The 53,762-nt window shown below is 54.4% G+C and overlaps 11 protein-coding genes across 11 annotated transcripts in view; 3 read left to right on the top strand and 8 right to left on the bottom strand.

Annotated features, from left to right (window-relative positions):
* The window catches only part of HRG_11749 (PIF1-like helicase domain-containing protein), a gene marked incomplete at both ends in the record, with an annotated part of 3,907 nt that extends 1,948 nt beyond the window's left edge, over window positions 1-1,959 (bottom strand). The window contains 7 exons of the mRNA XM_044870219.1: window positions 1-33; window positions 118-190; window positions 442-608; window positions 653-1,226; window positions 1,269-1,350; window positions 1,398-1,638; window positions 1,690-1,959. The exon at window positions 1-33 is cut by the window's left edge and continues 18 nt beyond it. Of these exons, the coding sequence (XP_044714714.1) occupies window positions 1-33; window positions 118-190; window positions 442-608; window positions 653-1,226; window positions 1,269-1,350; window positions 1,398-1,638; window positions 1,690-1,959 (1,440 nt within the window). The remainder of the gene's footprint in view (window positions 34-117; window positions 191-441; window positions 609-652; window positions 1,227-1,268; window positions 1,351-1,397; window positions 1,639-1,689) is intronic.
* A 17,187-nt stretch (window positions 1,960-19,146) lies between these two features.
* Window positions 19,147-20,456, bottom strand: HRG_11748 (RNase H domain-containing protein; the record flags this gene model as incomplete). The annotated part of the gene is made up of 4 exons (XM_044870218.1): window positions 19,147-19,622; window positions 19,679-19,816; window positions 19,866-19,891; window positions 20,008-20,456. 4 exons carry the CDS (start codon window positions 20,454-20,456, stop codon window positions 19,147-19,149), a joined length of 1,089 nt encoding a protein of 362 aa, XP_044714713.1.
* A 1,362-nt stretch (window positions 20,457-21,818) lies between these two features.
* Window positions 21,819-22,388, bottom strand: HRG_11747 (endonuclease-reverse transcriptase domain-containing protein; the record flags this gene model as incomplete). The annotated part of the gene is made up of 1 exon (XM_044870217.1): window positions 21,819-22,388. The coding sequence occupies one exon, from the start codon at window positions 22,386-22,388 to the stop codon at window positions 21,819-21,821; it is 570 nt and encodes a 189-aa protein (XP_044714712.1).
* A 1,964-nt stretch (window positions 22,389-24,352) lies between these two features.
* Window positions 24,353-25,132, bottom strand: HRG_11746 (integrase core domain-containing protein; the record flags this gene model as incomplete). Its single annotated transcript, XM_044870216.1, has 1 exon — window positions 24,353-25,132. One exon carries the CDS (start codon window positions 25,130-25,132, stop codon window positions 24,353-24,355), a length of 780 nt encoding a protein of 259 aa, XP_044714711.1.
* A 3,009-nt stretch (window positions 25,133-28,141) lies between these two features.
* HRG_11745 (uncharacterized protein) lies at window positions 28,142-28,951 on the bottom strand (the record flags this gene model as incomplete). The annotated part of the gene is made up of 1 exon (XM_044870215.1): window positions 28,142-28,951. The coding sequence occupies one exon, from the start codon at window positions 28,949-28,951 to the stop codon at window positions 28,142-28,144; it is 810 nt and encodes a 269-aa protein (XP_044714710.1).
* Window positions 28,952-32,155: 3,204 nt separating this feature from the next.
* Window positions 32,156-32,602, top strand: HRG_11744 (uncharacterized protein; the record flags this gene model as incomplete). Its single annotated transcript, XM_044870214.1, has 1 exon — window positions 32,156-32,602. The coding sequence occupies one exon, from the start codon at window positions 32,156-32,158 to the stop codon at window positions 32,600-32,602; it is 447 nt and encodes a 148-aa protein (XP_044714709.1).
* Window positions 32,603-34,352: 1,750 nt separating this feature from the next.
* On the bottom strand, window positions 34,353-37,098 carry HRG_11743 (DDE superfamily endonuclease domain-containing protein; the record flags this gene model as incomplete). The annotated part of the gene is made up of 8 exons (XM_044870213.1): window positions 34,353-34,492; window positions 34,574-34,821; window positions 34,887-35,042; window positions 35,156-35,745; window positions 35,949-36,071; window positions 36,272-36,334; window positions 36,565-36,887; window positions 36,942-37,098. 8 exons carry the CDS (start codon window positions 37,096-37,098, stop codon window positions 34,353-34,355), a joined length of 1,800 nt encoding a protein of 599 aa, XP_044714708.1.
* A 1,145-nt stretch (window positions 37,099-38,243) lies between these two features.
* On the top strand, window positions 38,244-39,344 carry HRG_11742 (BAH domain-containing protein; the record flags this gene model as incomplete). The annotated part of the gene is made up of 6 exons (XM_044870212.1): window positions 38,244-38,520; window positions 38,590-38,883; window positions 38,947-38,963; window positions 39,072-39,077; window positions 39,139-39,243; window positions 39,333-39,344. The coding sequence occupies 6 exons, from the start codon at window positions 38,244-38,246 to the stop codon at window positions 39,342-39,344; spliced, it is 711 nt and encodes a 236-aa protein (XP_044714707.1).
* A 1,137-nt stretch (window positions 39,345-40,481) lies between these two features.
* On the top strand, window positions 40,482-42,013 carry HRG_11741 (endonuclease-reverse transcriptase domain-containing protein; the record flags this gene model as incomplete). The annotated part of the gene is made up of 4 exons (XM_044870211.1): window positions 40,482-40,531; window positions 40,665-40,711; window positions 40,990-41,817; window positions 41,862-42,013. 4 exons carry the CDS (start codon window positions 40,482-40,484, stop codon window positions 42,011-42,013), a joined length of 1,077 nt encoding a protein of 358 aa, XP_044714706.1.
* Window positions 42,014-45,818: 3,805 nt separating this feature from the next.
* Window positions 45,819-46,691, bottom strand: HRG_11740 (DDE superfamily endonuclease domain-containing protein; the record flags this gene model as incomplete). Its single annotated transcript, XM_044870210.1, has 2 exons — window positions 45,819-46,474; window positions 46,565-46,691. The coding sequence occupies 2 exons, from the start codon at window positions 46,689-46,691 to the stop codon at window positions 45,819-45,821; spliced, it is 783 nt and encodes a 260-aa protein (XP_044714705.1).
* Window positions 46,692-48,264: 1,573 nt separating this feature from the next.
* HRG_11739 (ABC transporter transmembrane domain-containing protein) lies at window positions 48,265-53,053 on the bottom strand (the record flags this gene model as incomplete). The annotated part of the gene is made up of 4 exons (XM_044870209.1): window positions 48,265-50,644; window positions 50,735-51,944; window positions 52,002-52,476; window positions 52,679-53,053. The coding sequence occupies 4 exons, from the start codon at window positions 53,051-53,053 to the stop codon at window positions 48,265-48,267; spliced, it is 4,440 nt and encodes a 1,479-aa protein (XP_044714704.1).
* Between the last annotated feature and the right edge of the window lie 709 nt (window positions 53,054-53,762).

Here is a 53,762-nt window from a genome sequence, read left to right as displayed (position 1 = left end):
ACCGAGTCTCCTCCATGTCTTGAGATTGTACGACTGCAGGTACTCGAGATAAGTAATACTCTCATGCTGGTCATTTCTCTGCAGATATTTCCGGTAGCTGCCGACAGCCTCACTGACATCATCATCGACGCGGTACGACCGCGCATGCTGCTCAACGGGCGGCAGTCGACGTACACAACCACCCGAGTCCCTTCCTGCAGAGGGATATTGAGTAGCAAGTGGGAGATTTCCTGCGCTGAATAATCTCTCTCCGCAATCAGCTTGTTCATGAGGCGAGAGGAGAAGGACAACAGAGGTTGGTGGTGTGCTGTATGCGGCAAAATCTGATTCGCAAGCCTGCAGTAAGGCTCTGTCTTCTTCTCCGATTTGCTGCAATACTTGGCAGCGTATGTAATGACTGCTTGCAAGCTGGTGCATGGAGATATGTCAATGTTGGCCAACCATCCCAGAATGATGGCAGGATTGAAATGGTTCATGAGGCTGTCGTTGCGGGCCGCCTCGAAGATGTAGTACGACCTGCCTTCCTTCCTGATGACCGCGGCCAGCTCTCTCAAGGCACGGGGGAAGTCGAAACGACACTCCCTTTCCGGATTCGCCACGTTGGCCGCCTCAATGTCGCCAGCAGCTCCTTCCATGTCCCTCGCGAGGTCACCGCTTCCTTTCTGACTCGCAAGCAGTACGTGGTATTGCATCTGTGGCGCTGGCAGCGGTTGACGATTTGCGAGAGCCGCAGGAATGTCATCTCCACGCCCAGCGGATCCACGCTCAGCGGATTGCCCTCCCCCTGAGGCACAGTCCTACGGGGCTCCGGGTTCACGGCCGTGACGTGGAAGCCCCATACGCGTGCAAACATGTCACGAGCAGCTTCGTCCTCCATGTCGGCGGCTGGGCCCTCCTGCATCCAGTACAGACCGTGGTTGTGCGGACTGCCACGGCCTTGCCATTCATATCGATCCCAGTAATCCGTGACGTTGAACTTTTTCCGCAACACGATATCTCGAAAGAAGCAGTATCGGCGGTAGAAGTGGAAAGCAGCAATGTGAGGGTTCTGACGCAATAAGTACCGCGACAATGCCATCCTTTCCGGCTCGGACGCGCGCAGCCATTCTCCATATCGGGGCATGTGTTGGTAGAGGCTCCGCCAGTGCAAATCGGCTGGGCTAAATGTGATAAATGCGCCAGGACAGCCCAGGCTGTACGCATACGCCTCGAGGTCCTGCCTCTTTCTGTTCCAAAAGGGGCGCGTACCGCGAATCGACACCGCATGCCTTGTGATTGAGTTTATCAGCGCCTGCGCCTCGGGATCCTCGCTGTGTTCGAGCGCCTGAATAAGCTGCTCTCGCGTGAGCGCTTCACGGTGCCATCATGTTGCTTCACGAAGAACTTCGACCGCGCACGTGCTTGGGACCGCATCAGGGTATTGAATGCGACAAAACGGAATGTTGGGTGCCGCGCAAAACGCCCGTCGTGCCACCGCATCGCGTGCTCGATGTAATCCTTGTAATCTATCGACCGCAAGCGAGGCTCGACAAAGTCGGCTCTCCCGTCTGGGAAGAGGCATGGGAATGCCAATGAGAGCAGGGCATGAGAGCGATTGAACTCATTGATCGGCGTATGCCGTATATTCGGGAGCCGCAGCTGCTGGTGCCGCGCCCGCTCTTGGGAGCCTGTGGCAAGAGGAAGACTTGCCTCCGGTTCTGGCTCGCCCACGAGAATAGACCGCAGAGCATCGAGCTCCGTGTCCTTGGCCAACAGGTCCGGTACCGCAGCCGCGTCCTCTAGGTCAGGCTCCGCCTCCTGATCTTCCTCCTCCGGTCTTACATCGGCAGCCTCCACCTGGCTTTGGGGAATGGCGTCCACCACATTGCCGTCCTCGGGCAGTTGGCTCAGTCGCTCGTTGTCGATGACGATGCATCGGTATCCAGGATGGTGATGGCGGAGGTAGTCAAGCCATATCATAACCGCCTGGCGGCGCACACGGAACTGACGGGTAAATTGCCGGCTTAGATTGGCGTGTGATGACGTGTTGGCAGGACGCAGCAACACCGTGTTTAACTCCCGTGGCAGAAGTGGGAGCTGGTTGTACACAAGCCAACCTCACGAAGAAAGTGAACGACATGCCCCGATACTTGTACTGCTGCCCTCGCACCAGCATGATGTTCACATGGACGTGGACGCGAGCGATCAATGACTCTTCTGTAGGCGTGAGCTCAGGCAATCGTGTCGGTACGGGACCAAAGTCAAGTTGATTTTCGGCAGAGAAGAAATAAGGCTCGTCAGAGCCGCGCTTCTCATCCTTTCGATAGCAACGCGAGCAAATGCCGTCATAATCAATTCCCATCTGAAACCAACACTCGCGACATCGGCTGCAGTATTCCATTTGATCATTGTCAAGTTTGGTCCAAAACTCGCGCAGGGCGGCCCTATCGCGGTCGGTCAAGGCGCAAGCATCGAGGTCGCCATTCCACACCGGATCTTGCGCATGGAAGACTGCCAATTCTTCCGGTGGAATCATCACTGGACTCCGAAGACGTCGTTGCGGTCTCGACGATCGTGTTTCTCTGCGAGATTTTCTTGGCCGCCCTCCTGTACCCGGGGCGGGACCGCGGCGACCGCGTCGTGGCTGTGCGGACGGCTCCAACGGCCGGCGGCAAAGAGGGCTTCTATCCGCAGAATCATCATCTCTCTCACCGTTCTCGGCTTCCTCCCCTGGTTCAGAGTCCGGCTCGACCCCTAATTGCTCGAGGTACCTGCGTGGTCGAGCGGGCGAAAGCAGCACGTTCACGTAGTCCTCAGCATCGATGTCGGACTCCGAGAACTGGCCTCTGTCGTCTCCTTCCCTCGATAACATACCTCCGATTTGAATGTCACCTGTCCGTAGTTGATCTTGACTCTGACCCGCATCTGCGTTCCCTCTTTAGCCTGAGACCCTACTGCAAATCTCAGCACAAGCATAAATACCTTCTGCAGCAGTCTCCGATTGACAGACACCCAGTTGAGATATTGTGGGCGTCAATGAGACGGTTTCCCCAGCACGGCGTCGTGAACGATGGTCACGCTTGATAGCAGCCAGCTTGACCCTCACCCCAGCAGTGGAAGGGTTATCTTGCGAATCCTTCCCCCCTTTGCGGTATCTAGTTGCCAAGTAAGCGTGATCCACACTGGTTGTGCTGCTTCGGATAGTAGTGGGATCAGAGAGTGAGACGATCGGATGGATCGTTCGCTGAACGGGAGGTGAGGGAGCCAGTGCCCGGAAGAGCCCTGAACTTGGTTGGGTCGGCGGCAGTGGTGTCCCCAGCACTACACGCGGTTGGCTCATCGAGTCCTCGGAAGAAAACCTCACTGTATGACGTTCCTGGAAACTTTCAGATGATGTAGGCTGGGCTTCAGGTATCTTTTGCTCGGGTTGTAAGCGAGCATCTCGGTCTGTTCTTTTCGCAGCAGGCCCGTCAGCGGAGGAAGGACGGACCGCGACCTCCCTCAAAGTCTGGGTTATGCGTCTGGACCTGGAGTACTTCAATTGATCAGCATTGAACATCTTGTGGAGCGCGAGATAAAGCCAACATGATAGGCGCGCTCATTGCGGCAGCCCAGGCAGCTCTTGGTGTGCCCAGCCGACTTTCTTCTGCCGAGGAAGTCTTGCGCTGGTTTCTCCTCGCCACAGCGAATGCATACGATGGAAACCACGCCACCTTGAGACCCTCGATGAGGCATAGGGTTCACTGCGGTTGAAAGCAGCTGCGTACGATGATGATGATGTTTATTTCGCCATTGACGATAGTCAGAGGCACTGCGTCAGACTCGCTAAGCCTATTCTAGAGTTGTCCAATACTCGGTTCCGAGCCCAAGGAATTCGTCCCGATCTAATGCCTAAATTTCTCTTACATCCTTCAATCCGTCTCTTGCTCACTTGACCTGTCCCTTTCCAATTCTGGAGCCTGTCTGATGAGGTACAGACCACTCTCCTCCGCCGCATTTGACGAAGAGTCCACCTGCCTTTAGCCGTCCGGTGTAGCTAACCTACCAGCTGTGGGGCAACCACAGGTATAGGTAGAGGGTTTGTGCTGAAAAGAAAAGGTTAAGACAGAGGATGTATGTTAGTAAGGTGTCGGTCGTAACTTGGCGAGTTCCCGGCGATACACCGGGCACCCAGGATCTGTAGCTTTGTGTGCTCCTTTTCCACCGCACGCTGCACACTTAAAAACGTCGGAGGTGCAGGTCGACGCAGAATGGCCCGGTTGGCCGCACTGTCCACAGATCGGAGTTGGCGCCTTGCAGCGATAATGCAAGTGTCCGTAGAGGTGGCAGCGGTAGCATCTCGCTGGTTGAAGTCCTGAACGAATGGTCGCGTGTATGCACACTCGCCATTCGCCATCTCAACCGTTCGTTTGGCAAGCAACCTGTCCACCTCCTCTTTCTTATCCAGATGTACCACCAGAGAGCGGTACTCCTTGTCGACAGACGCTGTCCCGAGCCATCGCATCTTGTGCACTTTCACCCCGTTCATCCGCCCAAAGACGGCGCATCCGATATCATCCGTCGCAACCCCACAATGGGCTCTATCAACCCGTAGAGGGTACCACTGCTCCCCATATAGCGTTCCCTTGTCGAAGTGTGTCCTCATCCAGGTGTCGTTCTGTCGTACTTTATCGACGTCCGACTCTCGAAAGAGAAGCCGAAAACGCCCGTTTCCCTTAGAATTGACGCCCAGACAGGTCACACCCAACTTCTCAAGGGCAGCGTTCGCGCGCCGACGAATAGTCCCGGCATTGCCGTCCTTCACATCGCTGTCTAGGACCCGACTCACGTCCAACCCAATGCCTGGCAGTGGTCCTGGGAACGGGAGGGTGGTGGCGAAGGTGGCAGGTGCTGTTGCTGTTGCTGATGAGGTGCACTTGGAGTGGCGGACTCAGAGGGCCAGCGACGCGTGGGAAGAGTTCGTTTCGAATGAACTCTTCCAGAGACTCGACGCGTTTCTCCGCCCTTTCGGCCCGCTCCTCGACGCGTTGCAGGAGAGCTTCGATTCGTGCCAATGAATCCTCGTTTGCACTGGGGTCGGCGTTCGTCGATTTCGCTTTCGGGACGGCGGATTTCTTTCGTGATGGGCGCGGTTCTGGGTCGAATTGCAGTGTCGGTTTCAGAGGGCGACCGCGGGTGCTGGTCCTTGTCACGTCGGCCGCGCTTGTCGGATTGGCCATAATGATGCTACAGGCCACATTGTCGTTCGTACCGTCATCCTCGTCATCGAGCAACTCGAATTGGTTCGAGTTGCGCTTGGTGCTGTTCTTGCTCTTCCGCGGCATTACGATGGTACACACTTTTTTTTTTTTTTTTTTTAACTACTCGTCCCACAGACCCACGTAAAGTGGGTCCTCACCACCTGTCTGTGTCAACCACCTGGCTGTGTCACTTGACGGCTTCAACGCCAACTTAATTTAATAATAAAACGGCAAAAAAAGTTAAAAATTGATGCATACGATAATTGAATACTGGCCGCAATAGTCTACCTATTTTTGACTTTTGTAGCTTATAAAGCTGATCGTTGGGCTTCCTTTTCGGCTTTCTTAGCCGCCCGGGCTGCCCGTCGCTCCTAGGGGTGATAGACGAAGGTGAAGATTTTGAAGATTTTGAATGAAGGATGAATCAAATGAATTGAATTTTTTGGATCTTGATTCAAAATCTTCAAGCTCCAATTTTCGCGATTCAAGTTGGGTTTGGGCCAATTCAGGCCATTCATGAATGGTTTGAAGGGATCCCCTAAACGAAGTGAATTTGGTGTGTACCTGAGCGATTGCAAAGATGCCTCAAAAACGCCAATAAGTAGTATATAGTTTTAAGTTATAGCCTTCTAAGAAGTCGATAATCCCGAATACTACAAAATTAACTTACATAAATACTGATCCGCCTGTCCTAGGCAAATCGACTGAAAATAAGCACTTTCAAAGCTCTGCCGAATCCTCAAAATACGTCGGTACAACGCGTTCGAATCCGCCACTGTACACGGCACTCTTAGAGCCCCAATCCTCCGAAGCCTCCATTGTATCTAGACAGGGGTTGATATCGCAGACTTATCGGCTTGGGATGCAGGAGGTTTGGGGGGGTACAGTGGGAGCCTCGGTGGGAGGAAGAGGTTGAGGAGGATTCTCGCCTGAACACAGATTAGCATATACCTACATATATAATGAGGGTATATCCATACATACCATCTTCCAGCTTGCCCGGAATGTGGTCTGGTCTCCAAATAATACTATTGGCAAAGGGCAGGATGTCATACTCCATGGCCGCCTTGATCAACGCCTGATCGATCTTATCTTCCTGAGTATAAGCACTCCGTAAAAGTGTTAGTACTCGCACCGTATCTGCCTTCAAGGCGTGACGGCGGATACCGAATTCGTCTCTACAACCGCTGAAGAGGCGTTCCACGTCAACTTCAGAGCCAGAGACAGAGAGAAGATCACGCGCCGCCGCAGCCAAAAGTGGCCACTCGACCTTGTGTTCTTTCCACCACTTCAGTAGGAAGTCTGGAGACTTTGCAATAGACTCGTCGAACTCTATTCGAGGAGCTGCAAGCCACCGTTCAAGCTCCGAAATAGGGATCGCCGCGCCCGTCTCCGCCTCCTCGCCTTCTTCATTTGGATGGCTCTCCATTGCGCAATGGAGACTCCTTGAGGACGCTCAGCTGGTCTGGATTGGCTCATAGTTGAGTTTGTGGCATTCAATGCTGCTAGCTCCGGCCACTCCGTTTTGAAATACTTCTTGACTTTAGCCATAATCTCAGAGTATTGATCCGGTATCATCATTTCCAATTGGTGAGTTTTATAACGCGGATCCAGGATGTGAGCTGCGAATAGCATCATTTGATCGTCAAGCTTCTTCATATAAGTAACGTGTTTTGCTTTGCCCTTCGAGAAGGCGTCTCGAATGGACATATCAAGGTCTGTAAAGTCGCCAACTCCTTCGACTACATCATCAAGGAGAGCTTCCAAATCCCAATAGATATCGAGACTTTGTGAGATCGGCGGCATAACTTCGGAGACTTTCAGAGTGTGGTCTTTAAACGGCTTCAGAACCTTCCGCAGTTGATAGAGAGCGACAATCTCTTCTGATAAGGGCAGGAGGCACTTGACTTGCGGGTGAGTATCAACGAACTCAGTATACTCTGCCTCAAGCTCGAGGAATTGGTCAATCATGTCGTAGGCCGAATTCCAGCGAGTGTCGACATCGTAGGTTGGCTTCCGGTAGTGCGTGCGCGGCATGCTTTTGAAGTCTTGCTCCCTAGACCCGGATCTCAACATCCAGAGATTGAGGAGGCGGATTTTGGCAATCCCACTTCGACTAGAGTCTCCCGGAATGGTGTAGTTGTTGCTTTTATTCTCTTCGTCCCACTTGTCAAGCATCTTCTTGGCTTCCTTCGCTGTGCCTGCTTTGAGATCTTGCAAGACGCCCTCACAAATGAGCGAGGTAATATGAGCTAGACAGCGGATCCAACTCTTCCTGCCGTGAAAGCGCATGCGGGCCTCCCTATTGGGCTCACCTTGTCGTCGAATTTGGTCTTGAGAGAATCGTACAAAGACTGACAGAGCGTGCCGTTATTGCCGGCGTTGTCTCCCGTAATGGCGAGAAGCTTAGGCTTGAGCCTGAGCTCCTCAAGCGTCCTCTCAACTATCTCAGCTAATTGTTTGCCAGTGTGAGATCTTTTGAGCTCAATAAACTCAATAACTTCTCTCTCCTCAAACTCCGGTGTAATCCAGTGCGCAATAATGGCGAAAATGGGCACCGATTCGGTGCTGTCCAGATATCAAGGGTGAACGAGATGGTGGCACAATTGTACTCAAGCTCAATCTTCAGCTTCTCCTGCGTTCGACAAAGTCTGTATATATATGATTGCGTAACGTTATACGACTCCTGTACACACATGTTGTGTTGTGAGCCAAGAACATCTCTTGAAAAGCAGGAGTCTCGACAACAGAGAAGGGTTGTCGGTGTTTACAAACCACCGGCGGATAGACTCCTTTGCCGTGAGTCTTGCTCTCTGCCTAGGTCGACCGCTCCATGCGTCTGCCTCTGTATAATCTCCTCCACCAATGGCGCGGCCGTATCCATTAATTCGAGCGTGGTGAGATTCCTTCGTAATACCGTGGATTTTTAAATGGTCTCCCATGCCAGAGGTAACCCTCGGCGGTTCGATTCGAGGACCTGGAATCTCTTCCGAAGAGTATTGGGATTTTGAAGGCACTCTATACAAGTCCACCGGAACTCTTGGAAGATCTTCGGCCCATCCTTATCCTCTGAGTAAAAGCTTCTGTCTATAGCTTCCTCTGCATATACCAATAGACGTGGCTGTTCTTGTCTCTCTTCTTGCGAACATGCTTTTGTTTGTTGTCGGCCCACTTCTTGATAAGTCCGGCTTTCTCTGCGAGCGTCATATGACTACTGTTCAATGGCGGCTCTGGTGTATCCGCGTCGGGCATGTCATCATCTGACTCACAGTCAGGATGACCCGGGGCGCGCAGACAATTGTATCTTCGCCAGTTGGAAGAGGAGAGGAAGGAGCCGGGTTGCGCTAGAATCAGCGCGCGCGCGCGGATTCCGAGGTTGAATTGAGGACGTTCGATGCGGGCATAATTCTGCGTTGGCAATTTACGCCGGGTCCTTGGAGCAAAGAAATTCGCTGCGGCAGATGTTTTTGTTTCAGCAGGGCCATACTACGTATCATGTTATAATTAGCTATCCACTCGTAAGGTAATTAAATAAGGAGGGTAGATTGGAGAGTAATGAAGTTTTACCTGATCTTGGCTGAAAGGCTCGAGAATGGACGCGACACAGGTAGTCGGAACGACACCAAATAAACCACAATAAAGTGTCAAGGAGTCGGGGTTGAACGGGTAGGATAGGTCGTCGGTCAGGGCGTTGATTCGGGGGCTGATCCGAAGCCGCTGTCGGAATATCGAAGCAGGAATTAGGCGAGGTCGTGGTAAAATAATGTCGTGGCAGTTGTCGCGAAGACCGTTGCGCCACGCAGGCAAAAGGTGGATGGGCTGACGACCCTGTCTTTCCGACAGCAGTAGAATTAACAGGTGGTCAACTGAGCGGAAATAACGCGTCTGAACGCGGCTAGTTGGCACAATATATCCTTATCATGCAGATTTTTCGGGTACTTCCTGATCGGCTAATTTGTATGGACAAACAAGTAGCAGTCATATTGGGCTCGAGGAGTAGATAAGTCCCTAACAGCCTCCAAATCGCGAGCTGACTCGATTCGTGTCACTTCCAATTGTTCGCGCAGTATTGAGATGTTGAGGGATCTGAACGCGTTTTTCGAATCAGCTTGCTGGGGGCTGTACAGCGGTATAATTATTATATTATATATCCAGAATATGGGTTGCCGAGTGTGGGAATGTAGCATATAGCTATAGTAGGATTGTAAGGGAGGTGCGCACACACGCACACGTGACCCTTAGCGTCACGTGTATGGACCTCGGGGATCCGTGTATAAAGGGCACGTAGTGTGCCCCTCAATTCCCTTTCCTCCCTTCCTAGCAAGACATCTTGAATACAACCCATTGCGTTACTGCAGTACAGACCTCCCGACACTGATCAGTGATCGATTTGGTCGATCACAGATTGGCAAGGAAGAAGAGATAGAACGCAACCTTCGAAAGCCCAACTACCATATTCCTAGCGATATTGCCCTGGTTGGACCTAGAGGAGGTTTCTATGCTAAGATCAAGGACTCTACGATTACCCGGACCCGGCAACCAACTAGCTCCCGGTAGGCCATTGATAGATCCTTCCAACTTCACTTAACGGTTACATTAAGTGTAAGTGCGTCCACAACGCCGATTCGACAACTACGTGACAGCCCTCACGATTCGACAACTACGTGACAACCCTCACAATGACAAGCACGACCCCAACCCCGAACCCCGCCTCTACGAGGAACGACGCCTTCCTCGACCAAGTAAGGAATTGGTCCAAAATCTCACGATCCCAAAGACCCAATATCAGGATATCGATCCGACCCGATGGGAGGATGAGATCACGCCACAAGAGGAAGATAGAATAGCTGTTATGACATATACCGCACGATTTATGTCAGAATGCGAGGAGAACGTACACCTTCATGGCACTAATATCCTTGAATTCTTCCAGGATCACTTCCAACAGTGGACCGAGGCAACGTGGAGAAAGATGCCAAAGGAATTTCGAAGGAGCTACGTTACCTTTTAAAGAGACGTGGTATCTATACAGGAGAAAAGGGTGACCACATCATCCCACAGCTCGTCTTCCTACAGACGATCGATAACCCACCAGCCTGGCCCGACAACGAATTCATGGTAACCCAATTCGATAAAGGAACGGAGGCCTATACAAGAAAAGAGAGACGACTAACGCAGAACCCTCCCACCTCCAACACGGCGGAGCCATCCACGCCGTTAGCCCCTATTCCGACGCTCCCTGCTCCTCCCGCTACGACAATTGCGGAACCGCCCACAACGACTGCTACGCTTCCCAACGAACAATACATCCTACAAGCTATCAGTTCCAGCAACAGAGCATCGTTCTAGCAGAACCCTCTTCTCCCACATCCCTCGAAGCGTACACAACGCTTCCCGGCCGACATCCCGAACGACATCGTCGATGCCGACACACAACAGAAATTCACCAAGATCTGGGACAAAGAGAAGAACTATACGGGGAACCCTATGACCTTCTCGATGATAAGCTACGCATCTTTATGAGTATCTGTTATAACATTCAGGTCAAGCCGGACCAATTCCACGCTCTTTTCCTCGAATCCTTACTGGCCGAGCCCAAACGTACTACATTGACCACGTTAACTGGACCTCAACGTTCCGCAAGGCATACGATAGCATCAAGCAACATTTCGATACGGAAGTTAACCACGTTCACTACTATACTGAATGGACGACTATTTCCTTTAACAAGCTCCGTGCCGATAATGCTACGAAATCCCTACACGAGGTTCTTCAGCTACTCCTTGATAAGCTACAGTTATGCCAACGAGCTCTTGGCAACGCGTATGCAGGAAACGTTCCACTGCGTACAACGCTTATTAATGCATGCCGCGGTGTTCCTGAACTTGAATACGCTTTATTCAAGCCCGCCGAAGGAATCGAGCCCTTTTGCAGATCTTCGCTCTTCCGTTGAGACCCATCTTGCACGCGGAATAGCGCCTCGTTATCTTCAAGGAGGCCCTCAATACCATCAAGACCTCGAGGAACCATCTGATCATATGGATCCCAATGACCACTACTATCTCGATCGAAGATACAACAACAATCGCGGAAGATTTGGTCAGAAGGGGTATAGAAGGTATAGAGGCAACGCTCAACGAGGCAGCTACAACGCTCCACGGGAATCTTCAATAGTCAACGCTTTAACCGCCCACAAGGCCGTTACGGCCACAACCACCCGTGGAATAAGAAGTGCTTCGTCTGCAATAAGGAAGGATGTTGGTCTACAAAGCACACTGCCGAGGAACGTCAAAGATCCCGAGACCAATACGTCGCCCACTGTCACTTCATAGGGATTACCCTCCCCAGGACCTTACAGCCTACGTTCTTGACTTTGAAGGTCACGAGATGGATGCCCACGATGATGCTAACGACCCCTGGGACGAGGACGACAATGAAGATAATGACAACAACCCAGAACAGTGGCACACAAGCCAAATGCTCTGCCAGCAAGCCTTCAACCATCTGATCACAGGGGAAGACGTGTATAGCACCTCTCAAAACAACGCTACACCTGCTTCCCAATTCATGATAGAGGAGCGCTACTCAAGACTCCGATTCCAGGGCATCATAATTGACACAGGCGCCGCGAAGGTTTCCACAGCTGGCTACGACCAATGCATCGCTCTACAACGAGCAGACCCTGCTATAACGCTCGATAAGACTACAGCAGGCCAAGCTTCTATCAAATTCGGCAACGGCGAAGCCATTCTATCCCTCGGCTCTATCGCCCTTAAAACACCTCTCGGAAGGATCACATTCCATATCCTCAAGACCCCTACTCCTTCCTCCTCTCTCTCGCTGATATGGATCGCCTAGGCATCTATTTCAACAACCTTACAGACACTATTGTCGGACGAACAACCCTCCCGGTTATCCGCAAATGGGGACATCCTTGGTTCCTCCTACCTAAGACCAACGAGGCCGCTATCGCATTCCTCACGGAGAGCGAGATCCGCACTCTTCATCGTCGATTCGGGCACCCAGCGGTCCCAAGACTTCACAACCTCCTACGGCAAGCTGGCCACAACGATGTGACGATAGATATCCTAGAGAACATCTCGAGATTCTGTCATCACTGTCAAATGCACTCTCAAGCTCCAAGACGCTTCAAATTCACCCTAAAGGATGACCAGGAATTCAACTACGAAATCGTCGCTGATGTGCTCTACCTTGGAACCCCTCAACGCCCCGTCTTGCACGTGGTAGATACAGCAACAGCGTTCCAAGCAGCCAGGTTCCTCCTATCGATGTCAGCAAAGGATACGTGGGAAGCCCTCCGAGCCCTCTGGATAGACACATATCTCGGACCCCCTGATACTATCAAGCACGACGCAGGGACCAATTTTGCCTCCCTAGAGTTCCGTAACGAGGCAAAGCTTATGGGGATAACCTGCAAGCAAGTCCTGTGGAAGCACATTGGTCCGTTGGAAAGGTTGAAAGATATCATGCCCCTCTCCGCCGTGCGTTTGAGATCCTCCACGCAGAAATCGGGACCTTCACATCCCCCGAATCGATCCTTCAAATGGCTATCAAAGCCATCAACGACACAGCAGGGCCAAATGGCATTGTCCCTACGCTCCTAGTCTTTGGCGCCTACCCTCGAATGGCGTTAGATTCGCCCCTTCTGCTACGACCCTGAAAAGGCTGCCGCAGCCCAGAAAGCGATGAAAATGCTTCGTCAGCTCTCAGCAGAGCGGCAAGTGCAGGGCGCCTTACACACAAAGAACGGACCATCATCAACAGGCGTTATACTATCGCTCCCACTGCAAAGCGAGGTCCGAGTGTGGAGAGAAAAGCTCGGCTGGCAAGGCCCTTTAAGATTAGTGCAATTGATGGCTCCAATGTCACAATTGATACTATCAACGGACCCCAGACCTTCCGTTCCACCCTTGTGCAGCCTTATTTCCGCGACGAGACGACGATCCCTGCCCCGCTGCTGCTGCTGCGGATGATTCTGACATTCCTGTTTCTGATCCTGCGAGCGATTCTGTTCCTGTTTCTGCCCCTGCCCTGCCCCTGTTCCTGCTCCTAATCCCCGGCGCCGCGCAGGCGAGGCCGCCCCCCTGGTTCGAAGAACAAGCCAAAGACGACGTTCCTAGTCAAGAAGGAAGAAGATGCCTACCAACTAGCCATCAAGCTACGGGACGAAGGCATTATCACAACGCCAGGCACCCTTTGAGGAATCCGATAGCACGGAGATCGATGATCTATTGGTACGAGGAGTGTTTAGCTTCGAACGCTACAATGAAGCAAAGCACGGAACCATCATATCTTCCGCTCCCGCATGGTCCGCGAGGTTAAAGGCAAAGAAACCAAACCATACGAGAAGTCAAGGCTCGTGGTCCAAGGGCACAACGACCAAGAGAAAACCACCCTATTGACGCAATCCCCGACAATTCAACGCGTCAGTCAACGGCTTATTTCTGCTATCTCCTCCAGACCTCCTTTCTCACGGCATGACCCTCTCTCTTCGTGACATCACACAAGCGTATCCCCAGGCGCAGACCGAACTATTCCGCACCATTCTCACGCATCTTCCCGCCGAATTAGAAGGAAGATACCGGAAGGAACAATCATTCGCGTTATTAAGCCCCTATACGGAATTGCGGAGGCCGGAGTCCATTGGTTTCGAACCTATCACGGGCATCATGTCGATAACCTCGACATGTCCACATCAACCTACGACCTATGCTTCCTAATTACGAATAAGGGACCTGATAACTTTGGGATTGTGGGAATGCAGACTGACGATACCCTTATGCTTGGCACACAACGTTTTTCCGCGCTAGAGGAAGCGGAACTCGTAAAGGCACAATTTCGGGCAAAGCCGAAGACAACGATGACCCGGGTACTAGCATTGACTTCAACGGTGCAAAGATAACCCTCCAAGACACCACTTTCCACAACGCTCTACTGCTTCAACAAAGGGTCAAGCAGCCAAGATCGAACCCATCGACATCAAGGCATACGATCGAGCCCAACAGTACGTGGAACAGCGTGCCCGTGGCGCGTATGTGGCTTCAATCTGTCAACCAGAGGCCTCATTCGACATCTCTATTGCTGCCCAGGTCCAAACCCTACGGAAGAGGATTGCACGACCCTCAACAAGCGGCTTCAATGGCAGAAAGACCACCAGCAGCGAGGCCTAACGTATATCCCTATTGACCTCGCCAATGCCAAGCTTATCGTCTTTACCGACGGTTCCTTTGCGAACAATAAGGACCTATCGTCACAGCTAGGCTTCGTCATTGCCCTAGTCAATGAGACCGAGACCGCACGTACCAAAGACCAATTCGGGATCAAGGGCAATGTCCTCCATTGGAGCTCAACGAAGTGTAAGAGGGTCACCCGAAGCGTGCTAGCATCAGAGATCTACGGCATGGTCAACGGATTCGATATTGGGATATCACTAGCAACGACGATACGGAAGATCACAGACCGCCTCAATCTTCCCCTATCCCTAATCGTTTGCACCGACTCTTTTCCTCTACGAGTGCCTCGTTAAGCTAGGCACAACGAAGGAGAAGCGATTGATGATAGATATCATGGCCTACGTCAATCCTACGAAAGGCGTGAGATCACAGAAATCCGCTGGATTAACGGCGCAGACAACCCAGCAGATGCTATGACAAAGGCATCGCCTAACCGCGCCCTCGAACGCCTCGTCGATACGAATAGCCTTACGATTAGGATAGAAGGATCAGTCGAACGCCCTCCCCGCTAGCTGCCGCTCGAACCGTCACTCTTTTCGCACCCTTGCGGTTGCTGCTACGCTCCCGCACCTGCTGCTACTGCTGCGATTGCAGCGATAAAGAAGATTTGCCAGTGTGGGAATGTAGCATATAGCTATAGTAGGATTGTAAGGAGGTGCGCACACGCACACGTGACCCTTAGCGTCACGTGTATGGACCTCGGGGATCCGTGTATAAAGGGCACGTAGTGTGCCCCCTCATTCCCTTTCCTCCCTTCCTAGCAAGACATCTTGAATACAACCCATTGCGTTACTGCAGTACAGACCTCCCGACACCGAGCTTAATATGTGCTTGAAATGTAGTATTCCAACCAAAAAATGGGCTATCCATTGATTGCCTTCAAGATGATGTGGCATTTCTTGAGCAAATGTTAACGACATGTAACTATCGAGGGTTATATCATCCGAACGAGAAAATCCAGAACATTCGAGCGGCACTACATTTAAATCATGTGCATTATAAAATGGCACTGTTCATGAGCTTCATGGTGTTTTTTAATACTCCGTATAGGGTGGCAAGATTGCTGAAACGGTGGCGTATCAGGCACTGTTAGGGTCGTTATACCACAATATATGGACGCCCTAACTGCCGTCCTTCGCCTCGATTTCCCCAGCGACGCCCCCGCCAGACGCGGGCGGCGCGGGACTAGGATTTTGCCAGTGGAGTGTGGACGGTGGAATCCAACTGAAACACGCACAACAGACTTTTAAATACGCAGAGCGTCATCACAAGCGCGGCCGAACTCGAAGTTACCGTGTCCGCGCGGGGCAAACCCCTTAATGATGGGGTCAAAGCAGCTTGTTTATTGATGTGTATGTGAGCCTGCCGAGGAAGAACAGGAAGAGGCCCTTGGTGGGTGGCTTCGGGTATTGACCCTTTCCTCCCTGTATGTCCCTTGGCCGCGAAGCGGTGATAATTTTTTCGCCTTACGTTTCGACCATATCGCCATTCATTCACAATTTTATGAATGAATTGAATGAAGACTCCTGATTTTTGATTCGTCGAATTTGAAGACCTTACCCGATTCGGCTTCATTCAATTCAAGGGTCCCGAGGCCGATTCGACTTCAAAATCTTCAAATATCAGCCCTAGTCGCTCCTCGAGCTCAATCGCCCTTTTCTCCCTCTTTTGCTTCGCCAGTACCAACTTTTCTGCTTTTGCAATGCGAATATCTTCCTTTGACTTCGCAATAGCCCTCCCTTCGTCTACAGTCAGTACTCCACCGCTTTGAAGGTGGCGGTTCTTGTATTTCTTCCGGCCTTGGCGTTGCTGCTCGGCAAGCTTGGTATTGTACAGATCGACCATCGTTTGCTTTAACTCGTGGCCTTGGGAGATTGCACCTTTAACGTAGCGTTGAAGGTTATGTACGAAGACCTCCTTCTCAATATCATCAATTGGGTCAAACTCAAGGAGACGTTGGCCAACTGATTCAAACTTCCGTACGGTATGGGGTACCAAAGGGGATGAATACGGCTCTGCAGGTAGCTCTGTCGGCGGCGTCTGGTCCCGTACCCTCTCTTTGAGTCTCTCGAGGATTGGCTTTGATTGAATGGGTGGATTCCTGTTTTTGAATGCCGAGAGGATTGTAGACTCCTTGAAGGCTTTGACGCGGATTGATTGGATCATAGCGAGGAACTCCAGCTTGGTGATTTTACTCGCACCACTGCGAATAGCAAAATCGACTGCCCGACTGTGGTAATGTTTATACGGCTGAAATACCACGACGTCAAGCGGTTGAAGGAGATGCGTAAGATGCGGAGGCAATGCAAAGAGCACAATATTATGGGCTTCAGCGTACTCGATAAGGTCAAGGGTATGGTGGGAGCCGTGGCCGTCAAGGAGCAATAGCCTCCAAGCACCTTTGCTCTTTGCATGCTTATCGAAATGTTGAATCCACGGCAGATTGAGCTGATCGTTCGTAAATCCCGTTTCCGTAACACCAATAAGGGTATCGCCATCTAGCTCCTTGATGCCGTACCACTGTTCGAGGTGGACCTTGCCGGATAGGATCAAAAACGCAGGGATGTATCGACCATCGGCAGAAATCGCTTCAACGGCTGTTGCCGACTCCCTGTTTTCCTCAATACCAAAGTATTGCGATCGCCTTGATTTCGTGACGACAACTTGGTCCCTGCCAATACCAATACGGAAGCCCGTCTCGTCCATATTCCAGATATCAGCCGGGTTAATCCCGTACGAGGCAATCGTCTCGTGGAGCTTCTTGAAGTACTCGGTAACGTGCGGGACTGATTCGGCAAGCTTGCGTTGGTTATCGAGTACCTTTTGCTTCATAATATGATATCCCTTGCGTTTAATAAAACGGGATATCCAGTTTTTGCCAACAAAGCATTGGGAGTCGAAGGGTTCGTTGCGGGTACCATCAGGGCCGACCGTGGAGCTTAGAACCCGATTTGCTGCATCGCGTAATAAGTCCTTCCGCACCGCAAGTCCTATACGCTCAAGACGATTGATATACAGATCGATTGAGTCCTCTTGAGCTGGCGATAGCCTCGTATGCGTTGCTTTATGGCCGCTGCGAGGTTGGATGCCGTGAAATCGCAAGCGGAGTCGTTCGCGTGGAACCCCAAATTCCTTAGCCGCAGCGCGGGGACATATTGGGATTTGCCTCAATGGCTTTAATAGCCTCGGCTACGCGCCTTTCAAGCGTAAGCTCTTTATTCTTCATAATGTGCCGTTGTTGAGGTCAAGATAGAGGCTTGAAGCGGTGAAGTGACACAGCCAGGTGGTTGACACAGACAGGTGGTGAGGACCCACTTTACGTGGGTCTGTGGGACGAGTAGTCAGAGGCACTGCGTCAGACTCGCTAAGCCTAATCTAGAGCTGTCCAATACTCGGTTCCGAGCCCAAGGAATTCGTCCCGATCTAATCCCTGAATTTCTCTTACATCCTTCAATCCGTCTCTTGCTCACTTGACCTGTCCCTTTCCAATTCTGGAGCCTGTCTGATGAGGTACAGACCACTCTCCTCCGCCGCATTTGACGAAGAGTCCACCTGCCTTTAGCCGTCCGGTGTAGCTAACCTACCAGCTGTGGGGCAACCACAGGTATAGGTAGAGGTTTGTGCTGAAAAGAAAAGGTTAAGACAGAGGATGTATGTTAGTAGGGCGACGGTCGTAACTTGGCGAGTTCCCGGCGATATACCGGGCACCCAGGATCTGTAGCCTTGTGTGCTCCTTTTCCACCGCACGCTGCACACTTAAAAACGTCCGAGGTGCAAGTCGACGCAGAATGGCCCGGTTGGGCGCACTGTCCACAGATCGGAGCTGGCGCCTTGCAGCGATAATGCAAGTGTCCGTAGAGGTGGCAACGGTAGCATCTCGCTGGTTGAAGTCCCTGAACAAATGGTCGCGTGTATGCACACTCGCCATTCGCCATCTCAACCGTTCGTTGTGCAAGCAACCTGTCCACCTCCTCTTTCTTATCCAGGTGTACCACCAGAGAGCGGTATTCCTTGTCGACAGACGCTGTCCCGAGCCATCGCATCTTGTGCACTTTCACCCCGTTCATCCGCTCAAACACGGCGCATCCGATATCATCCGTCGCAACCCCACGATGGGCTCTATCAACCCGTAGAGGGTACCACTGTTCCCCATATAGCGTTCCCTTGTCGAAGTGTGTCTTTATCCAGGTGTCGTTCTGCCGTACTTTATCGACGTATCATCGTCTTCTGCCCCTTCCACAGAACGTAAACAATCCACCATTCAGCATTTCATCGGCTCAAAGGCGCTTCTTTGCTCAGCCTGCTGCCCGTCAGCGGGACGTTCAGGCGCGACAGCCATGTCTTTCGTTTTGGCCTCACAGGGCCGGTTCCGGAGAGCACCCTCCGCCCGGCCGAGTCGGGTAAGAGAGAATGGGTGTGTGTGCAAACAAAGGGAAGGGAAGGAGGAAAGCGGTTGCTGCCGCCTAGTGGCGAGGGCAGATCGTTCCAAAGAACGAGCTTGCCTTCGCCACCTTGACGAACTGGTCGAAGTCTCTGCCTATTGCTCGGTTGACCGCCGCGCTCGGTGAGGTGCCAACCTCATCCGATGTCGCGGCGCGATCTTCCGGCAATAGAAGAGATGCTTTGGTTCTTTCGTCGACCACATGAGCACGTCAGTCGCGCATCGTCGTGGTTCAACCTTTCGTGGTAATCAGCGAAGTCCCCGTGGTGGGTTCTTGCTGCGAGCAGATGGTGGAGCAGAGGTCGTGGAATGGTAAGTTCTGGCGGGCAGCCAGTCGTGGCATCGAGGTCGAGGACCCTGTACTGTTGGGGTGCAGAAACTTCCACCAGGCTTTGAATGCGTCTTTTGGTCGCTGCCTAGCGACCTTGCGCAGATATGCCAGCGTCGGGAGAGCGTCTGCAGGCTCGGGTTGAGAGGTTCCTGCCTTTGCTAAGGCGTCTGCCTGCTCGTTACCTGGGATGTTGGTGTGGCCGGGGATCCAGCGGATCTCAGTGGCACCATGTTCTGCGGCCAAGGCCTGGAATTCCAGGAACTCCTTCTGGGAGGAATCTGATGGCATGCCTTGAAGACACGTCGCGACCGCGAGGTTATCGAGGCATACGACAATCTGGTCTGCAGCCGGGAGGCTCAACGCAGCACGCAGACCCTCTAGGAGCCTCTCGCCTCGGCATCAAAGACCTCAGCAAGCCCAAGACGGCCGTTACCGCTGAGGACGGTGAGTCCATCCTGATGTACCGCATAGCCGTACCCGCGGCTCCCTCCGGGAGAGGATCCGTCCGAGTAGACGATTGCTGTCCGTGGAGCAACTGATTGGAGCCACTCGCCGAAGTTTGCCGCCGATTCTTCTTTGGCGCAGTTTGCAGGGTCCACGCTGGTCGCTGGCGAACCTACGTGCGAGAAGGTCTGGCCTGGCGCACCTTGGGAGCAGCTCGTCAGTGCGACGCAGTCTGGTCCGGAAAGGTTGTCGTGGACGCTGGTATTTTAACTTAATGGCCCTGTTGATGACAGGGGCCCGGATCGGCTTCGTTCGCACCGCAAGCGGGTGCGCTTCGTCGAGGACTTGAGACGGGCTGCGAAGCGCGTTCGACACGCCTGGAGCAGGTGCGAAACTGGCGGTATGCCCGCCTCCCGGTGCCTGGCGCTGAGCGGCGTCGTCTTCCAGACCGGGAGGATGGCTCGCATGGCCGTGTTGAGCGACTTGTCCATCCGCCGGATGAGGTGCCGTATTCTTGATGGCCCTTCCTTTGCCGGCTTATTCCATCGCGGGCAGGTCATGCCCGGGTACCACGCCTCTGCCCCAAAGAACAATTGCGGCTCGATGCAGGCGCGGACGGCTCTCCGGACCGCACCTGGTAGGGGGCCGCGGTTGGTATTTGTCAAACCCTTGAGATGGTAGGCCACTGATTGCGCTTTGGCAGTCCACTTCTCGACGTGCGTCTTGAACGTCAGGGTGCTGTCAAGCCAGATGCCGAGCCACCGCATGGCTGAGCCTGGCCGCTTTTCTACCTCGCCATGGAAGACTGGAGGTGCATTCCTCGGTGTAGTTCGGGAGAAGTGCATGACTTCAGTCTTCTTGGGGTCGAAGGTTATCGCGTTCGCGGTGCCCCATGTCATGAGTTCGTGAACATGTTTCGACGCTCTGTGGGCAGTCTCCTCCAGGGAGTCTCCGACGCAAAGGACGGCAGTGTCGTCTGCATAGCCGAAGCGCCCTTGGGGTTGCTCAGGCGGTAGATTGGCTCTGTGTATAGTAGGAAAAGTATGGGAGAAGCTGGCGATCCTTGCGGCAGTCCGCACTGCAAGGGTGACGAGGTGTCATGACATCCTGGTAGCGGACACGTGCTGCTCGGTCATGCATAAGGAGCCAGCCCAACGAGCGACATTCGAGGCCATCCTTGCTGCCGAAGGCGAAGAATGAGCCTGCTACGAAGGACAGTGTCGAAGGCGCCTTCGACGTCCATTGTCACGAGTGTGGCGACCTGCTTGCGCGAAAGCCTCCTCGATGTCGTGTACCAATGCGGCGACAAGGTCAACAGCGGACCTTTTCGGCAATGCGCCAGCTTGTTGTGGGTGCAAGACACCATAGTGGACGGATGCCCACGCCAAACGGCGCGCAATAAGCCGTTCGAGGCCTTTGCCCAGACAGGAGAGGAGAGATTGGACGCCAGGCGCGGGCCTCTGACAGGTTCCGACGCCCCGGCTTCGTGATCATAACCACTTCCGCTTCCTGAAAGGCTTAGGATGGTGACCGATGTCGAGACAGCCCTGATACAGCTTGTGGACGAGGCTTCCAATGGTATGCCAGACGGCACGGAGCATCTTGACCGTAATGTTATCGGAGCCGGAGAGGTGTTACCCGTGCGAAGGGTCGCGTCACGGACCTCCTCCAGGAAACGTTCTGAGCGAAAGGAATCGTCCTCGCTGTGTCCACTGGGACCCACGGATCCGTGATGTCATCCTGCGAAGTGCGACGTTCGAGCGTTGCTCGTCGCAGGGCGTTGGCTTTGTCTAGTTGGGTCTCATAGACGGTATCATCCACTTGCAGAGGCGGTGGTTGGAAAGCACCGGGCGATCTCAGCCAACGGACCGCCTTGAAGACGGACGCACTGTCCGTGAAGCTGTCAATCAGATCGCGCCAGTAACGGCGCTTGACTCGCCGCACGACTCTCTGGAAATTCCTTTTCGCGAGCTGAACCTCTCGGCCGAAACCGAGCGTAGACTCTCCTCACTGCGCGATACTCCACCGCGGCCAGGAGCATTCCTCCGTCCACCAGGGCGCGCTGCGTGCGCCCTTGCGGACCGGCCGGCCTGCAGCTTTGGCGGCAAACTGAAGTAGGTTAGTCACTGCTAAGGCAAGTGAATCCAAGTCTTGAGGGAAGCGGTTGACGGCTCGATAGCCGCCACGCCGTTTTCAACCATCTCTACGAAGCGTCTTATTTCCTCGTCAGAGGTAAGGCGAACCTTCCCAGTGGGTGGGGGCGCTACAGCGAGCTCAGGCAGGGTAGTGCTGAGCGTGAAGTGGTCGGAGCTGGTGGCAAGATGGTCTTCCACCACGGCATTGGCCAAGGCGATATTAGAGAAGGCAAGGTCGATCGTATTGCCATGAGGATTTGTCGGGACGTCAGCCGGGTTGAGCAGGTTCAGACCGTTGGCTGTCGCCCATGCAGCTACAGCCTCGCCGCGGCCCTCGATGCGGCCGGCTTGCCAGCTGTGGTGTTTGGCGTTGAAATCGCCTGCTACCAGACATCTGTTTGGCGCGGGCCATTGGAGTAGTATGTCGAGGGCCTCGTCGTATGACGGTTGGCGGTAAACGTTGACCAAAGTGATGTCGTTGACCGTGAGCCAAAGAATGTCACGAGTTGCCGCGGGCCTCCTCTGATCTACCATCAGTCCAGGCCTGCGGCGGACATAGGTCATGACTCTGGGTCGGGTGCTATTGTCTTCCCAGCTGTCAACCGGGAGAAGGTGTCGTAGGCGGGATGTGTTTTGGTAAGGCATCGGCCGCCCTTTGTTTCTGTCCATGGCTCCTGGAGGAGCACCACATCGTAATGTTCGGAATCGGCGAGGGCAAGGGCGCAGTCGTGCGCCGGCGAGATCTTGCCCACGTTCGCTTGGAAGACTCGCAGAGTCTTATTGCCACATTGATTTGTGCGTGGGTATCTCGTCATGGAGAGACAGAGTCCTCAATGATGCGTCGCTTCTTCGTAGGAGAAGCAGATCTGTGTCGTTGGCCTCCACCCGGAGGTTCGGGTGCCGAGGCCATCATGACGGAAGGCGGGGTTACGGTCCTGGTCGAGCTTAGGGTCGATTCGCTACCGCGCCGTGGGGCTTCGTCATGAGGTTGGGCTTGCTGTCCGTCGTCCCGGGCAGCACTTGAGGTCGGGGTGAGGTGCGTCGATTCCGAGGCGGTCTTCCTGTCAGGCCCAGGCGTTACTGTCTTTTCGGTGACACCACCCGGCGAGCAGGTGGCATCCCGTTCGGGCTGCTCGGATCGTTCTACTCTTTCGTATTGTTCCTTTCGCCGGGCGGACAGTTGAGCGCCCAGCTCTCGGGCGCGAGATTTCTCTTCTCTCGTCAGACGGCGAATGACGCCGTGTGATCGCTTCGGGCGCGCAGGGCACTTCGCAAAGTCTGCGGCGTGGGGCCCAAGGCAGTTCGCGCACCGCTCGAGGGCCACGCAAGCTTCCGCGTCGTGGCCGCGCCGTCCGCACCGCTTGCAGGATGCTTGTCGGTCGCAGGTGTGTCGGGCGTGAAAGTCCCAGCACTTGTCGCACTGGCTGGGCAGGCTAGATCTCTCAATGTATTGGGCGAGCCGACTGGATCCAAACAGCCTCCAGGGCTTATCAGTCGGTTCGAGGAATGACACAATCAAGGTACAGGTCAGGGGGTCGTTCGGCTTGCGCCTGGCGGGGCGCACCCTGATGGGTTTGAGGCCGGTCTGGCAGGCGATTTCATCTTTGGCGGCTGGCTCGTAGTCAATTCTTTCCCTGTAGGTCGGTAAGAATATAGGGGCAGTTTGCCACGGCGTAGGTGTACCATCTCTGGCTGATTTCTACATCTGTCGCGCCCATGTCTTGGGACCACTCCGACTGTCGTTGGACGATAAGATCCCGAATGGTCGCATCTGTTGTTCTGATGGCCCATCCGGAGTTCACCTTGAAAGCGGCTGGGACTTGATGATGATGTTTATTTCGCCATTGACGATAGTCAGAGGCACCGCGTCAGACTCGCTAAGCCTATTCTAGAGTTGTCCAATACTCGGTTCCGAGCTGTTACGGGGTCAGCACTGTTGGCACAGGTGCTGGGCGTAATTGATGTAAATTGAGCTACAAAGAGTGTAAAGGGGAGACGTGTCTACATCGCTCCCTTTAGGAGTCGTGTCCGTGGCGCTCGCACGTGACTAGTCTGGCCATGCCAGATCTACACATCGGGGCGTAGCCCACACCCCTACTCCTCTCTGGCGCTGGTGCCCTTTTCCTGTTCCTGGTCCCCTCTACAACGATCGTAGGGCCGTCGTCTATAGGGTCTGGTGCCGTTACTATCGACGGGGCGTCGCCATTAGTCCTAGCCCGTAGTGGTCCGCGTATTCTCTTGCCCTGTATCTGCAGCTGTGGTTGTATTCCTTCGACTTGCCCCTGGATTTGGGCCGGCTGTGCTTCCGTTGCCACTCGTCGGTGCTGGTATGGTCCATCGTTTTCGAGAGCCGGGCCGTATCTCTGTTCGTACTTATCCAAGGCCGCTGTCTGTTGCATATTGTCTAAAGAGGTCCAGGTCGGGTCTTGCCAACCTTGCCAGCGTACAAGGACTTCCGCCTACGGCCGCGGCCGGTTCTCTTCCACCTAGCGCATAGTATTTCCTCTACTACTTGGTGAGCCTCCCGTCTACTTGGATAGATGGGGTTGAGCGTCTGTGCGTTGCTGACCAGGCATTGGGTCCGTCCCCGCTCTCCGGAGTTGGTCGACGTGGAACCTATTATAGCAGCCCCTCGGGAGGTCTGCTAGTTCAACCGTGTACGGGTCGAGTACCTTGCTTATCGTATACTTAGCGTGCAGCCAGTCGAACTTCTTCTTAGGTCGCTCTGACGCGTAGTTCCGTAAGTCAAGCCAAACCTTATCGCCTACTTCGAAGCGTTCTGCCGCGTTCCGTCGTCTGTTAGCGAAGCGTTCTTGTTGCTGCGTAGCTGTCGCCATTGATGCTTGGCAGAGGTCCGTAATCTGTTGTAGTTTGGTAACAAATTTCTTTGCCCTGGTTTCTGGCGAATGCTGAGGATACTCTTCCGCATATGCTTCCGTAACGAGGGGAACTGGTGACTTCGGCTCATAGCCGTGTATAGCGAAGAATGGGGACATCCCTATAGAGGTATTGACCCGACCGTTTAACGCCATCTGAGCCGCGGGAACCCACTTATCCCAGTCGTTCTGGTTCTGGTTAATCACGGCGCGGAGGTATGCCTGTACTTCTTGGTTCATCCTCTCAGGGCCTCCGTCGGTTTGGGGGTGGTACGCCGTGCTTAGCTGCTGGTCGATCCCCAGTAACTTGCACATGTGCCTCCAAAAGCGGCCTACCCAATTCGAGCCCCTATCGCTCGTTATAGCGTCGGGCCACCAGTGGTAGCGGGCGAAGCACCATAGAAAACGCTCTGCACATGCTTCCGCTTCCATCGTTGGCATCGGTTCGAGTATAACTTCCTTACTTAGCCGGTCCTTGATAACCCAGAGGCAGCGGTTACCGTTCGCAAGGGAGGTCCGTAATAAAGTCCATCTGTATCTGGCGGAAGAAGCGGTCCGGTACGGGTAGCGGTCTAAGTAGACCCCTTTATGCTCGCGCCATATCTTCGTACGGCCGCAGACATCGCAGTTACGCAAGAAACGTCGGATATGCTGTTGCATTAGCGGCCAGTAGAAGTCCCTGGATACGGCTTCTATCGTCCCTTCCGTCCCGGGTGGCCTACTACATGGGAGTCATGAACCTTCTGGATTAAGGAGCCCGTAATTCGTTTAGCGACTCCTGCTCTAGCGGTGCTGCCTTGGCTGCTGCTTCTGTCGTGATCGGTGCGCCTGGCACCCATAAGCGGCCACGTAGTCGTAGGTGCCCCGAGGATCAATAAAGCACTCGGCGACTTGTACCTTCAGCTTAAGCTTGGGGTCGAGGACCGAGATCCGTTTCGTACCGCGTTATAAACGCTTGTAAAGACTGGATCCTGGTTTGCCGTTTGCTGCCATAATTGTTGTAGCTCTGGGTCGTGGAAAACCGTGTGTTCTTCTTCGCCTTCTCCCGCTTGAGTCGACGTTACTCCGACGTAGGTACGTAGGGCTGCTTCTGGAATAAGCTGCATATCTCGTGCTTCGTGATCCGCTTCGTTTGGTCGGTCCTGTTCGCGGCGAGAGCGCGTCTGGCACCACTGCTTCCGTCCCGGACGGTACTGGAGCTGGAAGTTAAAACGCGAGAGATATTCAGCCCAACGTGCCTGCCTTTCCGAGAGCTGTTGGCGCGTCATGAAATACTCGAGGTTCTTATGGTCGGTAAGGATAACGAAGTTATCACAGCTTCGTAGCTCGGCTGACCATTGTTCGAGACAACGAATAATAGCGAGCATTTCCTTATCATGGATTGGGTAGTTGCGCTCAGCCGGTGATAGCTTCTGCGAGTGGAACGCTACTGGCTTGCGTTGTCCGTCGACTTCCTGCGTAAGTGTGCCCCAAGCGCCCAGCCGCTACAGTCTGCTTCTACGAAGGTTGGCCTCTCGAAATCCCATTGAGTAAGAATAGGGCGTTCGTAAATAGCGTCTTTAGTGTCTGGAACGCCATATCGTGCTCGTCCGTCCACTTGAACTTAGTCCCCTTTCCTGTTAGTGCTGTTAGGGTGCAGTTATTTCCGAGGCTTGCGGTATAAATATCCGGTAGTAGTTAACGAATCCTAGAAAACTGCGCACCCCTTCTGGGTAACGGGGACTGCCCACTCGACTATTGCTCGTATCTTGTCGGGATCTGCCTGAATGCCAATTCCTGCGTGAATAATGAATCCTAGGTACTTAATCCGCTTGACTCCAAATTCGCATTTCTCCGGGTCTAGGTGTAGTCCATGCTCGGCGAGGCGTTCTAAAACTAACCGTACCTTCCGGAAATGGTCTTCTCTGCTCCCGCTCGAATAGATAAGTATATCGTCCATATAAGCAGAGGCGAACTCGTCGAGGTAGTCTCGTAGGATACCGTTAATATACCGCTGGAAGGTTGCTGGCGCGCCACTTAGCCCGAACGGGGTAACCATCCATTCGAAGAGACCGTACCGGGTGCGGAACGCTGTCTTCCACTCGTCTCCTTCTGCAACCCGTACTTTATGGAACGCTTGTACCACGTCGACCTTAGTGAACCACTTCGCATCTTTTAGGTTGCGAAGTGTGTCCCCTATTAGAGGAAGGGGGTAACGGTCCGACTTAGTGATTGCGTTCAACGCTCTGTAGTCACAACAGAATCGCAGCCCGCCACCTGGTTTCCTCACAAACAGGACTGGAGCTGCTGCTTCTGAACTGCTTGCACGGATAAATCCTTTATCCACTAGGTCTCGTAGAGTCTTCTTAAGAACCAGGAGTTCCTCTCGTGACATACCGTATAGTGCTCCATACGGTAGTGGTAACTGCTGGCCATTCGGGTCCTCCTTGATTCTGATTTCGTGGTCTATGCCTGGCTTATGAGGATTCAGCTTATCAGCTTCCTTCTTCATAAATAGAGGCAGTAAATCGTGGAACCGCTGGGGTATCGTTCGGCGTAGCTCTGCTTCTGACATGGGTTTCTTTGGTGATAACGCCCTTTCGATATCCTTCATGCTGATAGCGAAAATCGCCGTGGCAGCTGCCTCTCTTCCTTCCTGCTTGCGGATCCTTTCAAAGTAACCCACAAAGGTACTGGCTAGTACGTGCTTTGCTTCTTCGAACTCCTTGGCTTTCGCAGAATATTCTCCTTCCCGAGGTGATCTACCCAGTCTTGTGTAGGTTCATGCCATAGTCGTTTCTCGTGGGGCACTGAGTACGACTTTGTGTGGCATAACCAGGGTTTTCCTAGGATTAGGGGGAATTCCAATCGGGGCACCACGTAGGCACAGATCGTCTGTATGTGGCCGTTGACCTCCATTGATAGCCATACGAGGCCCCTAATCGTTGCTCCTTCCATTGCCCCTGATGCTCCTGTAATAGCTCGCGGTGCTATTTCCACTATAGGAACTTCCAACTTTTCGACGACTTCTTCGTCAACCGCGGCGTAGCACTGGCATCCCTCGTCTACGAGTGAGGAGAAGAGATTGGTCCTATTGATAATGCTTCGAATTATTGTAGGACCAACTTCCATTTTCCTGAGAACTTCTCTTCTTTTGCCACTGCTCCGTTCTTTGGCCTCGAGACCCGTCTTTGTTTCGAGGCTACGCATTTCCGAGAGGATGGGGTCTCGCTAAGTCCTGACTCTTCCTCACTAGAGTCGTTACCATCATCTTCCAGCAAGGGCATGATCCTAGCGGTGCGGACTTTTACATCCCTCGACCGGCTAGGGTCCTGTCCTGGCGAGTAGGGGCAAGCGGCAATGAAATGGGTGTTGTCGCCGCAGCGGAGACAACGACCCTCGTCACGGCGTTTATTCCGTTCGTCCTCGGATACCCACCTCGCCCGTTGCTTCCGTCCTGACCTAGGCTGGAAGCGAACCGTCTTGCTCGTTCCACTTGACCCTGGCCGTTCGCCCGTCCTCTCTGACCCTGCCCTGAGTGCGTGTAACCGTCATTATTACGTCGCCGTCATGGTCGCGTGCGTCACGTGCGTTCTGCTCGGCGGGTAACGTTGCTGACGGTGCCGGGGTGTTGTCGTTACCGGCGACCTGGATGTTGCCGATGCCTGATGCCTGCCCTTGGTCACGTTGCCCGCGGGAGCCCTGCTTCCTCTGCAACGCCTTAAACTTCGCGGTGTGCTCGAACGCCCAAGCAATCGGGTGTAGACGTTGGATGTACTCGTTGTAGTCCTTCGGCATGATAACCGGGACTAGTTGCTCACGGAGAGCAGGAGAGATCGAGTTCCGTAGCCATGCGAGCTTGGAAGCATTATCCCAGCTCGCGCCGCCCGCTTTGGTCAATGTTTCCTCGAATTCAGGGAGGAACTTCCCAAACTCTTGGCTGTCTCGTTGAATGAGGGTGCGCAGCCTGTCCTGCGCCCTCTCTGTCTGCTGCACGCTGCCGAACGTCTGGGCTAGGTGCGAGAAGAATTTCCGGGGGTCTGTGTTGCCCTTCGCGCTCTCTTGCCTCCAAAAACCCTCGACTCTCCTCATCATCTGATCCGGCAAGGTCTGCAGGATCTCGTACCACACGACGTTGTTATTGCCGTTTAGGCCCTCCTCTTCGTCGGTATTGTACTTAAATACCAGACGGTCGAGGTAGAAGTGGAAGGACTCGGGTTGACCGTTCCACTTCGGCCAAGTCATCGGCTTGCGCTTCTTGCCACGGTCCATTTCCTGGGCTGCTTCCGGCCTCGGTTCGACGGGTAAGATCGCCGGGGTACTGAGCACCCCCGGGCTGGGTGTCAACGGTGGCGCTGCTAGGCCTAGCCCGGTGAACATCTTCCGCAGTTCTTCGTCTCCCGCGATCCCAGATAAGATCTGCAAGAGCTCTTGCTCCTTCCCTCCATCGGCTCGTTGCGCCGCCGGTCGCGGTGCCCTGCATAACTACTATTGTCCTCCATCTTGTTCGTCCGTCTCGTCGTCCGATCGATCGTCCGTCTCGTCGTTTAGCCTATCGCCTGTCTTGCTGTCTGTCCTGCTGACTGTCCTGCTGTCTGTCCTGCTGTCTGTCCTGCTGTCTGTCCTGCTGTCTGTCCTGCTGTCTGTCCTTCTGTCTGTCCTGTCTTTTGTTAACTGGTAGCTCAATATGTTACAGGGTCAGCACTGTTGGCACAGGTGCTGGGCGTAATTGATGTAAATTGAGCTACAAAGAGTGTAAAGGGGAGACGTGTCTACATCGCTCCCTTTAGGAGTCGTGTCCGTGGCGCTCGCACGTGACTAGTCTGGCCATGCCAGATCTACACATCGGGGCGTAGCCCCTTACACGAGCCCAAGGAATTCGTCCCGATCGAATGCCTAAATTTCTCTTACATCCTTCAATCCGTCTCTTGCTCATTTGACCTGTCCCTTTCCAATTCTGGAGCCTGTCTGATGAGGTACAGACCACTCTCCTCCGCCGCATTTGACGAAGAGTCCACCTGCCTTTAGCCGTCCGGTGTAGCTAACCTACCAGCTGTGGGGCAACCACAGGTATAGGTAGAGGTTTGTGCTGAAAAGAAAAGGTTAAGACAGAGGATGTATGTTAGTAGGGCGACGGTCGTAACTTGGCGAGTTCCCGGCGATATACCGGGCACCCAGGATCTGTAGCTGTGTGCTCCTTTTCCACCGCACGCTGCACTTGAAAACGTTCGAGGTGCAAGTCGACGCAGAATGGCCCGGTTGGGCGCACTGTCCACAGATCGGAGCTGGGGCCTTGCAGCGATAATGCAAGTGTCCGTAGAGGTGGCAACGGTAGCATCTCGCTGGTTGAAGTCCTGAACGAATGGTCGCGTGTATGCACACTCGCCATTCGCCATCTCAACCGTTCGTTTTGCAAGCAACCTGTCCACCTCCTCTTTCTTATCCAGGTGTACCACCAGAGAGCGGTATTCCTTGTCGACAGACGCTGTCCCGAGCCATCGCATCTTGTGCACTTTCACCCCGTTCATCCGCCCAAACACGGCGCATCCGATATCATCCGTCGCAACCCCACGATGGGCTCTATCAACCCGTAGAGGTACCACTGATCCCCATATAGCGTTCCCTTGTCGAAATGTGTCCTTATCCAGGTGTCGTTCTGCCGTACTTTATCGACGTCCGTCTCTCGAAAGAGAAGCCGAAAACGCCCGTTTCCTTTAGAATTGACGCCAAGACAGGTCACCCAAATTCTCAAGGGCAGCGTTCGCGCGCCGACGAATAGTGCCGGCATTGCCTTCCTTTATGTCACTATCTAGGACCCGACTCACGTCCAACCCAATGCCTGGCAGTGGTCCTGGGACTGGAGAGGGTGGTGGCGAAGGTGGCAGGTGCTGTTGCTGTTGCTGATGAGGCGCATTTCGAGTGGCGGACTCCGGAGGGCTAGCGACGCGTGGGAAGAGCTCGTTTCGAATGAACTCTTCCAAGGACTCGACGCGTTTCTCCGCCCTTTCGGCCCGCTCCTCGACGCGTTTCAGGAGAGCTTCGATTCGTGCCAATGAATCCTCGTTGGCACCGGGGTCGGCATTCGTCGATTTCGCTTTCGGGACGGCGGATTTCTTTCGTGATGGGCGCGGTTCTGGGTCGAATTGCAGTGTCGGTTTCAGAGGGCGACCGCGAGCGCTGGTCCTTGTCGCGTCGGCCGCGCTTGTCGAATTGGCCACAATGATGCTACAGGCCACATTGTCGTTCGTACCGTCATCCTCGTCATCGAGCAACTCGAATTGGTTCGAGTTGCGCTTGGTGCTGTTCTTGCTTTTCCGCGGCATTGTTTCAGGGGGGGCAGAAGACGCGGATTGGTACTCGTTTCGTTTCGCGTATTGTGGGCCTACTCCGCGATAGTAGACTTCCAGCAGCTCAGCACGTCCTGTGCCCCGTCTCGGGGACCTGAGCGACCTAAAGGTCGCTGGACGGAAAATACAATAATAATAATAATAATAATAATTTCTTAGCTCTGGCGCCATGGTATCAATCCCACTATGACTGAGATTTCGTTCCAACATATCGCACGTATACAACGTCGCCATGGGAACTTATGGTGACCCTGCACTTTAGAGTTTCGTCATGATTTTATAGATTTTATAGAACAGCCATCAATGAGTTTCCGTAGAGCATGTTTGCTGGAGTTGCAAGATACTAATTCTGTCACGTAGTTGTGTGGGGTTTAGCTGTACATACTAACATGTCTTAGCGCCTTAACCTAGTTTGGTCGATAAAGAGGTCAAATCACGCTTGGTCGCGTCAGGCACCAACAGGGGCCGACTAACGCGTCTAAGAAGACGCGCGTAAAGGCTCTCCGCGGTGATTTTCGCGAACCGCATCACTCATTCGATCGATTCGATCGAATTCGGTCGAACGCCTGGGTGCCGTTCGATTCGATGGGCACTAAAATGCACCTCAGTTCGATTCGTCTGTCGAACGAAAAACGCCACGTTCGATTCGATGCTGTCGAACGTCGAACGAGGCACTCCGCGTTCGATTCGATGCGAATCGAACGGGGCCGTGGCAGATTCGACATCGAATCGAACGCCAAGAAATTCGATTCGATATTTGTAAGACTTGGCATCGAATGAATCTATCGATTCGATTCCCGTTCGTAAGATGTCCATCCCTGCCTGTAAATTAGATCATCTCAGGTAGACTCGTCCCTGAATGTCCTCAAGACTGGAAGTTGCCGCAAAGTTCTAGGTACATCTAGATTGACCGATGTATGGAGTGATTCTCACTCTACGTAGGAGTTTGGAACTAGGGAACACTATGAGTATTTTCCTGTATAAATATCACATCATCTTCCCCGAAATCTGCCCTCTCTTCTATTCCTTATCCCGAGTCCTTGAATCTTCCATATCTACTTACTCCGTTTCCACTTGTTTGTTTCCTGAAACTCATCTTCTTTCACCAAACCTGTCCTATATTTCCATAATGCATTCGAGCTACTTGCCTTCACTCCTTCTCGCCGCCGCTATCGGCTTCGCGAATGGGGTCAACTACAATGGCAAGGAAATGCCAGACTGCCCGGGATGGTTCGTGCAGAAGGGCCAACCCGAGAACGACTACTGTTGCATTACCAATCAACGCCCTGCGGCCATCTCGCTCACAAACATTCCGACTTCGGGACCAGACAACTGTTACGCCAAAGTTCCAGTGACGGCCAGCGACTTCGGCGAGCGCGTGTCGAGCGCCAGCAATGCATTCTACAGCAAGACCGGTTCTGTGCAATCCGCTCCTGCCACCGCCACCGCCAGCGCTACGAAGGCAGACCAGACGGGATCCGGACACTCTGCCACAGCTGTGGTCGAGAACGGCGCGGCGAGGGACTTTGCGAGCGCCGGTGCTTTGGCTTTGGGCATGGCGGCTTGGTTCGTGTAAAGGGCTAGGCCCGTAGGGTCTCGGCTCCGTTCTCGAGTCTCGACAAAACCCCCACACGAGCTCCAGAGTTCCGCTCAGAAAGAAGCCCGCGCCACTTTCTTTCCAGTTTTTCTCTTTTTCTTCTTTTCTCTCCAGCTTTAGGATACTAATTGCAGTCGCTCAGCTAGTTGACAAAACACTCAGTTTGAGACCGTTACAGTTCGTCGCAATCTAAGTCGCTGCAATTTCCTGGGTGAGGTTTGATCTCTATGAGTACAGCCCGTGTAAGGAGCGCCCGTGTAGTAAAGTGGTTGGGCCCGTATATCACGGCAAGCCAGGGCGGGCGGGCGTTGGGAATGCGCCGCCAAATTTTGGTGGCGGGGTCCTCTTCCAAGCGTATGTTTGAATACTCGCGAGGTTCTGGGTGAAAAAGGCACGAAATCCCCCCCCCCGCTCTAAGAGTCCTTTCGTTCCTCAAGGCAAAGGGGACAAAATTTCTGGGCCAATGGATTCTGGGGGTGGCTGAGGGTGGGGCAGAGTCCTTTCGTCTCTTTCGTTCCTCAAGGCCTGGCGGAGGCGACTGGGGGAAGTAAGTGGGAGGCCTCCGGGTTTGAAGTCAGCTGAGCTTTTGCCGAGGCAGCCCCACCAGCTGTTCTTTCACATATCTTTCACACATACGAAGGCTGCGATCAAAAGAAACTAGACTCCTCAAGGTCACAAGGGCCCCCTGCCACTGTGTAAGCCGCATGCTTATATACTGTAGGACAAAGAGCTATTACCTAACTAGGGAAGTGAAGCTATTCATCAACTATTTCTTCCCAATCAGAGTTATCGTAACAATCCATAAAGACAGGTCCTGGCTGAGATAATAGAAACTGTATCTCTTGATAAAGGGCTTGTTTTTCTTTGTGTGAGAGCTTTGGTGGGGCTGTTCCTTCTTTATAGTGGTTGTGGTCCTTGACCCGGGGCATCAGGGCCTTCCCGATCTGGGCAAAAGACTCGCTCTTCTTTTCCGACTTGGAGCAGTATTTGGCCGCGTAATCGATTACCTGCTGGAGGCTCGTGCAGGGCGAAACATCTGTATTGGCTAGCCACGCAACGGTAAGCAAGCGGTTGTAGTGGTTAATCTGGCCATCGTTCCTCTCGACCCTGAAGTTCCAGTGCTTAGAATGAGGAACCTTGTCAGGGAGGCTAGCAGGCGCTGTCCGTGAGAAATCCAAAGCGGCACTCCACCTGCTTGGTATGCTTATTGAGCTGCATACAGTAGTTGTTGCAGCGGTGGCGTTGCACGCGGTTGACCACCATTGATAGGAACTGAACCGTAAGGGGCTGCTCCAATAGATTGCCGATCAGGGGATTCCCTTCTCCAGGCGCCTGTATTCGCTGAGTCTCTGGGTTGACAGCAGATACATGATATCCCCAGATGCGGGCGAATTGCTCCCGGGACTGATCGTTGTCAGGATCTAAGTCTGGGTGGCCGCTTAGCCAATATAGGCCGTGGTGGTGACTGGAACCCCTGCCCTGCCACTCGTAGCGGCCCCAAGAGTCCGTTAGGTTGAACTTCTGCTTCAGGACAATAGTCCTAAATAGCGTATAACGTTTATGGAAGTGGTAAGCAGCGATGTGGGCGTTGTCCGCAGCAGTTGCCGGGATAGAGCCATCCGCGCCACCTCAGGAGCTGTTTGCCACTCGTCAAATCGAGGCATATGACGGTATAGGGATTCCCAGTGGTAATCGGCTGCACTTGCAGTAGCGAAAAGGCCAGGCTTGCCTAGATTATGGCATATGCTTCCAATTCCTTCCTTTGCTTATACCAATACGGCCGGGTGCCCCTGATTACCGCGGCTTGGCGCGTGATTGACTGGATCAGCGCCTGAGCCTCCGGCTCGTCAGGCTCAGCCATCGCTCCCTCTAGGTCGGCGCGGGTAAGGGGTTGACGGCGGCTGTCGCGTTGCTTGACGAAGTAGTCACTTCGCTTTCGGACCTGCGCACGTAACATCGTATTGAGGGCGACGAAAGGCCACGTCTTATGGCGGGCAAAACGTCCGTCATGCCATCTCATCGCATGGCCAAGGTAGTCCTGATACGTGATGCTCCGTAAGCGAAGCTCCACGAAGTCGGCCTTGCCGTCAGGGTAGAGGGTAGGGAACGCGAGCGTTAACAGCGGCTGGGAACGGTTGAATTCGTCGATAGGGGTCCTGCGAATGGAAGGCAGTGGCATCTGGTGGTGAGTCTGCGCGCTACGCGGCATATACTCCAGATCAGTCATGCGCCCAGGGTTAGGGTCCCATCAAGAAATCGGGACTGCAGAGCGTTCAATTCGGTATCAGTGACCTGCAAATTCGGGATCGCTGATGCATCGGCATCGCTAGGGTCCTCTTCCACAACCTCCTCAACGGGACCTTGGGGGACCTCGCCGTCAGCTATGTCAGCCACTTGGCTGGCAATGGAAGCAACTATGCTGCCATCAAGAGGAAGACGTTGCAGGCGATTCTGGCTCACAACGATATCGCGATAGCCCGGGTGGTGACGGTGTAGGTAATGCAGCCAGGCCGACAGGCACGAGCGACGTACCCGGAAATCGCGAGCAAACTGTTGCCGAAAGCGAGGTCGCCCTCCACATTAGGAGGCCGCAGGAGGACGATATCTAGCTCTTCAGGTAGGACTGGGAGCTCTTCAAAGAGCCTGCCAACATTGCGAAGGAAGTGGACAACGTGACCGCGATATTTGTATTGAGCGCCACGCACCTGCAAGACTTTCACATGTACGTGAACCCTAGCGATGAGCATCTCCTCGACCATCGTTAGATCAGGTAGATTGGCGGGGACTTCCCCAAAATCAAGGTTATTCGCAGCGCTAAAGAAGTAGGGCTCGTCGAGGGCTTTCTTCCTGTCTCGGCCAATGCAGCGACTGCAGATTTTCGAGCTATTTCGCTTCATATCGAACCAACGCTCCTGGCAGCGAATGCAACTATGCACCTTGTCGTCATTCAGGGCAGTATAGAACTCCTGCACAAGAGCCCGATCCTCCTCACTAAGGGCAGGCAAGTTAAGGTCCCCTGTAAAGGGCGGATCAACCATCTGATCGAACTGTCGCTCTTGAGGCTGTGGCCGTGGCCGGGGGTTCATGTTGACTTGACGTGTATAACGGCCGCGGCAATGACTCTGTGGCAGTAATGAAGGAGTGGCAGGAAGCCATTCTTGTGATATAGACGTGCTTAGCACAAAAGTGCAGTCCGCCTTGGAGGCGTCAGGTTAGCTAGTGAATCGGTCCTCTTCGAGGCTCTGCGTGGCAATGGCTTCGAGGCGATCTTCTGCATTGCGGCGACGACGGCTCGGGATTCGGTTATCCGCTCCCTTCGGCGTGCCCTACAGTTAGCACACTCTGTTGTGAACTTTGTAGGGTCCTTGACGCTTCGAAACTCGACTTCGGGCAGGTCTTGCTTGCAGGTACGGCAGTTGCGGACCGCCTGGGGTGTATCGTTCTCCATCTGACAGTATATATCCACTTCGTATCGACCTAAGCTGCTATATATTGCTCGGGCAGGGAGGCTTTGCGAGGGTTTGGCGGTGCTAGCAGAGCTGGCTGACAGCCGAGAGGTCCAAGACCGTGATAGATCTCAATAGGGAGGCTGTCTTTGCGGTAGTTAGATCAGGTCTAAACAATGTAGGAGGAGACTGTACAGCTTGCCTGGAGGTAAGGTAACCGGGGAATATTGAGAGGTAGGTCGGCCGCGGAGGTGATGTGTGAAACCTAGATACCGTTAGCAAACCAATGCGTTTGATAGATTCGACGGAAAAGAGAAAGAAGTGAAAGCTCTTGGCGAGCCCTTGGAGAGCTCCTTGGTTACCTAGTCAACGCTCAGGGGTTTATGGTGGGCCTTCATTTGGTGGCGTTATCAGCCGACCAATTCGTTCGCGAGTTGAGCACAGGGGAGGCTAATTGGCCAATCAGAAGAGGTTTTATGCTCGACTCTTTCTGACTGAGTAGAACGCCCTTCGGGCTGAATTATGGGCTTCAGCGTACTCGATAAGGTCAAGGGTATGGTGGGAGCCGTGGCCGTCAAGGAGCAATAGCCTCCAAGCACCTTTGCTCTTTGCATGCTTATCGAAATGTTGAATCCACGGCAGATTGAGCTGATCGTTCGTAAATCCCGTTTCCGTAACACCAATAAGGGTATCGCCATCTAGCTCCTTGATGCCGTACCACTGTTCGAGGTGGACCTTGCCGGATAGGATCAAAAACGCAGGGATGTATCGACCATCGGCAGAAATCGCTTCAACGGCTGTTGCCGACTCCTGTTTTCCTCAATACCAAAGTATTGCGATCGCCTTGATTTCGTGACGACAACGGTCCCTGCCAATACCAATACGGAAGCCCGTCTCGTCCATATTCCAGATATCAGCCGGGTTAATCCCGTACGAGGCAATCGTCTCGTGGAGCTTCTTGAAGTACTCGGTAACGTGCGGGACTGATTCGGCAAGCTTGCGTTGGTTATCGAGTACCTTTTGCTTCATAATATGATATCCCTTGCGTTTAATAAAACGGGATATCCAGTTTTGCCAACAAAGCATTGGGAGTCGAAGGGTTCGTTGCGGGTACCATCAGGGCCGACCGTGGAGCTTAGAACCCGATTTGCTGCATCGCGTAATAAGTCCTTCCGCACCGCAAGTCCTATACGCTCAAGACGATCGATATACAGATCGATTGAGTCCTCTTGAGCTGGCGATAGCCTCGTATGCGTTGCTTTATGGCCGCTGCGAGGTTGGATGCCGTGAAATCGCAAGCGGAGTCGTTCGCGTGGAACCCCAAATTCCTTAGCCGCAGCGCGGGGACATATTGGGATTTGCCTCAATGGCTTTAATAGCCTCGGCTACGCGCCTTTCAAGCGTAAGCTCTTTATTCTTCATAATGTGCCGTTGTTGAGGTCAAGATAGAGGCTTGAAGCGGTGAAGTGACACAGCCAGGTGGTTGACACAGACAGGTGGTGAGGACCCACTTTACGTGGGTCTGTGGGACGAGTAGGTGACGTCCCAAAACGGGAAAGGTACGGGTAAACCTCCCGCTGGCAAAAATGCGGGTAAACTGTTTGGACCAATCAGATATGTCTTTTACGGTGTGAATAGTTTTATCACAGACAGTATACATGGGAGCTGACCAATCACAACGCTGTCCACGGGTAAACTATGGGTAGGTTTGACCTATCATAATGGCGAATTTGAAGTGGGCTCCAATCAAAACACAACTGTTAGAAAAGTGGGCCGCATTTTTTCCTCAGTAAAGAAGCACAGCTGAATCTGCGCACTGCGTGTACTTCGTCACTTCGTAGCACAAATTTAGAGCTTTGCTTACCCGTTGGCGGGGCCCTTCGGGAGCCACTAAGGGGACATTAAGGGCATGTCCCCTTAGTGGCTCCCGACCACCTAGGCAACCCAAAAGGTACATGGCAACGTGATCGGGTTATCCAGCAGGAGGCTCGGAAGAACCTGGCAGCGGCCTGGTCTTGTTGAGGCAGAAGTGGCCGGATCTCTAGCAAATCTCATCCAGCTCAGCCCCTAACCTTAAACAACACCACCGCAGCAGACAACTTGACAGTGCCTGCAATCGGCAACGCACGCGTGCAATCGCCCGGAATTTCCATCGCACGACAGTAGTGTCGGTCATGAGCTCGGGAAGAAAGAGACATCGCGCCATCGAAAACAACCGCGCAGAATGCCCCTTCACTGTGGCCACAATCGCGGCGCGGTCCTGTGAGGAGCTGGACCAAGCTTCCAAAAAGCGTAAGCGTGGCGTTCCAAACAAAAGCAGGTTATATCTCGTCCAGGTGTCGCCATTCGAGCCCATTGGGAAGTTCAAGACGTGTCAGTCGTTGGACACGTTGTATACCGTCAAGCCGTACAAGCGATGGTCCGGTATGACCCGCTACAGAAGTTTTGTTTGTGAGTGCGATCCTAGAACTTCTCACTGCTTCACAGGAAAAATGTTCGGTATTGAAGTCTTCCCAACAGTAGACAATGTCAAGTACCACAGCGACGATTTCGTGTACATTGCCAATGACAAAAGTGTTGAACGACAAGAGGCTGCTAGCGAGGATCCTCAACATCGACGCGTGCTGGGCCTCGCCGACTGTTGGGTGGCCAAGATCCTCGAGATCAGGGCATCGGACGAGTCTCACGTCTATGCGCGCGTCTGCTGGATGTACTCCCCGGATGAACTTCCTGCGAATATTGTCGATCACGAGAAGCTGGTATCAGAGTTGTCGCCTTATTACAGCCACAATGAGTTGATAGCTTCGAACCACAGTGAGTTGAGACTGTCCTAACATGGGTATTCTCAGTGATTACTAGGACTTACAGATGCCCTAGTGGATGTCATTAACGTTGTCAGTGTTGCTATGCGAGCAACTGTCCACCATTGGATGGGGTCGGGCGATGATCGAATTCCGGATGCGCTTCACTGGCGACAAGCTCTTGACTGTCACACCTTACAGCTTTCTGTAGGTATGCTGCCAAGTTGAAGGTCTCACATATGAAAACTGACATATTCGGTACGTACAGTCGGTTGAGTCGTCGAGCAAGCACGGCAACAACTATCAGTCAGAAGCATCGACAATGGAACTGTGCACGACAGAGGAGCAAGTGGCCGCACTCGAAACGACTCCTGTACGAGGCAGGGGCCAAGGTGCACGACCGCCGCTCAATGACGAAGGGTGCGAAAACGACGATTCCACACAAACGAACCATACCAACAGCAACACGCCTAGGACGTTGGACCTATTTGCACGAGCCCCATATGCCCTCACCAGAGATGTATCAAGGTTGGTTGAAAATGGCAATAACCTTCGGGAGGTGAATGGGGATTCGCATGATGTTTCCGTCGAGACGCAGGTCACACAGCTCAAGTTGGCGGTCGAGCCGACCGAGCTCCGGGCGCGGTATCCTGCGTCAGATATTTCCCATACGGAACGTACCCTGAAACACGATTATATGATCTCGCAAACCGGTGCAGGCTTGGTCCCGCTGCCGCCTGCCCATGGAGACGTCACTCATCGACCCTACGAGACTGCGACGCCGACCTATCTCCCTTCCAAGACTCAGCACCAGCTTTTGGTGCACTTGCAACATGTTTTGGAAGAGACTTGCTTCGAGTTTGGAAAACGAGTGATGCCTGATACTCTTCACCAACGTGGATGGGATTGCGCGGAGTCAGTTGAGCTAAATCGCTGGATTGGTGAACTTTCAAAGCGCCAGAAAGGCTTCTCGGATATGGAGAGCAATGGAAAGCAGTTGGACAGCCTCTTCCGCTCTGTTGCCAACATTCGGCATAGCGCTGTTCATCGGCGTCAAGTTAACACGAAGGGCATGGAAAAGTTCTTGCTGGATGCTGAGGCATTGGCAACGCTCTTAAGAGATTTCGGGCGCAGTAAGGAGATTGCTATGCTCCGACAGAAGACGCAAGCGACTATGAAGGAACTGGAGCGTAACAAGCACGTTTTGCGGTCAAGGTCAAAAGAAGCTCTTCGGGAAATAGCAGCCCAGAGAACGGAGCTACAAAACAAGGAGAATGCAGTTATTGCCGCGACGGAGAGACTAGATGAAGAGTACACATTTTTGGCGGGGAAAGCTGTGGAGGATGCGATCGCTTTTGAGCAGCAGGGTGCACGGCGCGGTATTACCTAGTCTCCTGCCGGTTTTCTAGACAGACATCTCAAATCTGGCCGATAATTGCCTTCTCGTGGGTCAGATTTAGACGACATATGCTACTAGATCTCAAAAAGCCTGGATGATTTGCCTTCCTCATTCAGCCCGAATTGGCCGAAACGGTCATCACGTAACAGTGCACGAGCTTTCGCCTGCTGCGGCTTAACATTAGAAAGCAACACGCGGTGCAGCTGAGCCTGATGAACGACGAAGATCTCAAGGGCTACCGTGCATTGGCCATCTCTGAACCGTACGCGAGGAGGATAAAACAACAGGATAATTACGAGCCCAATAAGCCACAGCAGCTGGTGAGAATGATACCGATCAGGACCATGCTCTGGGTCGGAGTGACCTCGAGGCGGAGCAAGCGGCAACGCAGTCAGCGGATTTGACAGCGGCAATCCTTCGGCTACCAGACTGATATCTAATGGTATCGTCGGTGTACGTAGAGGGGAAGAGCGAGGAGGCGCTGTCGAGAGCGGTAAGAGATATGTGTGACGGTCATGCACTGAGCCAGGAGGCTGTGGACTTTATTACGAAGATTCTACTCTTGAAGAAGATAAAGGAGAGCAGAACAATACAGCCGGGTGTCCTCTCCCTAAATATGTCTTCCGTACGTGTGGGCCGTGGCTTAACAACATGTGGGTCATGTACGCAAACGGGGTGTGACGGTGCTCAACGAAAGCCGTCACAATATGCATGGATTAGTGGCGGGCTTCCGCGGTGGAACTGGACGGCGAGCAGACTTCGTCGTCGCTGGTGACTTTAATCGCCACGATCTACTCTGGGGAGGCGACGAGGTAACGGCGAGAAGACAAGGGGAAGCGCAGTCGATCATCGACCTGATTAATGACTGTGGGCTCTGCAGCCTGCTACCGCGAGGCACCAAAACGTGGCAGGGCCGAGACTCGGAAAGCACGATTGATCTAGTGCTTGCGTTGGCCGAACTGGCAGACGAGATGGTGATATGCAACATATACCCCATGGAGCACGGATCAGACCATATAGTTTTTGACGATGGCGAACCGTGTGTTGACGGAGCGTCCCTGTTGCAGGCCGAGGTCGTCGCTCTTCTAGGATCTCCAGCCGAATTTACCAACAGCAGCGCCTGGGCGTACCTAAACACATACCTGTTGTACTGGCACGTCTTTCGACAGGAAAGTGGCGTAGGGGTCACAGATGATCCCCTGGGTGAGTCGGTTGTCGTCGAAGAAGCAGGCCCCAGGATCTCCCACGTCGAGGCGTATCAGCACCGTGGAGAGCGCCTGCGAGGCCTATGCCTGTACGACTATGTATCGCTCGTCAGGCTCGAACGCAACAACAATGGCGGGAACCTCTTTCTCAGCGGCGGGCAGAGAGTTGGCGACACGGCTGACGCTGAACAAAACGCAGTCTATCGCTTCTCAATCATATGCCGCCAGCTCGATTTGATACGACAAAACGACGGAGGCGATGTCGGCCAGCTCTGCCAGTTCATCGGCAGCGAGGGCAGGACCGGCAAGTCGCGAATCATCGAGGCACTCGCCGAGTTGTTCAGTAGGAGGAGCCTTTCGAATCGCCGCTGATCATGGCGACGTCAGGGATTGCCGCAGTCCGGATCAACAGTATCACGATCCACTCCACATGCGGGTTCTCCAAAGACCAAGGGGCGGCCGCGAACACGGCGAGAGATCTCGACGAGGTGCGACTGCCAAGCAAGCGGATCGGTTCGTCCATGGCCAGTTTCGGATGAATTGGCAGAAGAAAGACGTGCTGGTTATACCATGCGCTATCTTCGTCAGAACGTGTTTCCATGTCATACCGGTGCGCTGGTCTGTGAGCGGGGAAACGTTGCAACCCCGCGGTAGAGTGATGGTGAAGTCAAGACGTTTGTGGAGGGCTGGCATGACCAGATTACCAACTGTTGTAGAGACAAGTTGCGGGGGAACGGGTTGAGCGAGGAAACTCGGGGTGTCGCTCCTAGACCCTTCCGCTGCTGCCTGGTTGGGGGCAGCAATGCTACTCGGCGCCAGCTCACTTTCTGGCTGCAGTGAAGACGATATTGCTTATTAAGAAGGGGTTGCAGTCCTTACAGCTCAGTACTAGTTACCAAGCAGCGAGAAGTGAAGGTGCTGTCAGTCGCCCAAGACGAGGACTTGCTGCACTGTTGTGAAGCCAGAATCGGCCGCAGGTACGTAACGGGAACCCAGGCACCCATAATGGGCGAAAGGGCCTAGGAGCGACACCCCGCGTTTTTTGTGCCCAACCTTCTCCCTGAACTTCTCTCGTGCGACAGCTGGTAATTTGACACGTTAAAAGGCTCGTACTGTACTGTATGTACATACCGGGGTTCATGCAGAAAGACTGGCATCCATCACAATGGTGGCTGCAGTTCGATGCAGGCAAACATCCGCTAATGCACAGGGAGAGGATGTGACGGGGCTACGATCTGCAGCTGCAGTGACGTCCAAGATGACTCACACCACCCGGGACAGTCAGAAGCACCCACTTGCAGCAACGCACATCCACCTTGCGGTCACCACCTCGCATTGAGAACCAACTGCAGTATTAGGAGCAACACGGAACTATGGGTGACTATGTACATGTACCCAAAAGTAGAGCTGCTGAAATGCATCTCGAAGCGGACGCTGTCTGGCAATGTAGATTCTGGCTCCTGGTCACTTTATCACCAACGACTCCGAGACCCCGCGTCGCCCAGCTTCCCTTCCTTCCTCCTCCTCTCTCCTGTTGTACTTCATAGTACCTCGATACGATCATATCTACATTGCCTCCCCCACTCTTCCTTCCCCTCTGCGTACACCGATACTACCATCAGGTCTCGATCCGGCAGCCGCAGGAGTGGCGCCGTCAAATCTGAATGCGTTGCCACCTGCTCCGCCTGAAGGTCACATCGCATCCAGAGCATGCTCCGGATCGGCCAGCCTGTCTCGTGCGTCGTCGGCGGTAACATTTTCACCTCGTCGCTGTGGCTTATTGGGCTCGTAACAACCTTGATGTCATCGCTCTGCGAGCTGCCACGCTGCAGCCACATTGTGCTTCCACTTCCAATAGCAATTGTTCTGCAAGACATTGCACTGCAGCCAGGCCCCACATCCTTTTTCATGATGCACGCTCGTGCTGAAGGGTGGGCAGTGAATGCCCTACAGGGGCGGGACACCTCCGATTGGCCTTAGAGGCCGGTTGTTGGTTCTTGGTTTGTTGCAGCCTTGCAACTAGTACTGTAACGGAGTCATACCCATACACGAGGCGCATGGTTCCCTTTTCGGCGAAGACTGCGTCTACATGGGAGCATGTCGTATTTTGAACTAGAACCGGGCGACAGTTGTGAGCTATTTGGCTTCCATATCGATAAGCGAAGACGAGTAATACTGCCCCAACTTGCCGCTTCGCAATAAGAGGTGGAGCGAGGAAGGGAGGCGACTTTGCCGCAGTCGCACAGCGAGCCGCATTCACGTGCTACACATCGAATGTAATGTATGTAGGGCGGTGGGAACCAACTAACCTACAGACAATGTGTTTTGGATGCTGCCTGGACCTGCGGACTGACCTGTCACTCTCAAAATCCTACGCTAGCTCTTATCGATCGCACTCAGCCTCCATAGTCCGGATGACGTTCCTTCAGTCTAGTCCACGCTCTATGATACGCTAGTGCATCTCAGTAGGTTAAAGTGGAGCCCAACACCGAACTGCGATGATGCATTAGCAGCACAGCAGACCAACAACGCAACGATAGTGCTCACCAATCACGAGTCATGAATAACCAAAGCGGCACGGGGAAATTGTCACGAGGTACATGTGCGTCAGGGGTAGGAATATTAGCCTGCGGCGTTGATGTAGGAATGTGGCTTCCACACTCAGGGGTGCGGAGTCTACGTACGCTAGGAACGGTCACAACACGGCACAAGTCACTTTACCGTGACGCGTAACAGACCCCTACGCGTTTTGTAAACAAAAGAGTTTTCCTAGCCTGCGCCGGTACCTACTTAAGGTCCCGGCTGCACCCCTCCTTAGATGGACGGGGCAGAGCTTTCAATATACACCACAAGACTCCTAATGTGCGCATCCACATAACTGTGACAGAAATGCACTCTTTGGTTGCTGCCGCCTTCCTCGTCCTGGACCATATTTTGCACTTATAGGGGAATCAGGTTTCTGCATGGGACGAAAGAAAGTGGAGCAGAATGTGGAGAGAGGAAGGTACGGCACGGCTAAAGCCCACGATTATATCTGCAGCCCTGAATTAAGTCACGTCCGGTTGGCGCATGGCGCTAACCCCGGTCAACCCGCCGACCAAGGGTCCCGTTGGGGGGCTCTAGCGCAAGCAGAGCGAATTTTCCGCCTGTTCTCGCCATCTTTGCAGCCACGTAGCGCACCCGCAACAACGTGCGCGCGGCTGCACTTCCGTAGGCAGGGGACGGCGGTCGAGGCGATTTTGGTGGTATGGGTGGTTTCGGATTTTAGTGGCCGTTTCAAATATTTGGCCGGATAGTCAAAGAGTTGTTTTTTGCACGTATTCGCCTTGTTCTGTGCTGAGCCAGTTAAGAAGCGGCAAATCATGGTACCCCCCTGGCGCACGAACTCCACTGATTGGCGCACTGGCGTTCCCGCTTATTGTCGTAAGGCAGAATATGTTGTTGGAACGGCGCAGCAGGAAGTTACCTCAGCAGTGCTCAGGCCATTGGTCATGACTACGCCACCGGAGCGGACTATACCTAATCGGTAAGTCACATGCGCTCCTCGACCATTTGTTCGAGGACATCACATGACCTTACTAATGGCCTGAGCTTGCTGAGGTAAGCAGGAAGGCGGAATAGGTCACCTGCCAGGTCACGTGGGGCATTCAGTTGAGATGATTACCTCAGCAAGCTCAGGCCATTAGTAAGGTCATGTGATGTCCTCTTGGTCGAGGAGCGCATGTGACTTACCGATTAGGTATAACGTAATCCACCCCCTTCCCGGTCACACCCCCTACCCGCTCAAAAATTCCCCACCGACGCGACCCGCACCTCACGTCACGACCAACCGAACACAACAGACGGCAATTGAGTCCAAGAGACAAACAAGCAAGTCAATTCAGAACTGTCTATCTATTACACGTCCGGGCATTGTGTTCAAAGACCTGCATTTACTACACCGTGGTGGTGCACGCTGTCTTGGGACGCATAGCTCTTCTTCTCTCTGCCGTCGGGCCTGCTCCTCCTCGACAAGTTGTTGCCGTGCATCATGGTTGCCATTCCTGTCAACCTGAACGCGTAACCGTGACAGAACCCGGGTCGGATTGAATGGGGAGAGGCCTGTGGCCATGAATCCACTTCGGATGTTCGACGGGGAGAGTGCTTGTCGGCGGGCCTCAACGTATAGAGGCAGTAAGTCCTATTTCTCAATGTGGTTGACCCCTGCGAGCATCTTCTCTTGAACTTTCCGCTCATATATCGTTTCCAAGGGCCAAAAGCACCCAACATCCAGAGGCCGTAAGAGATGTGAGGAATGAGCTGGCATTGGGAGTACCACAATGGCATTATCCGTACAGTACTTGACTACTTGTCAAATTCCGGCGTAACATGACTGCCATGCCCGTCGAGAATGAGAAGTCGACGTGTTCCAACCGTACGGCGCCGTGTGTATGGGTCGAAAACTGCCTTTAACCAATGCAATCCAAGGTCGTCCGAATTCCAACCTTTGTCGCTCACGGCAATCTGCCAGTCCTTGGGCACACCTGCTTTGTACCAGCTTGCTTGGTGCATATTGCCCTGGAAGATGACCATCGCCGGCAAAGCCCAACCTTGGCAATTGATAGACTCAATCACCGTAACCCATTCTCGATTTCCTGGCTGCATGACCATAGGCCGACCTCGCCGGTCAGACCGAGTAAGGACTCTTGCCGTCGCAATGACTCCCATTTGAAACCCCGTCTCATCGAAGTTGTAGACATCCTCGTCAAGAATCCCCCATTTCTGCTTCGCCATTGCCACTCGATCGTACCATTCTTGGATCGTCTTCGGATCTTCGCATTTAGCACGTTGGTAATCATATCGACGAGAGTATTTCGCCTTGATTTCGTCGTGGCGGCCAACGAACTTCCGCACCCAATTCTCGCCGACAGTTTCTTGGCCGCGTTCAGAGAGCAACAAGTTGGCCATGTGGCGACTGTAGACCACTGTCGGCGGCATCCCTCGCTCATCCATCGACAAGACTCATTGTACGAGGGCAGTCTCTTCCGTCGCCGTCAACTTCCGGTTGTTCATCTACGCGTCGCGTCGGGGGCGGGGTCCGCGCAGTCGACCAGACACTGTCGACTGAGGGACATCATATGCCGTCGCGGCTTTGTGGGTACTGTCGAATTGGCCTTGGTGATAGGCCTTGACGGCGAGCAGGACGCGTGGAATCGATTGGTCTCGAATTTCCGTCATCGTGCTCGGCTTGTCTCGCCATGAAGTGCGGGTCGCGTCGGTGGAGAATTTTTGAGCGGGTAGGGGGTGTGACCGGGAAGGGGGTGGATTACGTTAGTCCGCTCCGGTGGCGTAGTCATGACCAATGGCCTGAGCACTGCTGAGGTAACCACATAGCTAGCATCGTGGCCTCCTCCCTCCCTTGAAGAGCTGAACATAGACAAATACAACACACCGGTTAACCCCACCCTTTGCATGCAAAGAGACCTGCCAACAGTAAGTGAGGCCAAAGACTCGAGCTGCGCAGGCTGTATGTCCTCTTCGAGTACCCGCCTCTGGGAAATCACTTATACCAGGGGGTAGAGTCGGATTGAATGATTAGTCGAAACGGAGCCCATTTCTCGCGGGTCATGCTGAAGGGGGGGGGGTTAGACAGTCTGTCTACGGTGCGCCAGCGAGACGGACCTGATGTCAACTGACGACATACACTTGCACGGATATGTAGGGATCGGGTACAATCTGTTCTATTGCCGTAGCTGCGCGAAGAAGACTGGCTATTCAGGGACGTCATAAGAGTCAATTAACGGATTTGCGGGCTCCAGCGGATGATAATTGTTCGCGACGGACAGTGATAGAGAGTCGGCTACAGCGCGACGCAGAACGAGGAGGCAGAAGATGATTCACTCAGATCGGCTTCGATGACGAGCGAGTGACAGTGCAGACAACCGCCCGCCGTCAGTGTGTAGACAGGGAGCTACCCAGGTCCCGCCGCTCTACCAATTGGCCGAGTGGCTGTTTGTGCTGCTTTGGCGTATCACAACTTGGATGCAGCAGTTAATAGGCGTTGGGCATTTGGTTAAAACGTGTTATCCGCACACGCGGGCTCGCTGAGTGGAAGCGCTCGGGCGACGACCGACCAGGATGGCGGCCAAGGATTTAAGGATAGCAATGACTATGGGTGGGGGCCGAACCACTTTGCTCGCTCTGCCGCGTTGGAAGTTAGCGGCTGCGTACGACTGTCGGGAATAGTCATTGGATATGTGTCAATTGCAGCGCACCTGTCGGAGCGCGTTCCACTTTTGCCTGTATGGTCTTCGCGAGAACGACCTCACACACTTGAGGCCTATCAATGGCATAGACCTCCAATAGAAATTATGCTAGTCCCTATTTACGAGCTCTTTAAGAACAGAATACCTCGCAGAACTCCAACTAAGAGAGGTCGGAATTATAGAAGCAGCGACATGACGGGAATTGAGAGGCGTGTATGTCGGGCCGACGACGCGATGGGCGCTTCCGCTGTGAACTTGATGTTCTTGTCGCTATACAACGCAGCTGTGAACAGAGACTATAGTTACACGCGCAGACTGATACAGCGAGCGTACAGCCTTTTCAGCCCGCCTGGGGACCTAAATTTGGTGTGGGCGCGGACGTACTCGGGGGGTTGACTAAGAACAGCGACCTGCGAAGAATGTGTGCCCAGCGCTTCGCGAGTCGAATTTGATGAGGCGTGATGTCCGCCTTTCCCCGGCACATCTGCAAGTATTGCTGCCTGTGCGAATAACAGTACTCGGCAGTTGGGAGGCACACGTTGTCTTTAAAGACCCCCTTTTTGACCGTCCGGGGTGGCGTCGCCGGCGACCTGGATGTCGGCAAGGCGGATGCCGCTGCGGTCGCACATGCCGCGGAAGATGCCGTGGCGGTGCCACAGGGCAAGGGGGGTGTCGAGCTCGGCGATGCGGCCGGCGTCCATAACGCAGACGCGGTCGTAGGCGATGATTGTGCGCAGGCGGTGGGCGATGCACAGCAGCGTCTTGCCGCGGAAGGCCGTGGCCATGGTGCGCTGGATCCTGTCGTCCGTCACCATGTCGACCGAGGAGGTAGCCTCGTCGCAGACAATGATCTTCGAGCCGCGCACAAGGGCCCGCGCCAGGGCCATGAGCTGCCGCTGTCCGAGCGAGAAGTTGACCCCGTCCTCTTCGACGGCGCTGTCGAGGTGGATGCGTGGGGATGGAGAGGAGGTGGTGGCGGGGAGGGAAGAAGAGGGGGAAGAGGGAGCGCGAGTGGCCGAATAAGGGTCCTCAGGCACGAGGTCGACCTGCCGCAAGGCGGACCAGAGCTTGAGGTCTGAGTGCTCGCCAAAGGGGTCGAGGTTGCTGCGGACGGAGCCGCGGAACAGAGTCGGGTCCTGGGGAATGATGGCCAGGCGGGACCTCAGGTCGTGCAGGCCGACTGTGGCGATGTCGAGCCCGTCGATGGTGATGGAGCCGCCCGAGATCTCGACGAGGCGGAAGAGAGTGCTGACGATAGAGCTCTTGCCGGCGCCGGTGCGGCCAACGATGCCGACGCGCTCGCCGCCGGCCACGTGCATAGACAGGCCGCGGAGGACGAGGGGCAGCTTGTCGCGGTAGCGCATCTCGACCCCGTCGAAGACGATGTCGCCCGTCTCGGGCCACGAGGCGCGCACGTCGACCGTGTGCGCCGGGGCCTCCTCGTCGAGCTCGGAGCCGTAGTGGTGCAGCCGCTCGACCGCGTTCATCCCGTTCTCAACCTCGACCAGTTGGCGGATGGAGAACTGCAGCATCTGGACAATGGAGAGGATGTAGCTGAGGACGAGGCCGCTAATGGACGGGTCGACGTTGAAGCGCGACGTGACGACGAGGATGGCGACGGTGACGACGAGCGCGTTGCCTACCAAGTCGAGCCGGACCGATAGCCAGCGCTGCATGGCAAAGGTCAGGTAATAGGCGGCGTTCATGTCGTCGATAGCGGCGCGGAGCCCGCCGACGAAGCGCGCCCGGACCCCGTAGGCCCGGATCGTGGCAACGCCGCTAAGGCCCTCGCCAAACTTGGCGAAGACGTGGGAGCGCATGGCCGACTCAAAGCGCTTGACCTCTCGCGCCGAGGCGCGGTAGTAGGAGGCGGTCATGACGAAGAGCAGGCAGAGCGGCACGAGGGCGAATGCAAAGTAGTGGAAGAAGGTGACGATGAGGGCGAAGACAGCGATTACCATGGCCAGGGTGAAGTTGAACATGCGGAAGGCGTCTGTCAGGTTGTTGTCCATGACGTCGACGTCGCGCGAGAAGCGGTTGGTGATGCGCCCGAGCGGCGTCGTGTCGAAAAAGGCCATTGGGGCCCGTAGCACTCGTGTTACCGCGTCGCGCAACATCACCCACGACGCCCGCGTCCCGAGCACGGATAGCAGGACAGAGAACAGGAATATGAGGAGCGCCTGTATCGCTCCGAGCCCCGCGTAGACGCCCATGTACTGGCCCGCCGAGAGGCCGAACCGGTCCGACGTCCAGTACGAGAGCCACAGGCTTGTCATGATGTTGGCGCCCTGTGAGAGGACGAGGACGACGAGGAGGAGGGGTGCGTTGAGCAGGGAGCCCGAAGCGCGCACGTAGGCGCCGTAGACGGACCACGGCACGCTCGACTCGGATCTCTCTTCCTGCTGCATCAGCGCCGCGCCCCTCTGTCTGCTCCATTTCGTCTCTTTGTCCGGCCCCCCGGCCGCCTCTGCCTCTGCCGCTGCCGCCTCCTCTCCCTCCATAGCCTCGTCCTCGCCCTCGTCCATCTTCTTGTTCTTCCCGTCCTCCTCGGCTGTCATCTCCATCAGCACCTGGACGCCCCTGTGGTCTCTTAGGAGTTCTTCAAAGGTTCCGACCGCCATGATCTTGCCACCCTCCATCCAGATAATGCGGTCGCAGTGGGCGAGCACCCAGAGCTGGTGTGTTGCGAGGATGCGGCACTTGTCCCCCAGCAGGCCGAGGATGGCCTGGTCAAAGATGTGTCGCCCCACATGGGCGTCGACGGCGCTGAGCGGGTCGTCCATGAGGACGATGTCAGTGTCAAAGTAGATGGCGCGCGCAAGGTTGAGGCGCTGCTTCTGGCCGCCCGAGATGGTGATGCCGCGTTCGCCGATTTCTGTCTGGTCGCCGTTGGGGAGCATGTCGAGGTCGGCCTCGAGGGCGCATCTGCGGGCCGCATCGGACAGGGTCAGCCGTGCCTCCTTCTTTCTCCGCAATTTAACAGGTGCGGTGGCAGGAAAGAGGGAGTCCACTCACGCTTTAATCACCTTCCTGTACCAGCGCTTGTCCATATCTTTGCCAAAGGTAATGTTGTTCTGCAGCGTCGTGTTCTGGATCCAAGCATACTGCGGACAAAATGCCCGCGATCCGCCAAAGACGACGTTCCCGCTCGTCTTGCGCATGTCGCCGGCTAGAGCGGCCAGAAGCGAGCTCTTACCGCTCCCCACGGAGCCGATAACGGCGATGAGCTCGTTCCGGGCAGCCTGCAGATCGAGGCCCTGCAGCTTGAAGGGGTCTCGTCGCTCCTCGGCCAGCGTGCTGGCGCCGTCTTCTTTGGCGGAACCCGGGTGGCGAGGGGCTTCCGACGGCTTGCTCGCATTGTCGGCGGCGGTGAGGGTGCCGACGTTGGGGTCCTGGGAGGTCGTCCACTCCCAGGTGAAGGCGGCGCCGCGCAGCTCGATGGCTTTGGGTCCCTCAGGGTCCATGACGGCGTCCTCGTCCTGCTCCTCCTCGGTGAGAAACTGCTCGATGCGCTGGAGCGAGGACCAGGCGTCGGTGACCTGGCCCAGGACGAGGGTCAGGAGATTGAGCGGGATGCGCAGGCCGTTGAACAGGGCGAGGGAGGAGAAGACCTCCGCCGGGGAAAGGTCGTGGTGGGAGAGCGAGTAGACGATGAAGGAGAGCATCGAGGCGAAGATTGGCAGCGACATGCTGACGGCGTTTATGGCGTTGCGGATGGCCAGCAGCACCTGGATGGCGTGAATCTCGCGGGCGCGGAACTGGGCGAGGCGGTCGAGGAAGGCCTTTTCCCAGCCAAAGTACTTGACGAAGCGGACCGACTGCAGGATCTCCTGCGTCAGCGAGACGCGCTGGTCCGTGATCTTGTTAATGGCCTCGCGGCGGCGGAACAGGCTGCGGATAGCCCGCGTCAGCACCAGCACGCCGAGGACGAGCAGGGCGAAGCCGGCGAGCGCGCTGTACGCCAGGTTGACGAGGAGGAGCATGAGAGTGATGAGGCAGAGGATGGGCGCCGTCCAGATCATGTGGAAAAAGGCCGAGGCCTGGTCGATGCGGTACGTGTCGACGCTCATGAGGTTGACGATGCTGCCGTTGGCCCAGCCGATGCCGCCATCCTTGCTGCAGTCCTTGCTGCTCCTCTTGTTGGCCTTCTTTTCGCCCACGTCCGCCTCCTCCCCCTTGTCCTCCTCCTCCTCCGTCTGGCCTTGTTTCTCGGCCCCTCCTACTGCTGCATCACCATCATCACCATCATCACCACCAGGCTGCTGCGCCTCTCGTCTGCCACCGCCACCGCCGCGCGCGCGGCCCGAGATGACCATTGCCTTTTCGTAAACCATGCTGATGAGCACGCCACGACTCTGCCCACCGATCATCATGCCGCGATAGATGAAGTGGCTGACGCACAGGCTCTGCAAAATCTGCATGGCCGTGATGCCGACGACGAGCCCGGCACCGCGGCCGATGGGCGGCCGCGGCCGCTGCTGGACGCTAGCCTGGTAGGCATCGGTGGCGAACTGGATGAGGAAACGAAGGGTAAAGGGCGCGATGACCTGCGGCAGGGCGCCGACCAGGGCGCAGAGGCCGCCGATCCAGAACTCGAAGATGAAGCTGTCGTGCAGCGCCCAGAAGAGCGGGTGCTTGTCGCCGGCCCGGATCCGCCGCCGAAAAGACTCGCGCACCAGCTTTGTCAGCGGCTCGACGGCGCGGTCCGGGTTGATGGCCCAGATGTCGCCCTGTTCGAGCCGGCGCTTGCAACCCGTCTGTGAGGATGGCGGATGTCAGCTTTAATCTATTCTTCACTTTTGGTGTTCTTGTTCCCGTGATCCAATGCCATCCCAAGTGTCCGTGAAACCTGGAGAGATACATCCCGTTCGTGCACGTGGGCACAGAGTGAGAAGTGAGGGAGAGATGGAGAGAGCGAGAAAGCATGAATCGGGACTAGCCATGTAGAAAGAGACTCACTATCATGAGAGGCGACATCCAGTCAAACGTCAGCTTGCTCAAGAAGCCAGCCCTGTATTCCCGAGACACGATGCGCTCCTCTGGAACCTCGGGGATCCGGCCGCCCCATCGCAGTGGATTCGCTCTGTCGCGCCAAGTCCGGCCCTGCCTCTCAATTCCGGCTCGGGGCGGCACCATCGTCGTCGCCACGATCGTATCAGTCGCATGGCTCTTTCTGTTTGTGGTCGCGAGGTGGCCGTCGCGGCTCAGCTCGGCGGGTCCGTTGTCGTCCTGGACCTCCTTCATATCGACGTCGCCGACGTCGCCGTGGGGAGAGGCATCGTGGGATGCATCGCCGGCGGATGCCTTCAACTCTTTGCTCTCGAGGTCTTCCATGGCGAACAAGCGAGGAATCGCCGTTGCACCGCTTGCCAAATGCTCACTCACGTACTTGAGGGGTGGTTCCTGGCTATCGACCTTGCCAACGGTGGCCGACGTCCCAGGGCGTGTCGAATGGAGCCGCGTGCGCACAGGGTAGTGGATCGATCAACTACGACAACATGTAGGCTCTGGTAAGAGCATGTTATGTCACCAACGGCGGACGGCGTGGTGATGGATCATGACATCAAGACGCGGCAACGTGACCTTGGACCTCGCCAAAGTGAGGATATCCGGCACCGCACCTTGCTTTTGTGTGCGGAGAGTCGACGGGCAGCGAACAAATTGGAATCATGGGGGAGCGACACAATAAGACAATCCTAATGTTGATCGGCGCTTGGGGGCCGCCTTTTTGCTGACCAACTGCTATTTTTTTTTTGTTAGCTCAGGTTGCCGAAGAAGGTGATAATGATACATTTGCTGTGTCTCGTTAAGCTGTATTCCCCTGCATGGCGGCTTTCGAGGTCCAGAGAAGCACTGCTAGCAAAGTGGAAGGTACACTTCGCGACGCCGACGCCAGGTCACGTCGGGAAAGTGGTGGATTCCGTTAATAAGACAATTGTCTCATATCTTGCAGATCTGCATTTCCAGTTCAAATCTTGGTATAGGCAGTTAATACAAAAAGATTAGACTGCGACTCAGTCCTGTAAGGAGCGTTACCTCGACC

The sequence above is a fragment of the Hirsutella rhossiliensis genome (genome assembly GCF_020360975.1).
Source record: "Hirsutella rhossiliensis strain HR02 chromosome Unknown scaffold00022, whole genome shotgun sequence".
In the NCBI taxonomy this organism is placed as follows: domain Eukaryota; kingdom Fungi; phylum Ascomycota; class Sordariomycetes; order Hypocreales; family Ophiocordycipitaceae; genus Hirsutella; species Hirsutella rhossiliensis.
The sequence above is the reverse complement of the archived record's forward strand: the minus strand, read 5'-3'. Positions and strand labels throughout refer to the sequence as shown.